This window comes from Hemicordylus capensis, chromosome 3, assembly GCF_027244095.1.
Source record: "Hemicordylus capensis ecotype Gifberg chromosome 3, rHemCap1.1.pri, whole genome shotgun sequence".
Taxonomy (NCBI): Eukaryota; Metazoa; Chordata; class Lepidosauria; order Squamata; family Cordylidae; genus Hemicordylus; species Hemicordylus capensis.
The window spans coordinates 141,944,433-142,016,521 of record NC_069659.1 but is presented as its reverse complement, the minus strand read 5'-3'; the positions used below and the strand labels follow the sequence as shown (position 1 = coordinate 142,016,521).

The 72,089-nt window shown below is 44.7% G+C and overlaps 1 long non-coding RNA gene across 1 annotated transcript; it reads left to right on the top strand.

Annotated features, from left to right (window-relative positions):
• The first annotated feature begins 58,216 nt into the window (after window positions 1–58,216).
• Window positions 58,217–67,275, top strand: LOC128349288 (uncharacterized). Its single transcript, XR_008318704.1, has 2 exons — window positions 58,217–58,624; window positions 66,702–67,275. It is a non-coding gene; the product is annotated as an uncharacterized LOC128349288 (long non-coding RNA).
• Window positions 67,276–72,089: the final 4,814 nt, after the last annotated feature.

Genomic DNA, 72,089 nt, shown 5'->3' with positions numbered 1-72,089 from the left:
ATGTAGTTTGGAGACTTCAGTTGGTTGAAAGTGCAGAGGCTAGATTGGTCTCTTGGGTGTCTCGGAGAGACCATATTATGCTTGTTTTATAACAATTGTATTGGCTACCAATAGGTTTCTGGGCAAAATACAAAGTGCTGGTGATTACCTTTAAAGCCCTAAACGACTTGGGACCGGGTTACCTAGTTGAATGCCTTCTGCTGCATGATCCCCACAGCACATTAAAGTCATCGAGAAAGGTCCGACTCCGCCGACTCATCTGGCACTGACTAGGGTGCAGGCCTTCTCCATAGTCTCCCCTGGGCTATGGAATGCGCTCCCTATAGAAATTTGTGGTCTAACATCTTTGCCAGCTTTCAAAAGAGCCCTTAAGACACATTTTTTTCAGCCAGACTTTTAGTAATCTCTGAATGTTTTTTTAAAAATTAATTGTTTTATTTTTCTTGAGTTTTGTGAACTGCCTAGAGCCTTTGGAGTCAGGTGGCATATTACATACATACATAAACAAGCAAGCAAGCAAGCAAGCACAGAACCTCATGCCCTGAAGGGGAAGAATAAAAACCAGCTTACCAGCTTCTAGAGAGGCAATAGGAGAGCATGGGTGACTGCAGCACTTTTTTCTGACTGGGTCAACAACTGCTTTCTGCATGAGGTGCAGATATATCTGGCCTCTGAGAAACTGGGCTTCAGAGTACTCCTGGTGCTCAACAATTCCCCTGGCCATCCTGCGTCCCTGCAGTTTGCACACCCAAACCTGGAAATCACCTTCTTACTGTTCCCTCACTCAGTAGCTGATGAAGTGGGATGGATCACCAACCTTGTGTGCACCGTTAGTGGAGAAAGCCTGGAAGACATTGAGTTATATGGTGGAAGAACTCCTCCAATCCCATCAGGAGCAATTGACAGAGGACATCATCCAGGCATCTCCTGAGAGTGAGGAAGAAGAGGAGAAAGAAGAATGCTCCCCAAGCCACCACCACAAAGGGGCTGTTTGAGATTCTGCAGCTGGGGACTGCCTTAGTCGACAAAGTCTTCACACTTGATCCCCTGATGGAATACAGCATCAATTTCAAAAGGCAGCTGAAGGTTGTTTTGCAACCCCATAAGGACACCTACCAGGCTATGCAAAGCAAGGGGAAGCAAAGGACCATCTCCAGCTACTTTGAAAAGGTAGCTGCACCTACCATCACAGCTGTGGAGTCATCATCAGAAGGTGACACCTCCACCATGGCTTTGAGGAGGAAGAGTATGATGACAACATAGGCAAAACTAGGGTGGGGAAGCCAGGGCACGTGCCCTGGGCGTCACTTGAAGGAGGCACCAGTGCCATGCTGCCCTCCACCCCCTCCCCAATTCACAGTTGTTGTTTTTAAATTAAAAACATTACCAGTAGCCCCTTCGGGGGGGCTTCCTAAAGGCCATGAGGGAAGGGGGGTCTGCAAAGGTTCCCCCTCCCCCCACTGGCCTCTTAGATTACTGCCGCAGCCCATTTCGGGCTGGTTTTCTGGCCTGTTTGAACCGACAAAGATCAGTGTGGTGGCCATTTTGGAGGTCTCTGCACATGCTCGAAAGGCCTCTGCAAGGCCTGGCAAGGCATAGGACCTCCCAGGGACCATTTGAGCATGTGCAGTGGCCATTTTTAAAATTATTTTTTTAAAAGGCTGCTGAAAACAAAAATGGCTGCCAGAAGACCCAAGTCTAGATTTTCCCCTGATCTAGGGAGTCAGAAGAATGCAAAGTTGTTGGCAAGGGACCCGAGCATTTAAAAAACAGATATAAATGGCACAAAAGTAAGTGGACAAAACACCCCTTAAAAAGATAATGTTGGTTTAATACCTTGTAAGCTGGCAAAACTGAAGGGTGGGGGGGAGAGGCAAGGAATAAAATGGAAATATTAATCCACATGCTGTTTAATTCTCTATACAGAGCTCTAACTTTATCTGCATATTTGTCAAGCGATCTGATTATAAGGTTTGTGGGATTTCAAACTTGGAAAGTGCCTGCCTTTAACTTGTGTGGTGCTTTAAAAAAAAACAAAAAACTGTTGTAAGAATTCACACGCAGAAATGTTGCATTTGCAATGTATTGCCATCCCTGTGTTGTGCAGTCTTACCATACTGCGAAATGGCTTGTCTTTTGAAATAAGTGGTTAACGTGCTGCAAATTATTCCCTTCAAGTTAGCTGAGTTGTAATGGATTACAATAAACTCCAAAAGGATCTAATTTGGATGCATGGCCAACAAAATGGCAAATTGGTTCAATGTAAATAAGTGCAAAGTGTTGCACATTGTGGCAATAAATTCCTAATTTTACATATATAGTGATTAGGTCTAATCATTCATATATATATATATATATATGAATGATTAGATTAAAACTGGCAGTCATCAGGAGAGAGATTTGGTGGTCATGGTGGAAAGGTCAATTAAAATACCCACCCATAATGCAGCAGCTGGAAAATATCCATCCAGTATGCAGCAGCAGATTCCATGCTAGGTAAATTCCATGTTTAGGAAGGGGAGTCAGAAATAAAACTGCAAATAACATAATGCCATTACACAAATCTATGGAGAGGTCACTGCATCTCAAAAAGTATATTGCAGAGCTGGAAAAGATGCCAAAAAAGGCAACCAAAATGTTTAGAGGTTTGCAGCATCTTCCCTGAAAAGAATGGCGAAAACGTTTAGATCATATTAGTTTAGAAAACTATTTTTTCTATTCCCCCCCACCCCATTTTTCTGTTTTTCTGTCAGAGTAGGTGTAAGCTGTGAATCATCCATTTCCACCTTCCCCTCCCCCACTTTCCCCCCATGTGCTAAGCAGGTGACTGATTAGATTTAGGGAGAGTATCTGGGATGTAAGAGTGTGGATTTTAAACAGTGAGACATGGAACACTGAAGTTTTCATCTGTACGTCGTAACATCTGTTCTTTATTTGTAGTTTTAAATTTTCTTTTAATCTACACAATAAAAAGGTCTGGAGAGAAGAATTTGGTGTAGATTCATTATGCATATTGCAGCACCAGTATATCAACTAATTTTTAAAAAAAGAAAAATCTTTCCTTCAGTAAGTCTAAAATGCTTCACCCCAAGTCACCTCTCCACAAGGAATAAAAGATGTGAACTTATGTGGGGAAATATTATGAACACTTTGTGAGGCAAGGTGGGCCAGTCGCCTCAGGCAGTGGATTACTGGGGAGCCAGCAGAGTAGCAAGATGCTCCCTGCCACCGCCATTGAAGCAGCTCTTAGGGACTGAACTGATCCTTGCAAGCTTTGCAAGGGGCATCGGAAGAAGAGAAAAAGCTGCTCTCTTCTCCGCACCCCCCTTGCAAACCTTACAAAAAACACAAGAAGAGGCTGTGGGCAACCTTTCTTCCTCCTCACCATCCATACCACTTCCAAGTTGGCAAGGGTCGGTTTTGAAAGGGGGGTGGCTCCCACCAGGGGCATGTATTTGGCAACTTGCCTTGGGTGCCACAGTAACTTGCACTAGCTAGAAAGGATGTTGGAAGGAATCAGAATACCCCTGAGACAATGAGCAAACTACTATTTCTGTAAAATGAGGTTAATGGAGCTTCCTACAATTCTTGTTTGGAGTAAGCAAACAGAACTCTAAGAAGGCCTCTGGAACAGGTGGAGAGCTCCTGTTTGAATAGTCCCCCCCGCCCACTACACACACCTCAAAAAGTACCCCATAAATGGAAACTGGGAGATCACTGTAGAGTTGAGTGGGCAGCAGGCAGAGCAGTTTGTCATGACTAAACACCACTGAAATCAATATGGCTCACCTAGAACTCTTCTCAGTGATATGCAAACTTTAATGGGTGAGGGAAGTTCTGATGGGAGGCATTCAGCCATGTGACTCCTCGCCTGCATTCAGCAGGGGACTCTGGTTTCAAGAGTGCTACCAAGTGCTTTTTCTGAACACATAGTAGTGGATAGACCCTGGCTTCCAAGTAAATTAGGTCCAAGTTGCCAGACAATCATAGTACAGGCAAGGTTAGGAATCCATATGCTATGTTATGTTTCTGCCCTTGTAGCACACTGTCTCGCTAATCTAATAATAATAAGCTAAATAAGCTAATAATTCTTCTGAATGAGTCGGAGTTTCTTTCCCCTTCAGTAAGCAGACATGGTATGCCTTGCTCACACTTGGTAAACTTAAAGCTAGCTTGAGTGATTGCAGTTCACTTTTTATCAGTCAGCACCATCCAGATGCAGACAAACAAGTGGCAAAGGCAGAGCCCTTATGAACAGTTACTAGATGTTATGACAACATATTGGGATTTAATGTCAGCTTATTACACAATGTATGCACAGGGTATCACCGCTGAATCAGTTAATTTAATCATTACACTCCTCCTGGTGCTCCAATATTTCATGATTCATAAGTATTTTTGTAATAAATATTTGTATTAACCTTTATATTACTGTTATTTCTGATATGGAATTGTTCTTTCTCCCCTTGAGATTGCTTATCTGATAAGCTGTCTGTACATCTTTGCCACATGAGATAAGCCAAACAGCAAGAAGCAAGTCTGAATAGTTTTTCAAACTGCACTATCTATGTTGTTATTTATGTATTTGTTGATGAGTGAATGGATTTGCCAGCACCCTATTTGGAATGGTGAAATTGCCATTAAAAGTCCCCTGCAACATTTAGAAGCTGTGCTGCAATATGATTAGCGAGCTCCTGGGGATAGAAGGAGATGGAATTCTTCAGTGATAAATTCCAGAAGAGTAAACATATTAATCTGTTCAGCAAAGAGTAGCACCTTCAAAACTAGCCCATGTCGGGATGCCGCACTACCTGGTTGCTTGCGTGGCCCTGTGGAGTCCAGCAGGGGGTGCACAATCTCTCCTTTGGGGCTTTTGCCTTCCCCTGAAAGGAGCAGGGATGAGATGGTTCCAGGCCGGTCAGGTCCCAATGGGGTTAAGCAGGCAAGGCAGGGAGATGCAGGGAAACAGCTCCAGTGAGGCAGCCATGTTGGATGTGGCAGGAAACAGGGAGGGGGTGGGGCCTATTGGATTTATGACCTGTCGACTCTGTACTGGGGCATTTAAAGCCAAGGCAGTCGATGATGAAGCCAAAGCAGCCTCTTGAGCATGGAAATCAGAGTTTCCTTGGAGAGGGAACCGGCTGGATGCAGCAAGCCAGGAGAAGGAAGGACGATTAAGGTGATGAAGTAACTGCCTTCCCTGGCCTAGTCTGAGGCTGACCGTGGCTGTTCTCACCCCTGTGATTCCGGAGTCAAGAAGGAGTCAACCCCTCCTTCTCCTTGAAGCATGACGGCTCGTTTATTGTGACTTTCATGGGTCAGAACCAACTCTGAGCAATAGCCAGGACCAGATCCCAAGGAGTAGGAGCCAGGTAAATCCCCATCACCAACACCAGCCGCCAAGGCTCAGGCCCTTCAGTGAGGATGCACCAGTCATTGAGGTGGACCAGGGACCCAAATCCAGGCCCTCCCAGAGCCAGACTCACTAGAGTCACTTCTCACCAGAAGCTTCCCACCCTTCACCGCTCACTTGCCACCTCAGGGAATGCAACAGGTGAGAAGTGCCTGAGAAGTGGCAACAGAGGTGTGGAGCTAGTGGGAGGTAGTGAGGGGTGAGAGACATAAAAGGTCTTTCAGGAGGGGGGCTATTGTAGTTCTTTCTGGCAGGGCCGTCCTTTGTGGGGTGTGGGGCTTGGGGTGAAGGGCCCGCCCCCTGCATCTGATGTCAGCAGCATCTGATGTCAGATGCAGCAGGGGGTGTGGCCTCGCTCTGAGCAAATGCTGGCCAGCGCTCCATTTCACAGTGGAGCCATGTCCCCTGCATCAAGCTTGTTTCCCCCCTCTCCCAGGCAAGCACACATGGTGGCAGCAGGCAGTCACAGCGGCTGCTGCATGTGCTGCTGCCAGGAGCCGAGCACATGAGGAGTCTGAGAGGCTGCCCGCCGCTCACTGGCACAGTGGGGCCCCTCCAAATGCAGGGCCTGGGGCTACCACCCTGGTTGCCTCGCCCTAAGGTGGGACCTGCTTTCTGGAGTCTCTGAGGTCCTCCAATCCAGCCTCACCCCACCTAGCCTTATGGGCCCCTGTGAGTGATCTAGGGATAAGAACATACAAAGCTGCTATATACTGAGTCAGACCATGGGTCTATCTAGCTCAGTATTGTCTTCACAGACAGGCAGCGGCTTCTCCAAGGTTGCAGGCAGGAATCTCTCTTAGCCCTATCTTGGAGAAGCCATGGAGGAAACCTCTGAACCTTCTGCATTTCCCAGAGTGGTTCCATCCCCTGAGGGGAATATCTTAACAGTGCTTACACTTCTAGTCTCCCATTCATATGTAATCAGGGTGGACCCTGGTTAGCTAAGGGGACAAGTCATGCTTGCTATCACAAGACCAGCTCTCCTCTCCTGTATTATGTGCGATTTGGTTCAATATCGAACCAAACCTACCCACTCCCAGTTCGGTTCAGTATCAAACCGAACCCCCCTGGCTGTTTGGGGGGGATTCATGATTTTAAAAATTTCAAACTTAAAAAAAATTTTTTTTTTACTTACTGCCACTCATTCCGGGAGCTTAGATTCAGCTGCAGGGGCGGGTGTCCACAGAAGTCTCCTCTCCCAGTCTGCTGGCCTCCATTTATGTCCAAATGGCCCTGTTCGGGTGTTCTTCACCCTGTTCCAGGCCTGCCCTCCATTGTGACAGCCATTTTGGAGGATCTTGCACATGATTAGTGGGCCTCTGAGTGGCCAGGTCATGGCCTCTTTCTCTTTTTACCTACCTATAAGTGTTTATATTCTGCTGCATGGATCTCTCTCTCTCTCTCTCTCTCTCTCTCTAATACAGGACTGCAGTCTAAAAGAATCAGCACCTCTATTCAGTGCAGTGAAATCCTTTAGGATACTGATGACTGGTCAAGACAGCTGGTTGAGAATGCCATTATACTCTCCTCTTTATGTCTTCTTTAATTTTTAAACCAAATTAACACATTCTGTACCTAATTATGTGCTTACTGAGGGACTGTTGTTGCTGTCTGGTGACCGTTGTAGCCAATTGCATCTATTGTATGGGATCTTGGGACTATGGAGACTTAAACAATGGAGGTCTGCTGCAGCATGAAGTCTCAGCAGATTTTTGATAGCCGAATTGATTAAACCTCACTCTCGATCTGTCTGTCTCTCCGTTTGTGCTTTGCAAAAACTGAATATGTCTTTGCAAGCCAGAGTGCCTTAGTGGGTTCAGCTTGCAGCTGTGCACACCCACGCGGCTGAAGGTTGCTGCAGTAAACCTCTTGAGGTGCTGAAAGTGCATGGGAGGCAATATGAAGGGAATAATTTTTGAGAAAAGATCTTAGGAAGGTAGGTTGGGTTGTGTGTGTGTGTTCACAAAGATTTTGCAGCACTCGTCTGTTTTTGTAGAGCAGACAAGGGTTGTCAGTGGTTGTATTTTTGTGCTATTCCAACTGAAAAACCATACAATGTAGCTTAGAGAACAGCAGTTTCATGTGGAAAAATTAGTACTGGACAAGCTTGTAATAAAAACTGTTATCACCAGTCTTTTCTATTTGATAAGCTGAAAAAATGAAACCTGTTTTTAAAAATATATATATTACATAGAAGGGTCATTGGTATGCTTCAATGTCTAGACAATCCATCAATTATAACATGATTCCTCCCCCACCCCCACCTAAGTTTTGGCAATACCCATACAGGACTGAGAAATGTTTCTTTATAGAATAGAGCATCTCTATTCTACACTGAAGGTTGGTATTCTTCTGCAGAATGCTGTGTGAGACTTTGGGCCTGCACTGTTAGGATGCATCAAGACTGGGACTTCACATTATTTGTTGATAATCCTTCTAAATATGTGGCAAATAAATATGCATGGAGGAGGGAAGTGGGATCACACATGCTGTCCCCACTTCTGACCTAATGGATGTTAATTTGAAGGTCAGAATACCGACTACACACAGGCTGGTTCTCACTATCAGATGTGTGGTGGAGGTGCTCCCATTTGTGATTCAGAAGCCATGCACACTCCTGAAAATGAATCGTGTGTGTAGCGGAAATGTCGGGCAGAGGAACAGGAAGTGCTTGTGTGAGAGAAACAATCCCGGTTGGATGTCATGGGCAGTGTACCTGCTCTACCCTAGATCAAGTTTCAGATTACTTCAGCTGTTTGTGCTGTCCAACTGTGATTGCTTCTCGCACATGATCCCAATCCACCACCCAATGTTTCTATTGTCCACACCATCCATGGTTTCAGAATTGTGGCTGGAAACGCCTTCACCTTACATCTGATTCTGGGGACCAGTCCGTGCATTATGTGTATATTCACGCAACTTCAAATGAATACATGCAGGTTAGGGGTGGGGAAAGGCCATATGATCCTGTTCCCTCCATTGCGTGTTCTCTTACCACAAACTGAAGGCCTGGAAAGAACTATACTCTTGCCCTGTTCATACATTATGTTCAGTACAGGACAATATCTGAACAATGTACACAGTATATGCTTTCTATCTGTATACAGTATATGCTTTCTATCTGTACCCTACATTTGAGGGGGCCTGTACCCAGGTTCATTTTGAAAAGGGATGAATGTATAGCCATCTACAAAGAAACATGTACATGTGTTGCACATGACATGTCTGAATAGAGCTTCTGGTATTGGATTGTGGCTGTTATAAATTCTGGACTAGCCTGTCAGTTTAAAATCAGTAGCAAAATAACAAGCCTAAAATTGTAGGCCTTCACAAGTTAAGTCAATAGTGACACGTAACATTTATAGAGCACTTACTAGGTTTTGTAAGTATAACTAAACAATCCTGATAACAATTCTGGAAGGCAGATCAAGATTATTACCCTAATACTGAAGATGGAGACGGCAGCTTAGACAAGCACTGTTTCTCAACTGTGTAAATGTTATGGTTCCCATGGGGGGGCATTGCCACACAGAAGCTTTTCCAGAGGCATCTCACATAACATTTGCAAGCTGCTTTTCACATTCTACTAGGGGCCCTACACACTGCTAAGGCTGCCACCTTCAAAAAGCAGTAGTCCTGATGTCACTAATCAACTGTTCAGCTGTTAGTTCTACTTTCCCCTCCCTATCAGGGGTAGCCCTTCCATGAGGCAGGGTGAGGCAGATGCCTCAGGTGTGGGGAAGGGTTCAGGAGGTGGCAAGTGCCACTCTCACGCTACCATGAATGCCACCCCATGGGGCTCCCTGCTGCCCGCTGCCAGCCCCATTCCTCACCCCACTAAAGAGTGCTCCTCATTTTCCCTCCTTGCCCAGCTGGGAATTCCTCCCCCGCCACCCCTTTCCAACTCATTTCCATGCTTTCTCACACACATGTATTGGTGCTTTTAGACTGATTGGGGGAAAATTATTATTATTATTATTATTATTATTATTACATTTATATCCCGCTCTTCCTCCAAGGAGCCCAGAGCGGTGTACTACATACTTAAGTTTCTCTTTCACAACAACCCTGTGAAGCAGGTTAGGCTGAGAGAGGAGTGACTGGCCCAGAGTCACCCAGCTAGTTTTATGGCTGAATGGGGATTTGAACTCGGGTCTCCCCGGTCCTAGTCCAGCACTCTAACCACTACACCACGCTGGCTCAAAACTGAATTTGCAAGTGTGCGTAACAAACAGACTTCCTCCTGGACAAAGGAAATGCCCATGTTATGATATCCCAGAGGAGCAATAGACTCAGAGACAAGGCTTTTGAAATAAAGAAACGCAGGATATTGATAAAGTAGTAGCACAGTGTAAAGATTTGTTTAGGGAGTGAAGGCAGCCCCCAGGGATTAGATGAGGGAAGGCAAACGAGGGATTAGAGGCCCTAATAACTGAGAGGCTGGCAGTGTCAGGCCCTGACATGGGGCAGAGAAAGGGGGAAAGGTGGGGGGAGGGAAAGGGACAGAGAAAAGAGAGAGAACTAAGAGCAATGTAATACCTGTCTGTATCTGCTGATTTGTGCACTATCTCAAAATGGATGGCTTCCCACCAGGAGACAATTTGGATTCCAGAACTCTCCCTGCTGAATTTTGGACCAGCTGAAGCTTCCAGGTGGATCTTCAAGGGCAGACCTATGTAGCGTGTGTCACAGTAATTCAGTCAAGCTGTAATAAGGTCATGGATCACTAGCCCCATGCTAGCCCCACTAGTCCCACTCTACCATGAATACCACCCCATGGGTCTCCCTGCTGCCTGCTGCCAGCACCCTTCCTCACCCCATTGAAGAATTTTCATTTTCCCTCCTTGCCCACCTGGGCATGCCTCTTCATTCCCCTCTTCCACACTCATTACCATGCTTTCTCATATGTGTGTATTGGTGCTCTTAGACTGGTCTAAGCGGTCAAAGGCACAGCTGATGCCCAGACAAAAATAGGTAAAAGCCCCCCAAGCCACAGAAGACCCTTGGGCATCCAGGTGTAATGCTGTTTCAAGGAGGAGTCTGAAGCAACATTCCTGCTCCTTCAAGGGAAGTGCAACCAATCAAGGTTCAGGGGCCTAGCAAGGTTGAAGTGGGCCAGGAGACACAATTTTAAAATGTGCCTCTCACTGCCTTCCTCTCCTTCTCCTGGCCCAATATCTCTGCTAACTAGCCCAACTAGTTACGAGGTGTAAATAACAATTATTATTCAACCTTATTCAAAATCCAAGATTTTTTTTATTAAAAAAATAAAATGTATTGCTGCCCACGCTCTCCTCCCTATTGCAGTGCTTCATTCATAGGAACATAGGAAGCTGCCATATACTGAGCCAGACCGTAGGTCCATCTAGCTCAGTATTGTCTAAACAGACTGGCAGTGGCTGCTCCAAGGTTGCAGGCAGGAATCTCTCTCAAAAAACATTCTAGTTCAAAGAAGGGACACTGATCCTGATCCAAAGATGCACTCGGGAAACATCTTGAGCATACAAGAGAGTTATCTCACACACACCCATCTGCCACTCCCTTTGCTTTAAGGCCTATATTTGTCTCATTCCTCTTCCTGTGGCCTCCCCCACCCCCACTAAAGCAAGTGGCAACTTTAAGTCCAAGGTAGTTTCCACATCTTAAAACAAACCAATACCATCACATCAGAATTCCAAAACACAGTTACTCGAGCAACTCATTTGTCTCCAATATCCTCCAAGTTCTCAAGATTCTTATGACTTCCTGACCATATCCCCTCTCCTTCTACAATGAATCCTCAACTGCCCTTAAAAATTATAAACATCCTATAGCCCTGGCATTACATTTCAGACCCCTCTGAAGCCAGCCCATATACCTTCTCTGTTACCTACAGGCTTGTTCCTTGTCAGATTCCGTCCTCCCTGCTCCTGGTCCACTCTCTGCACCAATGCACAGGTCTGAGGTCTCCCCCTTTTCCAGAATGCTTCCCAAACCAGAGCTCCTTAATTCCATGACCTTTGCCCTGAGGTCTTCCTGTTGTCACCCCAAGCTCACCATCTCACCCCCTTCCCTTCCTGGAGATGCCTCCCTGCCGGCCCCTTCCCCCAATACCATAACAGGTCCTTCCAGGGCTCGGTCTGGGTTACCGGGCAGCAACGCAAATTCTCAGTGTGCCCTGTTGCCTGTGTGCCTCGTTGCCGTCGGAGTGTGATGGCAGGTGCCTGCGACCATGGAGGAGGGAGGGGCGCTCACACTCTGACGGCGACGGGGTGCACAGGCAACAGGGCGCACTGCAAATCTGTGCTGCTGCCCAGTAACCCAGACCGAGCCTGGTGCCCTTGTCAGCCAGGTAGGGGGCCCTTCCCTGGGAACAACCTTCATCCCCCAAGGCCCTTCCTTACTAGGCCGAGCACAGCGGACTGATCTCCAGGTTGAGGTTGATGCGCCTCCGGGCCTTCCTGTTCTCCTGCTTCAGCTTGGCCTCCAATTGGAGTTTCTGCTCCAATCAGGATACCGCCATCTTCCCCTCTCCCCCCCCCCAGAGCAGCTGCCATCATTGTGCAGCCAGAATACACAAACATCACACATAGTCACATACGCAAGCAATATATGGACCAACCAGGCCACCGTAACCTCCCCGCTTCCTCTCGCAAAGCTCTAGATTCAGCCTCGGTGCTTCAGCTGTGCTTCATTCACCCTCCTTCTTGAGCCAGCGTGTCTCCTGCTTTTCTCCCCACGGCACCACTTTCTCTCCCCGCCGCTCCCCCCCCCGCCACTTTTCCCACCACCTGTTTTGTCCGGCGTGCCTCCTCCTCTCACCTGCCTGTCCTCGGTGAGGTCTTCTCCAGCGGTGGGGCCAGGCCCAGGCCAGGCCACTACCACCTCCCCGCTCCTCCCAGCATGCATGCGTGCGGGCCAAGTCAACAGGCGGGACAACGGACTCACTTCTTTCTACAGAGGCATCTTTTTCTCTCCCAGTTTCTGAGCCTGTATTTCCTGAGCCACCAGCCGCCCAGCCTCACCACAAGGGCCAAAGCACACCGCACAAGGCAACTCCACGTTGCCATCTTGCCTAAACTGTGGAAGTTCACTGAAACCGGAGAGAGTGTGGCTTCAGCACCCTCATCCACTTGCAGGCTTACAGTACACCAAATTAGAGGAGAAGGCAGGGCATTAGGAGAACTCTGACCAATTCCCTGAAACATTACAGAGCTGCTTGGAAAATAGGAGAGGTCCATTAAAGAGCCCGCCTCTCCTCCAATGAGGTTGCAGCGGGAGACTCTGATCCAACCTGAGTGACAACTGGAGGGCGGGCGAAGAGGCCGAGTGCACCAGTGAGAAGGTCAGGAGGGAGGTGGAGGTAAGGGGGTTAGGGCACAGAAGGCAGAAGAAGCAGCTGCTCAGCAAAAAGAAGTGCCATGGCAGGCTGCTTAGCTCTCCCAGCAGAAGCCTGGCAGTGGGCACTGGGGAATCGGGGTTGGGCTCTGGGGCGGGGCCATGTGACACCTCTGGGGGCCTTTTGGGGTGACGGGCCAGGAGACAACTGTCTCCACTTGCCCAGTGATCGTTACGCCCTATATTCAATCTCTGAGCCGACAGTTCTCTAACCAGAAGAACCTCTGACTGGGTTCAGACATAGCACAGAACTGTGGGTCCAATGGATCTGAAGTTCCATGCCCTCTCCCCCTGCTCTCCCATCCGTGTTTGGACATTGAGAAAAGCTGCCTCTCTGCAATCAGCAAGACTGCAGAGAGGTGAGGGAGCTGGTTGTTCAGGCTTGGTTCTTGACAGAAGGACAACCCACACAGCCAATTGGGCCGGAGTTGGGCCGGACGGAGGAATTGGGCCAGAGGGAGGAGTTTCCTCCCAAACTCCAGTATTATCAGGCCCAAATGCAGTACCAGTATTCGAATGTAGCACTGGCATCAATAAACTGGAGTTAAGGGTGGCAAAACTCCACACTGACCAAAGGTACAGAGTGGAGTTTGGCAGGGAACCTGCAGGTCCCTTTTCGCCCTTAACTCCAGTTTGTCGAGTTCAGCTTCAGTGCAGCTTCAGAAGGGACCTTCCATTTCCCAGTACATCCAAACTTGGCCTCTGAGTTAGAGTTCCCTGAGGCTTAGACTCTGCTTAGCGCTGCCCCTTGTGGAGACCTGCTGCACTGCAGTAGCTTTTGAGTCTTCAGACCTGATGCTGGCTCTGCTCTGTGAGGCCTTATTAGCTTCCCTGCAGACAATAAGGAACTTCCTACCTCAAGCAGACCTTGCCTCAGTCTCAGGGTCTCCTTGCTGCTAGTGTGCATGTTCTTGTTTATTTCCTTGAGCTCTCTGCTTGATTTGACCTCTGGTGGCTCCTGGTTTGTCCCTAACTCCTGACTGTCTTCTTGGCTTGACCTCTGGTGTGCTCCTAACCTTTGGCTACTGGTTTTGGTCCCTGAGCCCAGTCTGGTTACCTGATTCTCTTGGTCCTGACTTCTAGCTTTGTACCACCTAGTGGCTGCTAACCACAGCTCAGCCCTGATAGTCTGCATATTTAATTTCAGCTCGTTAGCCCACATCCAACCCTCCATTTCTGAACACACCAGTTTAGCTCTTCAACCAGATCTCCAGTTGTGGATGGCACAGATAGATAAAGTTGAATATCACCCACATATTGGTAATAAACAACAGCAAACCCCTGGATGACCTTCCCCAGCAGTTTCATAGAGATGTTAAACAGCATGGACCTTTGCAGAACTCAGTAGGCCAACAGCCATGGTTTTGAGGAGTCCCCTAGCCTTACCCTGTACAACCTGTCCTGAAGGAAGAAGCTGAACCAATGCAAAACAGTGCCTCTTATCCCTATCCCATAAAGAAAGCCCAGAATAATATTATGGTTCATGGTATAAACTGCTGAGAGGTCCAGCAGAACCAACAGAGATGTATTTACCCTAGTGTAAGTCATCCACCAAATCATCCAAAGTGACCAATGTATTTTGGTCCCTAAACCAGGATGAAATCCAGACTGAAAAGTGCCATATAGTTTGCTTCATCTAGGTACCCCTGGAACTGAATTGCCACCACCCACCTTACCTGAAAATGGCAAATTGGAGAGCAGCTGATAATTGTCAGAATTAACTGGGTCAAGGGATGGCTTCCGAAGCAGGAGGTGGACTGCTACCTGTTTTAGGCCCAATTACACAAATTCTTTCACTAGTGAAGCATTCAGAGGACCCATCCCCACTGAGCAGTCCCCCTGGCTGCCTTTACTAGCCAAGCCAGGCAAGGGTCAAATACACAGGTGGACACTCTCACACTCCTGATGATCCCACACACATCCTCAGGCATAGCAAGCTGAAAGAATTCTAAACATCAGGGCAAGCAGATGAAACTATTGATGTGGAATCCAACTCATGGCAGATATGAGTGATTGTATCCACAAAGTGCTTTGTGGGCTACAGAAGCATCCTCTGAGTCACAGCAGGCTACAGAACATCCTCTGAGCTGCTTGAGGGACAATGACATAACAAGCCCCACACTATCCAAAAAGGTTCTGCTAGACAGCTCTCTGTGAACACAAAATAATTTCTCTTTGCTGCTTTCAAAGCGACGGAATAGACCCAATAGTGGTCTCTAGCCCACATTTGGTCAGATCTGTCATGCGTTTTCTTCCACCATTGCTTTAGCTGTCTCCCCAGCCTCTTCATTGCCTGAAGATCTTCAGTAAACCAAGGAGCCCCTGGATTCTGTGACAGGGTAGAGAATGACTAGGCATGATTTACAGAGAGCCATTGTCAACTCCCTGTTCCAGAGGTCAACCAGGACCTCGGCAGGATTGTTCTTCATGTTAGAAGGGAGACCCCTAGTGGCATAAAAAATCCCTCTGGATCCATACGCTTCTGGGACAGACAATCTGAATTGGTCCCTCACCCTTGTGGAGGCCCAAAGATGCAACCAGTCTAAACCTCACCAGGAAGTTCCAGGGTCATAGCCAGCTTTCCTCGCTAAGTGAGCCTGCTACACTTTTAGATGAAGCTTCAAAGAAATGAATGGAAAATCAGTAAGTTCATTACAATCAATATATACTTCTATAGCCCTATTGCCAAGTCTGAGTGCATGAGTATATTTTAATTCTTATGAATTCTTATATTCTTAGCATAATACATATATGTGGAATAAGAATGAAGATTTTACCTACGTATAATGAACACCTCTCTTAAAAAGTTCTTTGATCACTCATTGCACCATTTAAGCACCCTGCTGTGCTCATAGTCAAAGATTATATGTCAAAATATGAGTCAAAATATGAGTCAAAGACTGCATGCAGAGGGTTCCAAGTTCCCCCGCCCCCTGGCATCTCCAGATAGGTTTAGAGAGACTTCTGCCTGCAACCTTGGAGAAATCGCTGCCAGTCTGTGTAGACAATATTGAGCTACATGGACCAATGGCCTGATTTGGTATTAGGCAGTAGGGGTGTGCATTTTGGAATTTTCTTGTTTCGATTTGTATTCGAATCGAAACATCCCCGTTTTGTTTTGTACCCAAATTTTCTGAATCTGAATCAGCCCTGTTTTGTTTTGTAGCCAAATTTTCTGAATCCAAATCCGTATTGATTTGGATTTTCTAAAAGGGTCCCAGGGCAAAAAGAGTGGGTGGTGGTGGTAGTGTCCAATGGGTGGAAGCTACCACCCAAATTTCAAAGGAATTAGGCAAAGGGCTGATTTTTGTGTGTGTGAATTTTTTTAAGTTTACACATCTTTAAGAATTTTCCCATAGGGAATAATGGGGATTCCAGCAAATGTATCACTTCAAATCAAGGGGAAAGGGATGACCCAGAGCAGAGTGTGGTGAGTGGCAGTGCCCAATGGAAAAGGAATTGGGAATTTCAAAGGAATTGGGCAAAGGGCTGATCTTTTGTGATTTGTTGAAGTTTACGTGTCTTTAAGATTTCTCCCATGGGGAATAATGGAGGTCTCAGCAGCCCCATAATTCCACTTGGGGGGCACTGGGGTTGCCCAGAGCGAGGGGTTGTGTAGTGCACATAGGGTGCCAACCACCCCCACCCCCACAAGCCTGTGGGGTACTGGGTTTTGTTGTTTCTGAGGTGTTCATTGTAGACTCTCTGGTAGCATATGAGATTTTCAGTGAAAAACAAGAATCCACTCTCATATGCTACCAGAGAATCTACACTCAGAACACCACAGAAACAGCAGAACCCAGCACCCCATAGGTTAGCAACCCTCCCCCTGGCCAATGTGGGGTCAGTAAAGAGTGGGAAGAAGCAAAAGAGCCAATGGGGAACAAGGAGGGAATTGTCAGCAGGTCCAAAACAACAAAACGTTTTGAAGTCGAAACAGGGATGTTTTGTTTTGTATACAAAACTTTTGGATCTGGAAAATGGGTGTTTTGTTTTGTTTACAAAACACCCAAAACAGGCTGTTTTGGGTACAAAACGTTTTGTATCCGAAACATTTCGCACATCCCTATTAGGCAGCTTCCCATGTCCGTATAACTCTAAAGGGGATTTTTGTTTTCTAGGATCACTTAAGAATGATAAGAATGACAGTCCTCCAGCTATATTGACTCTGAGCCAGGGAAAAGTTTGGGTGGGCAGAAGTAGGAAGGTCAAGTGAGGTTTTAAGCACTACTTTTTTGGAGGCCAACACAAATGTTGTGTTTTTTTTAAAACCAGACATTTTCTTTTTCTAAAAAATAATTAATTCTTCCAGTGGAAGCTGGCATATCAAAGATCAAAAAGTCTATTTTTCAAAATAGTCTTTGGTATGGCAATGTACCCATTGACTACATCTGGGCTACACCCCTGCCCAATTCGCATAAGCCTCCTAAATGCACAATATGTTTTAGTGGGACTTATTTCCAAGTGTAAGATTGTATTTAGGCCCAAAGGTAAACTGGGCAATTTACTTTACTTTACTGCATTACTTTTCATTTCTGCTTGTCATGACATTTTCATGGAATGTGGCTATCCAATATACACAGGAAAGGTATTTTCCTAAAATGTTTGCACTACTGATCTGAGGAAGAGAAGATCCCATGAGGTCCTTAAGGAAATATTTTGTGGCATCAGTTGCTTTTTAAAAAGCTGTTCCTTTTCTGGTAGGAAAAGTAAATCATAGCGGTTAGTTCCAGATTTTGGGTAATTAACCTAGATGCACTCAAGTGATGAGTACTCTCCCTAATGACTCTATTGGTTCAAAAAGGGAACATTTTCCTGTGACCTCCTCTGACAGTATCATCAGGATGTTGTCACTGCAAACAATACCCTTATCTAGCTTCTTTTCAAGTCACCTGATTAACTGGAGAAAATAGAAAACAGAAAGAAAAGAACATGTCCTTGTACAGAGGCTGTAAATGTCACAGAAAGGCCAAGGGACCTTCCCCTGGTTTCTTACCTCTGCTCCTGAAGTGTTCCATAGTGCCATAAAGTGGATCCTCCCTATTGTACATCCAGTGTGTGAGTGTGTTGTGTGTGTGTCTTTGTCAGAATGGTGTCTTTGTAGGTAGAACAGCAGGTACAAGGACTGCGGGGAAGGAACCAAACCCAGAAATTTCCCTCCCATTTAGAACCCTATAGGTTCATAATTCAAAAGCACAGTGGTAACATAATGCATTTTCATTCACTTTGCCCTAAATGTATGTAAATTAAAGGGCAAGCTTTTTTTTAATTAAAAATAATGCTGATGGTTTTTTGTCACTTTAAAAAAAGAAATGGTTGTCGTGAAAAACAGCACTAATGACATTTCACATTCAAATGTGTCTCTTGCTGGAGATAGAGGGGGGAAATTTATCTCACCCTGTGTTTGCAGGGCAGGGGAGGGAAAGAATAAGAAAGAAAAGCTTCTACTAATTGGTGGTGTAATATGTAACCTTTTACCTTGTATGCATTTTGTTTGTTTTTAAGATATGATTGGTTGAGCAACGCATGGTTTTGTAAAAGGAAAATCAGTGGCAGATTGTTGAGTTTCATACCACATTGTATGGTACCCAATCCAGCAATGATATGTAGTCTTTTGTGCTTGCAGGGTTTAAGGTCCTTTTCATAGATGACATAAACATGAGGAAATGAACAATTGTCGAAGACAAGCTTGCCATGTCAGGCAATGCTTGCCATGTCATCTGTATCGCTGGGTATGTGGGGCTGTACTCAGTGTTTGCACATTTGCTTTGCATGCAGAAGGTCCCAGTTTCAATCCTTGACATCTCCAAGTCGGGCTGGGGAAAACCTCCTGCCTGAAACTTTGGAGAGCTGTGGCTAGTTAGTGTAGACAGTACTGAGCCTTTGTAGACAATAGGTGAATGGTCTGATGATTTGGTGTAAGGCAACTATGTGTGTGTGTGTACATTGGTGAAGGATTGTCTTGTTGTCTACCCCATCCTGGGGGTGGGGGGAGTCCGGTATTCTATCATTCACTGGATGTAACTCTCATAAAGGGTTATACCAGGCTTCCTCAAACTGTGGCCCTCCAGATGTTGCTGAACTACAACTTCCAGCATACCCAGCCACAAAAAATTGTGTCTAGGGATGCTGGGAGTTGTAGTTCAGCAACATCTGGAGGGCCACAGTTTGGGGATGCCTGGGTTATACAAATAATGCGCTAACCAATATATGTGCATTCCATCACTGGAAGATGCATCAACTGAATCAAAGTCCTGCTAAATGGTCAGGCCAGAGCCAGTCCAAGGCTCTCAGAAAGCTTTGCTATTGATCCCTCAGACTGCTTCAGTGCATCAGTAGCCTTTGTGTGATGGTGGTGGTGGTAGCTGAGAGAATCTATTGGCAAAAAGACTAAGGCTGTATTAAGTGGGTCCTATTTGATTTGGAGACTGCCTCAGTGCTTCAGAGGGGTCCCCAGATTAGACCCACTGTACTGTGTGCAGGGTGTGCATGCTTCATTTTGGGTCAAACCCAGCACTCCAAAGCTTTGGTTCCATTTTTTGGCCCTTACCCTTACCCCCAGCTCCTTCAAAGCCATTGCCTCAGAAAAAACTACAGTTCTGTGGGACACACATGCCATTCCCAAGGGAATTAAAGGGAGGAAAGTCATTTTAAAATATAACCCATGAAAGATGCTGCCTGCTCCCTCACTGCAGGAGCAAAGATACGAGTCTGTTCTCTTTCCCCTGCCTGGTTCTGTAAGTATAGCAATAGCAATAGCACTTACATTTATATACCGCTCTATAGCTGGAAGCTCTCTAAGCGGTTTACAATGATTTAACATATTGCCCCCCAACATTCTGGGTACTCATTTTACCGACCTCGGAAGGATGGAAGGCTGAGTCAACCTTGAGCCCCTGGTCAGGATCAAACTTGTAACCTTCTGGTTACAGGGTGGCAGTTTTTCCACTGCGCCACCAGGGGCTCTTTTTACCCATGTATACATGTATGTATACATGTTTATATGAGTAGACATGATTGTGGACATAGTCCCACCATTAGGGGAGTACATGGAACCATTCCAGGCAGTTCAGTTCAACTCAGAACTGGACTTGAACCAAGCTGCCTGGTCCGCATACCAGTGCGGCTGAACTGGCTGGCAGTTCATTTCATGCCTATAAGCGGGGTTGAACTAGTTCAACCCTGGTTCTAGTGCTTGTAAAGGGGAATCTGGTAAGGAATCCCCTTTAAAAGCACTGGGTTTTTAAAAGGGTAGGCAGGTGATGGGATGGGTGGAAGGTTACCTTAACCACTGTGGTGGCGGCGTGGCTCCTTGGGGGTGGCATCAGGCAGTGGCAACTCCCCTAGGCCCCACTGGCACTTCTCCCATCATCTCAGGCCAGCATGGTGATGCAAATGGCCTCCACATCACTCCAATGGTCACTTTGAAGCCCTGCCAGCTCAAGATGATGGGGGGGGGGGGCAGCAGCGGAGCTTAGGCGAGCTGGCAGTGACCCACTGCTGCCCCTTAGGAGCTGCACCACCACCACAGGTATGGTGACCTGCCACCTGCCCCTCCTCTGCCTATCCTTTTAAAAACCCATAGGTTTCTCCCAGTGCTTGTAAAGGGGAATCCTTACTGGATTACCCTATACAAGTACAAGAACCAGTCTCACCTGACAGAACTGGACTGAGCTTGGTCTGGCCACCCTTTTTGGAGGGTCATTCCGGTCTAAGCTCAAACCAGTCAAACTGAGCTGGTTCGACTCGAACTGTTTTGCACACCCCTACCCACCTACCCAACAGCTGGCCCAAACTCAGTTCATACAGCACCCAAGGCAAGTTGAGTAGGGAGGAAGAGAAGAGAAGAGAAGAGAAGAGAAGAGAAGAGAAGAGAAGAGAAGAGAAGAGAAGAGAAATAGCATTGCACAATTCATTGCACAATTTTTTAAAAGTCATTTTGGGAGGCATTAAGTCATTGTGTCTATGGATCTTAAGCAAATACCTGAATCAAGACCTTTGGTGATGCCTTTTAAGCTTGCTTTTAAGAATGAGATCTCCACTCCCATTGTCCCCCAGCCCAATGCCTTACCTGATTGTCCTTACCTGATCATCCCACAGCCTGATGCCTTAATTGGGTGGACCTGATCCACCAAGTTATCTCTAATGCTACATCTTTTGACTTAACGAGCAAAATGACTTTTTTGGGGGGTCCTCCACTCCCATGATACTGGTAGGACAGCCTACTGGCAAAAGAATAATGATCTACTTTAGCTCAGTCAGCTATTTTTGGTCTTTACATGTCAGTAGTGATTCATCTGTGTCCAGTCTGATGAATGCAAGGGGCTTCAAAGTTATTTTCTGGGAAGAAGTTACTGTAAGTCTATGGGAATAACACCCGTATGTTACAAAGGTGTCAGCTAAAGTGCAATAACTGCAGCACAATTACCACTTCTTTGCTTATATATTTTCACAATGTACAACTAACTTGACAAATCATAACCCTCAGACAATCTAAATTACAAATAATACAACAAGGCATAGGTGGGTGGCTGTGGGAAATGGAAGACTACAATCAGGTCTTTTTAAAATGTCATATATTCAAACTTGGGGAATGCTCTGAAGAAAAGTATGAGCTTTTATTCCAGGTGTCAACAAAGCAACATTTTTTCTAGTTTTAGTTCGTATCGCTTTTATTGAAATAATAGCCCAAATTTTCAAAAGAGAAATGATACCTCTGTGTTGGTTTTTGCTAAGAAAAGTTTGTGATTTTGCATACCAAGAATTCATGATTTTCCTCCTTTGTTCCCTTTGCCTATCCCTTTGTTGTCTCTCATGCTGTCAAAATTCAGATTCAAACCTCCTTGGGTTAGGAAACTGTCTTCTTTGCTTATATCAGGTAAAATGCCATGCACAGTGATGGCATGATATAAAGGAAGTGATTATCTAAGCAGCTAGGCTGGGATCCAGAGTATTCCATCCATGACCTAAAGTGCTTCTGTGCCCACACAGCACTTTGCCAGTTTTTGCTTCACCCCTTTACACATTTTTGCATGCTGCAGGAGAACTTCCCCTAGCTCTCATGACGGGCTTCTTCGAGAGCACTGGGAGCAGGGGAGCTGTGATGGAAAGTGGGAACCCCAAATCACTGCTGTATGTGCAGAAGCAGCTTTGCTTTTTCTTGGTTCCTGGTTCCGGATACTTCTTGTGTGAGCATTACTCCTCAGTTCTGTGTGTAGCTACTGCGCTACATTGATCTGTCTATCGAGACACACAGGAGCACCCTTTGGACTGGACTTCTGGTCCCCACAGGCCTCCCCCCCCCAAAAAAAAATTCTGCTGCTTATGCTGCATGCGGCTGTGGCCCGCCTGCACCCAGGTGGCTGTGTGTGCCAGTGCAACTAGTGTGAAAGCCAGGCCGCCTGATCCCTCCCTCCCTTCCACCAGCCAGCTAGCCAGCCAGGTACGCTCTGTCCTTGGAGTTGGCGCATGCAGCAGCGGTTGGGCTGGGCCAGCCAGAGAGAAGCTGCTGAGCAGACAGCCGTTTCTGCCTGGCTGGTTATGAGGCATTACAGTGTGAGGAAGAAATGGGGACTGCAGAAGAGGGGGAGGAAACATGGCAGGGATGGCAGCAGCCACAGCAGGAAAGCAGGTTGAACTAGCTCTTGGGGTCAGCTAGGGACAAGAATGGAAGATGATTTGCTGCTTCCTGCTGCTGCTGGCACATTTCTCTCCCCACCTCATTGTCCATGCCTGGCAAGAGCAATGCCAAAGAAGAGTTTCTTCACTGTGTTTCTCCCCCGCCCACTGCCTTTGCTGGGGCTGGCACTGGCACACTCCAGACAGAGAAAGAGGAGGCGAGGGAAGAAGAGGGGAGAGTAGCAGGACTGTCCATGCAAAATGCAGTATATGCAGGTCAGTGGGAAGTATCTTGTGCAGAATCTATATATATATTTCTCCTGGGTGTGCCCAGGAGAAATGCGTCCCGGCAGCCCAGCTGATTGGCTGGGCTGCGGGGGCGCCTGATTGGTCCTGGCGCACACAGGAGAACGGCGGCGGCCATGGCCGGGGAGCCAGGCGGGCCCGGCCGCGGAGTCGAGGCGGCGGGCCTGGCTGGGCCCGGCGGCGGCACTCTTGGGCCCGGCCACGGCGATGGGCCCGGCGGCGGCGGCAGCAGCACCCTCGGGCCCGGCGGCCGCGGCGGCGGCACCCTCGGGCCCGGCGGCGGCGGCGGCACCCTCGGGCCCGGCGGCCGCGGCGGCGGCACCCTCGGGCCCGCCGGCCGCGGCGGCGGCACCCTCGGGCCCGCCGGCCGCGGCGGCGGCACCCTCGGGCCCGGCCGCACTAGAGGCACAGATGCTCTGTGCCCCGGGCCCACTAGTTTATTATAATTTTTTAAAAGAGTTTCTGGCTTTCCCTGAGCATATTATGGTGTAAAAAAAAGGTGCATTCAACTAATATAAGTGGCTGGACTGTCCATGCAAAATGTGTATGGCTATGCAGGGAAGTGGGAAGTATCTTATTCAGAATTTCTTCTAAAAATTGCATCTTATCTGGTGGTGGGGTGTGTGGGGTGTGTGGGGGAGGGGGCAAAAGGCCTTTAGGTCCAGGCTCCAAAATTACCTAGGTGTACCTCTGTAGACACAAAAGCACCAACACAGAAACACACACCTGATCCTATGATCCCACCATAGCTTGCACTATTACAGGCAAGTCTGTATCCTTTCAGCACTCAATAGCAACTCAGTAACACGCAATATTTACCCAAATAGAAGATGACTCTGAATTTAAGACAAGCTCCTTAAAAAATAGAGGTCGAAAATAGGTTATACAAGCATTTACTCAAAAGGAACAGGACTCTGAATTTAAGACGACTTCCTGATTTCTAATATCAAAAAACTTGGGGAAAACCTAGTCTTGGATTCGGGTAAATACAGTAATAATGCTGAAAGCAGGGGAGTTAATAAAATAATCATGCCAGTCTGCTTTGCCTATTAAATATAGGCACCCCCAAGCAACTATTATAGTATGTATTTTGATTCCAGATTGTTTGAGAGTTGCTTTCTGGTGAGATTTATTTAATCCAAAGATCTGGGGAACTCAAATAACACAGTCTTTGATATGCATCTTCTATGGGCTTCAGTAATTGAACTCTTTCCCACAATGACTGTTGTAAGAGGATTAATATGCTTTTTGAAGTGTTGTCAGAAACATGACATTATGATCTGTTCCAGTGCCTAAAATGTTAGCTTTTGCTATGATTGGCTCTGTATTTGTACATCCCTCGTCTGTTTCACTTTTTTGGCTCAGGAATTATTGTGAATGATCAATTGGCAAGTTATTTATGAGACTTTAAGACAGCTTGTTTGCTTTTCAAATGCAAACATTAACAGAGAGAGAGAGAGAGAGAGGAAAATACAGATATACAATTCCTAAAACTAGTTCAAGCAGTGGAATTGTATGCTACTGGAAGGAGATCAATAACAAAAGATGGCAAATGATTGTGATCATCTGATCAATAAGTTTCAAAAGTACAAAGAATTGTCTTCTACAGATGAATGTCTCCCCAGATTGTTTTAAACTAGTCATGTACAACTTGTGATCCACCAAGCCAAATGTATTCAGCAAGCCATGGCCTGTAGCCTGCCAGGTGCTGGACAGTTACCTCCTTTTGCAGCCCCAGGGAGACAGCAGAAACAGGAAGTTCATTGAGCCCCTGATGGGCAGCCATACATAGCTGATGGATCACAATAATTGCAAGTTTAAACATTCTTGTGCATTTGTCTTTGGTTCACAGAAATGAAATCCTATGAGTGCAGAGAGCTCTGCAATGGACAGCGATGGCCTATTCACTAAATCAGGGAGAGTTAAATGCACTTTGTAGGCATGCATGCATCCAGTGTGAATGCTTAGAGATCCACAAAAGCATGGAGGCCCTGCAAAGTTTTTGACTATAACTGTCTTTGACTGTAACTAACATCGAACAAGTCCTTCCCTTAACACATTACCAGTGAAAGTCACTGTGACGCAGTGAACCTCAGTGCCAAACTGTAACATCTTACACTTTTCATCCTGTGGAAACTCCTGAAGAGTTTCCATGCCAGCACTAGAGATTCCATGTGGTATTTGTTGCCAGCACAAAATCTCACTCTCCACATAATTTGACCATTTCTACGGTATATGACTGCTGCTGTTATAGTGAGAATACATAGGCTGCCTTCACACATAATGCCAAACCATGTTTTGATGAACCTGAGGTCACTCCTCCAACCCTGGAATCGTCCTACAGATAATATTCCAACCAGGGCAGGGCAACCTCCGGTTTCAGGGCAGAGGAGCCCCTCCCTCTTCCTTGTCTGCCAAGGCTGCATCCCAGCAAGCTCCTCAGCAATTATTATTATTATTTATTTACACAGTCAGACAGGTGTTCTTGACTGGTTTGTTTTATCCAGACATCAAGTCCTTCCCAAGGACCTGGGATGGCTGAATTTTATTGTCAGTGTCGTTGCTGTTGTTATTATAGATATCATTGCAGAATATAGGCTGTACCCAGTAAAGTTGCTTTTTATAAATGGCTGATGGTGATTTCTGTGGCCCCAATGGTCTTGAGGTACTCTTCAAGGTCTTTTGGAAATGCACCCAGGGCGCCAATTACCACTGGGATTATTTGAGTCTTTTTCTGCCACAGCCTTTCAATTTCAATTTGTAGATCTTTGTATTTGGTGATTTTTTTCTATTTCTTTTTCTTCTATTCTGCTACATATCCCTTGGTATTGCTATGTCGATTATTTTCACTTGTTTTTCTTTCTTCTCGACTACAGTTATATCTGGTGTATCATGTGGCAGATGTTTGTCTGTTTGTAGTCGGAAGTCCCATAATATTTTTGCATCTTCATTTTCTTCAACTTTTTAAATTTTATGGTCCCACCAATGTTTGGCTACAGGTAGCTTGTATTTTTTGCAGATGTTCCAGTGTATCATCCTTGCTACCTTGTCATGCCTTTGTTTGTAGTCAGTCTGTGCAATCTTTTTACAACAGCTCATTAGGTGGTCCACGGTTTCATCTGCTTCTTTACAAAGGCAGCACTTGCTGTTTGTTGTTGATTTTTTGACTTTTGCTCTTATTGCATTTATACTTAGTGCCTGTTCTTGTGCAGCCAGAATTAAACCCTCAGTTTCTTTCTTCAAGTTGCCTTTCTTAAGCCATTGCCAGGTCTTGGTGATGTCTGATATTCCACTTATATTGTGCAAATATTGACCATGCCGTTGCTTATTTTTCCATTTTTCTGCTCAGTTCTTGACTTGTTCTTTCTTGTAGGCCTACTTTGTTTCATTGGTGTTGAATAGTTTCTCATTATTGACCATTTTAAGTGCATCTTCTTTACTGTCCTTTATATATTCTTCAAGGCCTCTTTTCTCCTCCTCTACTGTTTGAAGGACTTGCAGCATTCCTCTTCCACCTGAGCTGCGAGGGAGGTATAGTCTATCTACATCACTGCGGGGGTGTAGAGCATGATTGATGGTCATTATTTTCCTGGTCTTACGATCTAGCGTCTCTAGCTCTGCCTGGGTATTATTCCTGCAGTGTATCTGATAACAGGTATAGCCCAGGTGTTTATGGCTTGTATGGTGTTCCCGCCATTAAGTTTGGACTTGAGGATTTTTCTAACTCTCCTGATGTATTCACTTCCAATTTTTCTTTTAACTTCAGTGTGTGCGATGTTATCAGCCTGGAGAATGCCCAAGTATTTGTAATGTTCTTTCTCTTCCAGGTTCTTGACGTTTTTTCCATTGGGCAGTTCTATTCCTTCTGTTTTTGTTATTTTTCCTCTTTTCATTATTAATGCAGCACACTTGTCTAGCCCAAACTCCATTGCTATATCACTACTGAATATACGGACAGTGTTTAGCAGTGATTCAATTTCTGACTGGGACTTTCCATACAACTGCAGATCGTCCATGTACAGCAGATGGTTGATTTGACTTGATGTTTTAGATGTTTGGTATCCAAGGACGTTTTGTTTAGTATTTGTGAAAGTGGAGTCATGGCGATTACAAACAACAGAGAGGATAATGAGTCCGCTTGGAAAATGCCTCTTCTAATGCTAACCTGTCCAAGTGTCTCGTCATTGATTGTTAACTGTGTACTCCACTTGCTCATTGCTTTTTAAATAAATATCTGAAGTTTTTGCTGACACCAGTTGTTTCTAAACATTTTAGTATCCATGTGTGAGGCAATGAGTCAAAGGCTTTCTTGTAGTCAATCCATGCAACACTTAGATTTGTTTTTCTTCTCTTGCAATTTTCTAAAATCATTTTATCAATCAGCATCTGGTCTTTTGTGCCTCTGGTGTTTGGGCAATTTCCTTTCTGTTCAACTGGAAGCTGTTTGTTAGTTAATAAGTGTTGCATTACTTCATCTGCTATTATTCCAGTTAATAATTTGAACATGGTTGGCAGGCAGGTGATCGGTCTATAATTACTTGGAACTGCACCTTTGTTGGGTCTTTCATTATGAGATGAGTTTTCCAAGTTGTTAGCCATTGTTCAATATCACCTCCTTGCAAAATGTGATTGAACTGTTTTGATAGTAGTTTATGGAGGCTTGTTATGTGTTTAAACCAAAAGCCATGCAGTTCATCGTCGCCTGGCGCAGTCCAATTTTTAATTTTCTTTGCTCTTTCACTTATTAATTCTGGTGTTGTTATTAGATCTTGCATTTGTTGGTTACATTTTTTGACCTCTTTCATCCAGCCTGCTTTTTTTATTATATTCTATTGGATTGTCCCATAATTTTCCCCAGAATTGTACTGTTTCTTCTTTATTTGGTGTTTCTAAGTTTCTTGTAATTTCTCCTTCTATGCTTTGGTAGAAACGTCTCTGATTTGATTGGAATTGGAGATTCTGCCTGTGTTGTGTAATTCTGGCCTCATATCTGCTAATCTTCTTCGACACTGCTGTTATTTGCTGCTTTATTATTTCCAGGACTTCTCTCATTTTCCTTGAATCTAGGTGGTATTTTTGGATCAGATACTGTTTGGTGTTTTCATTCTTCAGCTTCTTGTCTTTCATGTCTTTCAATTTACTAGCATCTAATCTAAGTCTGATGAATTTATTTTCTAATCTAATCTTCCATTTAGGTGATGTACTACTTCCTTTTTTTACAGGTCCACTGATCTTATATCCGAGCTCTTGTGTTGTTATTGTTGCTGCACTGTACATTAGTTGGTTTGTTTCTTGCAAATTATTGGTTGTTATTTCTGAAAGTGCAGCATCTACATCTTTTAATACCTGAGCAAGTTGTTTTTTGGCAACTGTTTTTAGAGCTGGAGGTCGAACCCTGGTGGCTGTTTGGTTCATGTGCTCAGTTATTTTTGCTTTAGTTCTTGTTGCTTTTCTGTTTAACGGCATTCGGGTTTTTGAGATGAAAGCAAAGGGGAGGTTGCCTGGTTTTGCTTTTGAAACAGTTCAGCAAAAGTGGCATCCTCTATTTCCAAGACCTCCTCCACCTGCACCTGAGCAACTTCTTCAGTTGGTGGTAATTCTTCTTCCATATCTTGAGCCTGTGTTGCTCTTTGCAGTTCTTCTAGCGCAACTCCTGTAAATACTTTATTTCTTATTATGAATCTTCTCTGGTCTGCTAGCCTTTGTTCTGTTATTTCTGTATCTGGATGCTTCTCTTTCCAAATTTGGTACATTCTTTTAAAATAACCTCTTCTAGTTGGACTAGACTTGTAATAGCAGATCATTATTTCCTTGTTGGCATTTTTCGTATATTTTTTTCAGTTAAGCGACACTTCTTCCAGTAACCTTGCAGTCTCCAGCCCTGGTTGCTCAACTGAAGATCCTGAGTCCTGTAGCCCACTTGCCACCAGATGTCCAGGGACTCCAGCACCTGGCACGGTCCTTGTTGACCCGGGCGACAACCGATCCGGTATAGATTTATTAAAGTTACGTCTCACCATATTGTTGATGGGAGAGGCACTCATCGTCTGGCTCCTCTGGTGAGACCTGTCCAGTATGGTTGGACCTCTGGCATAGCTCTCACCTTCCTCAGAGCACACAAGCCCCACAACCACACCAAGGTAGTACCTCACTGGGGGATTATTATTATTATTATTAATTCAATTTCTATCCCGCCCTTCCATAAATGGCTCAGACTGCAGGCAAGGCATCAGCATATCAGTAGAGTGGCAGCCATTGGCCATGATCTTAAAGGGGGTGTGCCCAGCATGATCATGCCTTTTCAGTAGCCTCCACCTGCCCTCGGCATGGAACAGGCATTTAAACCATTTAAAGTGGTTTTTTAAACCTTTCTCCTCACACTACCTATACCACTGCCCTTGTAAGAGCCCCACAGCCAAGCAGTCTCGCACAAGCACAATTACCAGTAACGGGGGGATGGATAGGGGCACTATTATTCTGGGGAGAGATCGTGATGACATCCCAGGTGGGAATATGTATATGAGGATGGGCAAAGGATCCTGGGGTCTGTTCCAGTGTGAAAAAGGATGCTCTTGTGATGGCAGACCCAGTCAAAACAGTCTAGGAACCCCCAATATACTCCTGCCCCAATGTCAGCTTGCCAGCTGGGGATTAACTCTCACATGAGAGGGCTAGTCCTATAGGGTATCCATCAGACTGTACCCTTATGAGTTGTGCCTCCCCCATATATCTGTTTTAAAATAGATCTTATACTCTTTGCCTCCCCTTCCACACTCAATTCCTACAGACTCAAAAGATGTCTGGGCTGCTCCATGTGACCTGCCCTTTCCCTGTGGGTTCAGTCTTGCTAGGCCACATTCAAAATTCCTGGGCTGGGACCAGCATTGCGGCATATGCATGTGCAGATCAGCCACCCTGGGGAATTGTGGGTGAGGGGAGCCCCAATTTCCAGTGATCTCTGGCAAGCTGGGTGGCCGTACTGGGCAACAAAAAACATACATATGTGCCAAAGGACGACCAGACTGCCAAAGTGAGCACTTTCACTCCTGCTGTCCTCCAGTCACCACAACCTGGAAAGGTTTTGACGTGGAACTCTTCCCCAGAGCTTGCATGGATCTGGCAAAGGGGCTGGGTGGTGACAGCCCTCTGGCCTGCTACTCTCATGAGGTAGCAATAGGATGTCTAACACAGACATTTTGAATTTCAGAAGAGGAAACTTCTCCAAAATGAGGAGTATGGTGAAAAGAAAGCTGAGGGGGGAAATCAGGAGAGTCACTTCGCTCCCGAGTGCATGGAGTTTACTCAAAACCACAATACTAGAAGCCCAGTTAGATTGTATACCCAAAAGGAGGAAAGGTACCACTAAGTCCAGGAGGATGCCAGCATGGCTAACGGGTACCGTCAAGGAAGCCAAAATTGGAAAGGAAGCCATAAAAGGGAAGAAGACTTCCTTCCAAAATTGGAAGGCCTGTCCAAACGAAGAGAACAGAAAGGAACACAAACTCTGGCAAAAGAAATGCAAGGTGACAATAAGGGAGGCAAAAAGAGAGTTTGAGGAACATTTAGCCAAAAGTATCAAGGGGAATAACAAAAACTTCTTTAAGTACATCAGAAGCAGGAAACCTGCCAGGGAGGCAGTTGGACCATTAGACAATGAGGGAGTGAAAGGGATTATTAAGGAGGATATGGAGGTTGCAGAGAAGCTGAATGAGTTCTTTGCATCTGTCTTCACGGCAGAGGATACTGAGCATATACCTGTTCCTGAACCAGGCTTTTTAGGGATGGAGGCTAGAGAGCTGAGTCAGATAGAAGTGACAAGGGATGATGTTCTAAACTGTTTGGAAAAACTGAAAGCTAACAAATCACCAGGGCCGGATGGCATCCATCCAAGAGTCCTCAAAGAACTCAAATGTGAAATTGCCAACCTCCTTGCTAAAATATTTAACTTATTCCTGAAATCGGGCTCTGTACCACAGGACTGGAGCATAGTAAATGTAACACCGATTTTCAAGAAGGGATCCAGGGGCGATCCGGGAAATTACAGGCCAGTTAGCCTAATGTCCGTTCCAGGCAAATTGATGGAAAGCATCCTCAAGGATGAAATTGTAAAGCACCTAGAAGAACAGGCCCTGCTGGGAGTGAGCCGGCATGGCTTCCGCAAAGGTAAATCTTGCCTCACCAACCTTTTGGACTTCTTTGAGAGTGTCAACGAGTGTGTGGATCAAAGTGATCCAGTTGACATAGTCTACCTGGACTTCCAAAAAGCTTTTGACAAAGTTCCTCATCAAAGACTCCTGAGGAAACTTAGCGGTCATGGGATAAGGGGACAAGTACATGTGTGGATTGCTAACTGGTTGAAAGACAGGAAACAGAGGGTCGGTATCAATGGAGAGTTTTCACAATGGAGGGAAGTAAGAAGTGGGGTCCCCCAGGGATCTGTACTGGGACCGGTGCTTTTTAATTGATTCATAAATGATCTAGAAGCAGGGGTAAGCAGTGTGGTGGCCAAATTTGCAGATGATACCAAACTCTTCCGGGTAGTGAAATCCAAAACGGATTGTGAGGAGCTCCAAAAGGATTTCTCCAAACTGGGGGAGTGGGTGACAAAATGGCAAATGCGGTTCAGTGTTAGCAAGTGTAAAGTGATGCACATTGGGATGAAAAACCCCAACTTCAAGTATATGCTGATGGGATCCAAGCTGTCGGTGACGGACCAGGAGAGGGATCTTGGGGTTGTGGTTGACAGCTCGTTGGAAGTGTCGACTCAATGTGTGGCAGCTGTGAAAAAGGCAAATTCCATGCTAGGGATCATTAGAAAGGGGATTGAAAATAAAACGGCTAACATTATAATGCCCTTATACAAAACTATGGTGCGACCACACTTGGGGTACTGCATACAATTCTGGTCACCACATCTTAAAAAGGACATTGTTGAACTGGAGAAGGTACAGAAGAAGGCAACCAAGATGATCAGGGGCCTAGAGCACCTTTCTTGAGGCAAGACTACAACACTTGGGGCTTTTTAGTTTAGAAAAAAGACGACTGCAGGGAGACATGATAGAGGTCTATAAAATCATGCATGGTGTGGAGAAAGTGGAGAGAGAGAAATTCTTTTCCCTCTCACACAACACTAGAACCAGGGGTCACTCCATGAAATTGATTGCCAGGAGGTCTAGGACCAACAAACGGAAGTACTTTTTCACACAACGTGTGATCCACTTGTGGAACTCTCTGCCACAGGATGTGGTGACAGCCAACAACCTGGATGGCTTTAAGAGGGGTTTAGATGACTTCATGGAGGAGAGGTCTATCAATGGCTACTAGTCGGAGGGCTGTGGGCCACCTCCAGCCTCAAAGGCAGGATGCCTCTGAGTACCAGTTGCAGGGGAGAAATGGCAGGTGAGAGGGCACGCCCTCAACTCCTGTCTGTGGCTTCCAGCAGCATCTGATGGGCCACTGTGCGAAACAGGATGCTGGACTAGATGGGCCTTGGGCCTGATCCAGCAGGGCTGTTCTTATGTTCTTAATCCTTGAGAGAAGGTGCACTGTCACACATTACTAATGATTCAGCCCTTGAAACACCATCCCAGTGTACCCCAAGATGGTTCTTCTCAGGAGTAATGCCATAAAGTACTTGCTTGCACCCAAGGGAAAGGGGCTGGGCCCCTCTTCCCCTACTAATTTGTACAAAAAATAGATTAGAGCCACTAATCTTGAAAATTCTTGAAAATTCAAGGTGCTGCCTTTCAACCCAGGCCCTTGGAATCACTCCCCTGTCATGTTTTTCTTTTTCTTTTGGTTGGGATTGGGAAACAACTGTTTTGCCTGGTTTATGGTGCCACCGGGACTTCATGAGCTTGGGCACATACTTCTTTATCACTTGATTTGTAGAAACCTCTCCACAAAGTGCCTGTTTTGTCAGCCCATCCCCTATTTCTGCAGATTGCCAAAGCAGGCATTCCCCAGTGTGGCTTTTCCCTTTGACATGCTCTGAAGCTTGGGATGCAGCAATGCTGCTGGAGGATTGCAGAGAGAGTGGGAAGTGGGGCAAGTGCTGAGAGAGGCAGCCAGCGAGAAACATAGCAGGCATGGAGCTGAGGTTTATAAACCCAATCTGTAATATGAACCTTAGGTTTGTAGTAGCTAGGGACCATCAAAACCCAAGTTACAATGGCGGCATAATTTGGAGAACACAATGCCGCCTTCAAACCTCAGGTTGGAGCATCAAAACCTGGGTTTTGATGGTCCCTAGGTACTACAAACCTAAGGTTCATATTACAGATTGGGCTTATAAACCTCGGGTTGCTTTTGTGATGAAACTGTGGTTTCACGCATTTGGACAACCACATAATGGAACCTCTGCCCCCTTCATCTTCGGTTTGGTGTTATATGCAAAGGCAGGCATAGAGTCAGTACACAGTAGCTCACATTATAGATCAGATCAAGTGTAGATCAACCCTAAGTATAAAGCTTGGATCCTTAATACTGCACTAACTGTATAACAAATATGTTACAGATAAGCTGAAACTAATATAGTATGCCTAATACTAATCAGCACCAGTCTTTGCTAGTTGCCTTAAAGTCCTATGCTATGGTATACTAAAATGATGGGGCAATTTTCATGACCGTCTGAGAGTGGATGGGAAGGGTGTAAGGAAAAGGCTATTTTAACTCACTTTCCCCACAGATGATTGAGTACTTCTGTTGGGAGCATGAACCATTCTCCCAGACAAGCAGTGCTCTGTGCCTGCAGCACTGAGCTCCAGAGGCTGGGATGGCGTGTACCAAGCCCCAGAGATCCCACAATGCACTGCACGAGTGTGCAGTGCATTGTGGGGATCCCCCTGGCAACGGCCAGGAGCCTGCTCCTGTGTCAGCACCTGCTGGGCACAGTCAGTGCTCTCACACGAGCCCTTAGCCCAAGTTAAGGGTGCATTCATGCCCTTAACTTCAGCTAACTGGTGGACTCCATAGGCGGGTTTGCCATGGCGGCGGGATCCACATGGATCACATCAGTTCTCATGGATAGCCAAGCCCAGGCTTCACTGGCTTAGCCCAATCTTGGCTGCTCATGAGAAGAGCCTTAATGGCTAACATGCCCCACACTGTAATACAGGTGGGCTCAAAGCTGGATGTGTTGATGCAGAGCTTTAACATACACGCCCACATGCTGCACATGAGGGCTGTTCCAGCACTATTTACCTATATGTGACCTGCAAGCATGAGTTACACTGCAGAGTTTAACATTGGGTGAGTTAAGTAATATAGAGATTTCCATCACTGGGAATCATACTATGTTTAATTTCCTAATTTGTTATGAAGCAGTGGTTTAAGCAGTGGATGTGCATGGAACTTTATGGGCCACTGAACCAGTTCGAAGAACTGGCGGTTCCGCCGGTTCGAAGGTGGCAGTGGTCTCCCTTTAAGAGCCGGGGAGGGTGCACTTACCCCTCCTGCCACTTTCCCCCCACTGGCGTCCATATTTATTAATGCCCATTGGGGCAGCAGTGTACCCCCCTGGTGCCCCATTGCCCTCGCCTTCCAGAGCACTTAAAGAGAGACTCCCGCCACCTTCAAACCGCCCCACCGTGGTTCTGTGCACATCCCTAGTTTAAGATGCTAAATAGTAATCTATGTACCAATTAACAAACAATCATAGGCTGTCAGAAGGCTATGTGCTATCCAGATTTCTCTCTTCAGCTTGAATGGCTTTTAAGGACAACATAAATGATCTTTCTGAAAACAGCTCAAGTTTCTGGGAGCTGAAACTTCAAACAGGATAGACAATCCAGGCATCAAACCTGAAATAAGTGGGGTGAAATACAACTTACATTTTATCTCTTTTTCTCCCGAGGTTGCTCTTCTTAACCAAGTTTTGTACAATCACCTGGTATGAGAAAGTAGCATAATCTCTTCCCACATATTTTTAACACATTTAATAGCTACTTTATATGCATCTTTTCTATGCTATTGCCACTCCAGATCCTCTGGAGTCTCAAATTCCTTGTTCAGAATTTAAATTAGATATTAATTCTAATGGTAAGAAGTGTGATATCCTAAAATGCCATAGAAGATCATCTATACAGTTGCATCATAGGATGAACAAAATATAAACATGCATTATTGTATCAAAATACCTTTTCCAAAGAATGTCATCACCATAAACGTTTTACTGATATGCCTTACCTGCTCCATTTCCATGCAAAGTAATAGAGTCCTGTTTTAAAATCATATATACCCAGATTCGAGATTCCGACTTGTATTGATTAATGCCAGCAGAAGACATAGACATATACAAGTATAACTAATTAAAAATCAGACTTTTGCAGATAGGCAAAGAAATGGCTGCTAGATAAAGGTTTTGTGGAAAAGAACTAAATTCTGAAGCAGAATTCATATCAAAACATGTGAAACATTGTCTTAAACAGAAGGATATTTCCTTTTTATATTTTGATTTGTGATGTCACCAGCTTTTAATACTTGGCTTAAAATATTCTAATTTCAAAATCAGGAAGGTGAATCCCAGCAATGCCAAATAGATTGGGTTTTCCACTGGTAATTATGAAGGGATGTGTCACAAATGGTGGCTACCATCTGAAGAATGCAGTGACAAATTAGATGCACTGTTTACGCTCTCAGGGCCAGTTCACACAGTCAAAAGAGCCTCCACATGACTCACCATCTTCACCCATGCAGAGGCCTGTGATTGCATGGATGATGTAATGTGTTAGCCAGAGTTACAGCTGCAGCTTCTGAGCAGTGAATTCCCTGATCAGGTTGGCTCCTTTTCAAGCCATCTGCTCCCAAGAATCACTCTCAGGAAAGATACCGTGACTGTATCCAGGGATCTACTGAGTCTGTCACATGTTATGTCACCCTGTGACTGTATTCCCTGAGGTGCATCACTGGGAGGGGCTGTGGACTGGCCCCAAAAGCTGATTCACACAATCTAGTGACTTGGTGATTGGCCATATTCAGTTCAAGAATATTGTTAGGTGCTAGGAGTCTGATTATTGTTCATGGACTCTTACTATAATGTTGTCCGAAGGTGATGCCTGGTCAGCGTGCTTGGTATCTGACTAAGGAATGCTAATATTCTTTAATAGCGGAGGAGGATGTTTCTTAATGTGAGATAATGGCTAAGAGGTCTGCAGAGTTCTTTCGGAGTGGGGAAAGCCATAAGAGGCTGGTAAGGTGGCAGTGAGGCTGTTCACATGAGCAGGCCTACCCAAGCTTGCACAGCCCTACCCAGAGAGTGCTGCTCATGTGCAGTGCCAGGATTGGGGCCAATCCCGGCGTTGCTTCACTGGGTAGCCTGGGGTTTCCCCCCGACTATTACTTAGGTAGAAAGGCACTAGTGTGTCCTTCTACCTAGGTATCCGGTCATGTGCCTGCGCAGGCTGCAGGCAGACACAGAGCTGGGCACCTAGAGTGCCTGGCTTGCGAGGGAACGTTCCCTCACACAACCAATGTACTGTGCTCATCGTGTGGTGCATTGTGGGGTGCAGGAGGCCTCAGCCTGCTTTCCTCCCACTCCCTTGCTATTCTTGGAGTGGCCATGTGCTGGTCATGTGGGTGCGCAGTGTCAGCAAGCCTGAGAGTGGCTTGAATCATGTGGGGAAAGGCAGTACCAGCCAAGTACTCATAGGTCGTGTGAATGACTTTCATCTCTCTCTCTCCAACTGAAGGGAGGGGCTGATGTGTGAGTGTAAAGTGAAGACAATATAAGCAGTCAAAAGCTAGCAGTTTCTTTGGGGTGGGACAGTCAGTGACTGAATGCAGAGACTGAGCTACAGCTGAAAGCTGATTGAAGGCAGCTTTATGGTGCAAGGGTGACCCTCTGGGGTCCCGGTGTGATTTCTTATTGCTTGTAGGAGTGCACTCCTGCTTACCTCCACTTGATCTCCAACTTGTATATTTATAAGTAAACAAAATATTGCAAAGGCGCCTCAATCCTCTAGTGATCTCTCGTATCCAAAAGAAGTCAAATCCAGATAGTATTGTCCCTTGAACATCTTCCCACTCAGGAAGTGGGGAGCACGTATGACACCATAAAGGCTGTTCTGGCTTGCCACGATGGCAAGTCAGTTGTACATAACTGCTTCTCACATTCACATCTCCAGATTTCACCATTCCACTAGATTGGTATGGGCCCTGGGACAAAATGTGAAGATGGGCCCCTCCCCCCACATCTTCAGAGAGGCAGGTGGGGGAGACCAAAGAGCAAACTGTTGCCCAGATAGAGAGCCCCTCCCTCTGGACATTTGTCTCCCCTTGTTCACCTATAGCAATGCCCCTGCACCCTGAACTAATCCCCTTTCCTCCATAGTTTGCAGCAGCATGGTGAAAATCTGATGCTCCATATAAAGAACAGTTGGACACATACTGCTTGCTGCTCAGGGCAGCCTCCATGAAGTAGGAGGTCACTGAAAGTGGGCATTGTACAGCTGCAGACTTATCTCAGACATAAATGGCATAATCTGAGGAGAAAGGTTAGGTGTAGTTCTCACTGGGGTGGTAAACCTACGTCTGGACTGTTCCACTTCAGACTGCAGGTGAGTGCTCATATGGTAGAATCTTGCACATAGAAGGCTAATATGTCAAGAGAATGTCTAGGACATAGAACCCTTCTTCCTGATATTTCTGTGTGGATGGAGTTTTTGTATGAAAGGGCAATAATCATGAATGCTCCCACATACAGTCTGAAATGTCTCCAACATGGTGCAGTCCAGACAGAGGTTTATAATCTTTGAGCAAACTAGGTAAATGTCTTGATTAAGTCACGTTCATTTCAGTGAGACTTAACTTGTCTTGAACTTTCCCAGAGTAACTGAAATGTTCATATTTGTTTTTCATTTTTGAAAAATGTTCACTGTTCTATCTGATTCATTTTTGAGGTCATTTTTGAGGTCGTATAGACTGCTGTGTGTGGGGCTGGGGAGGGCAGGGGAAGGCAGGATTTCACCTACCTCACACAACCTCCGTTCCCTCCCTGCTGTGCCATGCCCACACCCACACGATTGCCCCTGTGGCAAGCAGTATTGCAATCTGGAGGCCGGGGGAACAAAGCTCAACCTCCAGGAATCACACAGTGCACCACACGAGTGGCCTGGTGTACTGTGGAAACTCTAGAGGCCAGGTTGCTCCTTCCCCCGCTGCTATGGCAAAATGGCTGCTGGCAGCCCAGGAGGAGCTGCTGATAGCCCAGTCGTCCAAACAACCAGGGAGTGAGGTACAAAACCAGGGCTACCTGGTTGAGGAGCACCAGGATCGGGACCAATCCTGGCTCTTCTCAGGATCAGCTCTACCTGGGATAGTGCAGCCCTACCTGGGTAGAGTTGGCTGCAAGAATGACCTCTTTGTGTTTGTTGCCCAAATTAAATGGATTATAGCCATCTGACAATTTGGGAGCATACATTCTACTGGAAAATACTAATCTAAGGACTGGAAATTTCAGGAACTTTCTTACAATTTCTGCAGTTGTGTCATGGTTTTTGAAAAGGAATACTGTGATGTGTAAGTGAGAGATGCTTTGTATTGGGCATACATTCTTTTGATTGTTAGCATTTATAAGTCATTGGGTATCTGCATACTTCAGACAGAAGAAGAAAGCTAAATGGAGCTCTAAATTTATATACCAAACCTGCTGAGCTCCCCCAAACCAACATTGGATGGGAATCTGGCAACTCTGACAAGGCCATGGTGAATCTCTGGATTGCAAAGACAATCCAGGCTGTCAGCACAGTTACTCCAAAATGCTGTCTTTGGCTTGATGGAGCCAATTCAGCGCCTTGGTTTTCCTCGGAGCTTATGGCAATGAAACAACTTGGATGGCAGGTAGAGCCATGATGGAGGAAGGCTCACAAGAGATCCAACTGAACACAGGGTAGAGCCCATATTAGGAACTACTCCATGGCAGTGGTGAAGGCAAAGAGGGGTTATAAAATAAAATAAGTCTCTGAACATAGGGAGCTGAATTCTGTTGAGCTGGACCATCAGTGGTCTCTCAAGCTCAGTATAGGCTACACTGACTAGCAATGGCTTTCCAGGATTTCAGAGAGAAGTCTTTTCCAGGACTACCTGAAGATGTTCAGGAGGATTGAACTTGAGACCATCTACATGCAAAGCAGGTGCTCTACCACTGAGATCAAAACTTGTGCTGGAATTCAGAACCCCTCAAATCCTGCTGTCTCAGTCTTTAGCTCCTTTGGAATAATTTCTTAAGAGCCTTCTTTACACAGGCACAATTTCCTCCCTTTCCTCTGGCCAGTCTGTCCCAAGGCAGCATAATATGAGCAGTTAACACTGATTAACGTGAACAGTTTATCTGAGGGACATTATCGGGGAAACTTTGTTCTAAGGGTTTTGATGGGGGAAAAGATGTCTCCTTTGTTCTTTAGTTTAGCACCATCAAACTTAGGGCATGTTATACCAGCCACTTGGAGGCAGAATGAGAGCAGTTCCACATGTCACCTCCTCTGCACTCTGGGTGAAATGTTTCATGTGAGTCACTCCATTACATGGAGCACTTATGTGGCTTGAAGACTCTGTGTACACTGTAGCTGACCAACATAGTGACCCACACTGACATGCTGGTGGCTCAGAGAAGCCGCAATACAGAGGTTTATTTCAGCCAACCTCCACCGTATAACATTATATTTTCTGTTGCAGCCTGAAAGGTCATTGATTTTACATATGTGAGATCCCACATTTGTATTAATTTAATCTGAATTAATTTCTGCTAGCTGGATCTGTGTCGTCACTAGTACAGATTAGAATCCTTACTTTTTTATGTGCATAGATTGAAAGGGGTATCTGATATCCACCCATTTGCCACTAGAAGTATGATGGGTTGGTTAAACAGCACTAAGGGGTAACTAATCCACATTAAATTATCTTGAGTAAGTATCCTGACACAGGGGCTAAAGGCGAGGAGCAAGTGAAAATGAGGGGTCAACCACCAGCGTTACAAGGTTGAAGGTGAAACTGGGAGCATCTGTCTTTCTCCACACATCCCGCCTGAAGTTCTTTCTGAAATGGTTATGCGTCTTCAGCATATTGATTCTGTGACCCTCTTTAACTATCTGAACTCTCTATTGGAAAGAACCAAATTTAATCTCAATCTGTTTCTAGGATATGTATTATTTTGCATTCCCCTGAGAACAGGAAAGACAAATGGTGTGATAATTGCAGATCACACAGAGGAGGAATCTGCTGAGCAGTAAAAGAGCCCTGCGTAGTGGTTTGCCTTTCAGACACCCAAGGTAATGGCCAGAATTCCTCATAAGTAATTGAAAATCACAAAAGTAATGTGAAATTCATTTCCCTTATTTATGGGATTGATAAAAAACAGCATTTAGACCAACCCAGATTTCATCAGACACATTATAAGAGAGTAGGCTTTTCTTCTTTTTTTCTTTTGGCTCAGAGATGAAAAATGTAACCAATATCAATGCAGAGTAGGTGCGTGCAAGAAAATAGTTATTCTATTTGTTTTCATTATTAAGAACTTCATCCATTTAGTTATTCATTCAGGAATTTAAACACCTTGCTCCTCAGAAAATGGTTGCTGTGGGATGGAAACCCAGCCCCTGCAAGGACCCTCCTACCCAAAGTGTTCCCTGCAAGGGTGGGCTTTTGCCCTCAGCAGCCATTTTCCAGGATGCTCCAAATAAGCACCAAAGGCAAAATGAATGGGTAAAAAATGAGTCACCCATTTGAATTGTTATTCATTCAGAGATCATTGGGCTCAGAATGAAAAATGAACTGAATGTACCTTATTGGTGGGTTCTCCCCGCCCCCCAATTTGTTCCAGGGGCAGAGGGGCCACTAAGTAAACTGAAGCAGTTGCCTCAAGTGGTAGCTTAACAAAAGTGGTGGACCCAGAGTCACTCCAACATACACCTACTGTATATTGGTGCAAACCGGTATCAAATTGGTGCAAACCAGCATACAGCTGTACTGTAACCTTAAAGTACCAGGGAAAGTTGGTTGTGATATGGATAAATTGGAATTTAGTGTAGGCAAGAGTAAAGGACCACAGACACATGCCTTGAAAACAAAGTGCTGCTTTACTGAGGGCTGTTGGGGGTTAGAGAAAGAGGGCAGTTAAGCAAAGATTAGTGCCCAACAGAGTTGTGCGCAGTGGTCTTCCCATAAGGAGTTAGCAGACTCTCTGGTGATGGCTTAGGTTACCTCCAGTACACATCCATCATGTCATTGTGCTAAGGAAGTGGGAGGGATAGAGGTTTGGGGTGGAAGTTTAAAGGGGGGGAATAGAACAAAGATGCCTTCATGGCTACCTGTCTTCTGGTTGGATCCTTCTCTCTGCATGTGTGGGTGTACCTGAGCAAGGTGAATCAAGGGAGGCAGCAATAAGAGGGGCAAGACTCTCATGGGGAAGGATCCTATGCAAAACATAGCCCAAAGGCATGTGGAGAGACATGGCTGTTGTAATTCTGTATCCATCTTGCATCCTGTGAGCTATCCCTCAGATGTTCCCCTTAAAGAAAGAAGCTTCTCAATAGATGTTTTACTACATGTAGTAGTCTGAAAAGAAATGGGGGGGGGGCATCTCTCTCTGGCATTACTCAGCCTAAACCGCTAAGGAGGCTTGCCTTATCTGCAGAGGCTCCTTAAGAGGGAAGTAAGTCTGCAGTCCATTGCTTTTTGTCTCCTTTGTGCACTGGGCTGGTGTCTGCCCTGACTCTCTACATATGCTCAGATGGAATCCGAGTGGCATTTTCAAGTCCCATTGCAGCTGCACTAACGACCTGGGGACACTAGGAAACGCCTAATCAGAATGACCTGTAATCTCAGGAATGCCGTAGGCTAAAACTCTACTGCCATATAGGCTAAAATGACCAAGCTTCTGGTCTGAGGATGCATTGAGGTGCACCAAAATGGCAAATGGAGTGAGCCTGGCAACAGACTGGTCATCTCTGCTAACCCAGTACCAGGCTCACCACCCCACAAAACGTCTCCATCAATGGCAGATTACTGCATAGGCAATATAGGCAGCCACCTATGGTGGCAAATCTTGAGGAGCGGCATTTTGGAAGGAAACTTTATATATATATTTCTTTTTTAAAGGCCTCTATAAATGCCGCTGTGTAGCGGCGGAGGCTCTGCTTGCCTCCTAAACCATCACAGGAAGTGAGATTGGGCACTGAAGGACAGTGACGAAAGAGGTCCTCCCTCAAGCCTGGCTTACTCACAAATGAGACGGAGCGGGCGATTTTGGGCTTCTGCGCATGTGCAACCACAGGGCTCCGTGGCTGCCAGGAGTCGGCACCGACTCAATGGCACACTTTACCTTTACCTAACCAGACAAGCTAGGTGCCCAGCCTATGAGTTGTTTCTTTTCCTTCTTTTAATAGGACAAATAAGCAGGAGAGAAGGTCTCCCCAAATGATATCTGCACACAGATTAGAACTTACAGGTCCCTTGTAGGGCAGAGAACCAAAATAAAGAAAACCTCCTTTCTTTCAGCAGCCAAATCTGCCCAGATCCTCAAAGAAGAAAGTCCACTGCCAAGGTCAAAAGGAGGCTTTCCCTGCCATTGATTGGTAGAAATATTAGACTGCAACTTCTACCACAGGCTGCTACACTGAATCATAGTATTTCTACAATAGAATGTCTGAGCTTCTCAAATACTACTGAGAAATAAAAAAGATTAGCGTAGTAAAACAATTTTCATTCTAATCCAATGTAAATAAAATAATGTTTCTCGGAATGATAGGTCCTCGAGGGAAACTATATAAACTGCTAAAGGAAAAGGAGTATTGATTTAATTGGCTTCTTAATGATCTCCTGTGTTTTTTTTCTTTTTCATATAAAAATTTGAATGGAAAGGTTAATCTAACTATACATTTAAGGCTTTTAAAGGCTCCATTACAATACTTATTATGCTAAAAGAAACATACCTGGCATGCTGCAGGTTTCTAAATGTATCAGCGATGCATGTAATGATTCACTTAAACCATCATGGTCAGAATTCTTTTACATTATTTCCATGTAAATTGGATGCTTTCACAATTACTATAATATGTGTGAAATTCCACTTATTATTTCTTTTAACATGAAACTTTTATCACTTAACTTAAACTCACTGGACAGAATATTTGAACCATTTGCAATCATTAGAGCATTTTTGTTTGGTCAAAACCCTTCTGGGATTATACTTTGTGGTGGGGGAGGGGGTAGAGGCAGTTGGAAGTAGAGTGAATTACATTTTCTGCAATGGAATGACAATTTTAAGTATATAAAAGGGCATCTGGAGTACTAGTCATTATACACAGATCCACTGTTATACTTTATCTGTTATGGACTTATTCCAGCTTCCTCTATTTTCCCTCTTCTTCAAGAACATTACTTGAGCCTGTAATACAATGAGCAAGACATTTAGTCAGTAGGTGATCCTAGCAGCCTTTAGTGCTTTCAGTTTCCAGAGGCGAACGGTGATCTGCAGAAGTCCAGTTCTATATGCTGTTTTACAGAGCCAGCATAACATGGCCTCAGAATCTAGACTCACAGAGCCAGCATAAGTGGACATCTGATGCCATCACCTGAGTGATGGGGACTGGCAGTGCACGAAGGGACCATATAACACCAGTTTTGAAAGAACTGCACTGGCTGCTGCTATGTTTCCGAAGTGAAATGAAATACATTGGATATGTTTCTGATATGAAATACCAAGTGCTCTTTATTACCTATAAAGCCCTTAATGGTTTGGGTCCAGGCTATTTAAGAGAGCGCCTCCTTTATCATGAACCCTGCTGTTATGATTTTCTGGAGAGGTTCAGTTACGGTTGCCACCAGCTCGTTTGGTGGCGGCACAGGACCGGGCTTTCTCTGTGGCTGCCCCAGGGCTTTGGAATATGCTCCCTGCTGAAACAAGTTTCTCTGTTTGTTTTCAGGAAGACTCTCCTGTTCTCACAAGCTTTTAATAATAATTTTAATAATTTAATCATTTGTTTTAATAACTGTTTTGTACTATTGTTTTTATTCTGTCTCTTGTATTTTAATCTGTGTTGATTTATTTTAATTTTGTACACTGCCTAGAGATGTACATATCAGGCAGAATAAAAATAATTAATTAATTTAGAGGCATCTTGCCTCTGAGGCTGGAGGTGGCTTATAGCCACCAGACTAGTAGCCATTGATGGCTACTAGTGATCCCCTAGGGCACCTAGATCCTTTTCATGCATACTGTTGCCAAGCTAGGAGCCTCCTAGCCTATTTTGTGATTTGATTTTTCTTATCCTAGGACAGGACTTTATATTTGTCCCTATTGACCTTTAACTCACTATTCAAGACAGTTCAGATCAGTTTGAGTCTTGAGTCTATCTTCTAAGGTGTTAGCTGTCCCCCACCCCGCCAGTGCATTGTATGGCGACAGAGGTGCAGGGGCTTTAGCAGTTAATGGTGGGAACTACGGATTCAAGGGACAATGGTCAGCAGTTAACTCCAAAGCTTTGAACTTAACCAGCACTCCAGAGGCTGTATAATGCAGCCTAGTTAAGGATACACTGAGTCTCCCCTGAAGGGTCTAGCACAGCCAGCCAGGCAGCCTGCCTGCCTGCCTGCTCTTTATCTATAATCAGGAATATAATAGCACTTATTAAGATTGAATTTAAGATAATGAGAGTTCTAATTACTTAAAGTTTTTCATGGTGGATATTTTCCCTCAACAAATACCAGTAATGAATGGCATCAATTAATTATCTAATGTAGCACAAAATATTGTATAAGCTTAATTCTGATCTTATTCCAAGTCCAGACTCCAGATATTTTAAAATCTTGGGAGCTAGTCCTGCAACACTCTATGGCTTCATTCACACATAACACGAAACCACAGTTAAATGAGGCAGAGGTTGGAATTCTGTTATATCTGAATGCTGACAGCTCCACAACCATGGTTTTGTTCGCTTTCTGGAGCCGCAGTCATAGAGATGGCCGTGCAGACCCGCCTAGGACTGTGCCCACTCCATGCCTGTAGTGCTTCTCACTGGCCACCTTTCCAAGCACTTGCCTCACCCCTTGTCTCAGATCCATCAAAGGAGTTGCCTGGCAACAGGGACGCTGCCACGTCCCATTCCAAGCTTGTCAGCATGTCAAATGAAAAAATCACACAGGGTCATGCCCTCTTCCCACTCTGTCCTTTGCTCCCCACTTCTGGCAATCAGGAGAGAAAGAGGATGGGATGGCAAGACAGACACTACATGCTTTGCTCTATGAAAATGAAGCAAAAAGATGTGTGTTCACAAGCACATGCAATCCAGGTGGCAACAAAAGCAGGGCACCCCATTAGAGCGCTGGGACTACAACATATGCCAGGGCAGGGATACCCACGGTAGTGGTGTGCACGGAACCACAGAGATGCAGTCCGGCACTGGAGGGGGGTCTATCTTTAAAGGTGGGGGGTAGTACTTACCCCTCCCACCGCTCTTCCCCCTCCGGCGCTGCAGTTAAAAGTGAAGTTTTGGGGGTGGCAGCGTTCCTCCCTGCCGCCCCTGCCCCTGTCGTTGCCTGGAAGTAGAGTAAAGTACCAGCACGCATGTGTTTGTCATGGCACACGCGCGCCCGCCGCTGCCGTGCACGCGCTGCACACATCACATGCATGCTACGTGTGACATGTGCTGCGCGCACACGCACAGCAGCGACGCGCGCATGCGTGCTGGTACTTTATTCTACTTCCAGGCAATGACGGGGGCAGGGGTGGCAGGGAGGAACGCTGCCGCCCCCAAAACTTCACTTTTAACTGCAGGGGGAAGAGCGGCAGGAGGGGTAAGTACTACTCCCCCCCGCCCTTAAAGCTAGACACCCCCCAGTGCCAGACCGGCCAGGTTCCGAACCGGTTCGGAGGCCACTAACATTGCCTCCGGACCAGTTCGTGCACACCACTAACCCAAGGTCGCGTTTAAAAGGCAGCCCCAAGCAGGATTTATTGAAAAGGTAAGGTCTATTTTTTGTACAATGATGTTGGGGAAGGGGGCCCCAGCCCCTTCCTCTTGGAGGTACCTGTGAGGTCCCTAGGCTTACCCATGAGAAGGGCTAAGCAGCAGGATCAGAATTGCCCCAATGAAAGGAGCAATTCATCATATGTGATGAGGATGGATACGGTTCCTGAGCGGACAGCTCACTCACGAGAGTGTAAGGCCATGGGGATAGCCCTTCACAGCTCATGAGAAGAACCGTCTGTGCGGACAGGGATGTCGGGCAGAATTGCTAATGTGTGAGGACAATCTCCCTTCTCCCACGGCCCACTCCATCACAACAGTTTAAGGCCATGGGGGCTGGATGGCAAATGCCGCCGAGCCAGCTTGTTCTATATAAGCAAGCCATGGGGGCGGGTACCCTGGTAACAGCTTGCCCTGTCTTGGAGACTGTGCAAAGAAACTGTCAAAGCATGCCCTCTGCCAGTGTGTCTGCCCATTTGAATAATGTCCATCTTTTATTTTGCCTGGAACGGTGACCATTGGAAATCAGGGCTCCCCTCTCCCGCAATTCCCTGTGGTGCAGATCTGCATACGGTGTAATGCTGGACTGAACCTGGGAATTTTCAATGAGAGTAAAGATCCATCCCTGCTCCTGGTGTTTCCCCACATACCCGGCTACACCAAGACACATGGAGTATAAAAAATCCCCCTTGGATGTGTGAAAGGCTTCCCTGGAGAGGAGGGGAAATCTGAGCAGAAGTTCAGTCATTAACCAGTGAGAGCTAGGGGTGTGCACAAACTGGTTCAGCAAACCAACAAACCAGTTCGAAAGACCAGCGGTCGACCCAGTTTGGAGGTGGGGAGGGGGCTGCTTTAAGGTGCGGGGAGGGTGTCCTTACCTCCCCCGCCGTGTTTCCCCCACCAACACTGCTGTCAAAATCTGTATACCTGCTTGCCACCCCGTTCAATGTAATACTGGAAGTGGCTGGCATGCGTGCGCATGTCACGCACATGCAATACATGATATCAGCAGTTGGATGAACTGTAGAGAACTGGACCAAGACCAGTTCTGGCATGTAAATACAGGGTTGTTGTTTTTTTAAAACAACAACAATAACAACACCCAATCATGTATTAATAGCACGCCTGCACATAGATAATCATTTATTTTTCTCTTGAGCTGTAGAACTCAGTGATACTGGATGTAGGAATGACATATCTTTTGAATACCATCACAAACGAAGCATATCGGCATCCTTGACTAAATTTTGAAAGGAGAGTGCAGCAGTAGCTACCTCCCAATTAGAGCTATACCAAATAATGGGTGGTGGGTAGTATGAGTCACAAACATTTCCAAGCCTTTCCCAATAACACCCTAAATTTTGATATTTGGGAGAAGAAATGTGTCAGTATGTCCTGAGGCGCACAGGTTGTGACCTTCCCCATCTCTCCAAGGATATGGAATCAAACACAGGGCATGAAGCCAGGAGGAGTTATAACCTGGTAAAACTCTTGTTCTCTCTTTAGTTCAGGCTGAGAGCCAAGAAAGCTCTTGCACTGTCATCAGTCCAAACTGATAGGAAAGAAAGATTCACCCAAGGAGTGATAGTGGATGCTGTTGCACCTACTGAATTTCTGCTAGGACATTTACTATAGTAGGTAGTATTTTGAGGGAAATACTATGCCTTGTAGAGGTGCATCAGGGATAAATTCATCAGATGCATCTTTAGCAATTGGGGAAACTGTACCTGTTGAAATTGTCTGGATGCATCTCTCTCCAATACAATGTCAAGCTGAACAATAAAGGCAAAGTGCAGGAGCACAGAGTTGAATTTGTAAAGTCAGAATAATATATGAGATTATACACACTCTATTTCATACATGGCATAGAAGTTAAGGCTAACTTAAGTTGCAATTCCCATGCATTTTGGAACATGAGTGAAACTGGGAAGTGCCTTGACTTTCTTTTTAAACCAAAGGGGTTTTTAATGGATATTTATTGTTGGAATTCAATATATCTTGCCGAAGACTCTAGGAAGAATCTGCATTCAAGTACTTAAGGGAATGTAAACTACTTTCATTGTTTAGTAGATGAGGAAAGTATTGAGGATGCGACATACAAATGTCCTACGGTGTGTGTGGGACAAATTGTCCAGTAGAAGTAAGTGAAAACTAATTTTATAACAGATTCCCAATAGATTTAGATTGTATGCACAAAATATAAGAACAAAAACATTAAGGTGACCTCAGGCGACTGGAATAGTAGAATGAATTACACTGTGATTTAAAAACTGATACTGTACTCCTAGCTAAACTGGTAAAAATTTCCTTACATGTATTCTCTCCCACCCCCACCCCCCTGCCCGCCTTAAAGTGTAATTTCAAAGCCCTCCTATAGTTAACATTATAATATAGTTAGTTGCTACAAATAATCTGCAGTGATTATAGGAAAACTGTCAGTGTCTGTTCAAGGTCTGAAAAGGCTGCAGCAAATAGCTTTTCTCTTTGCCATGGAGACTGGGGTCTGTTTTTACGGTTACTCTGGTAACGAAAGCCTTTATGGCGCTAGTCCTTTTCAGTTACTTTAGCTATTAAACCCTCTGGCTGAGACAAAAGCAAGGCGGTGTACAGACACTTCCCTCTAACAAAAATCTCAGGGTTAAAATTGAGCAAAACCTGTTATAAAATAAAATGCAATTTCTAATCAGCTTGTGTTTCTTTTGAGGACTAATTATGTGCCTGTGTCTATTTGGGAGAGCCATGGCTTGTTAGCTTAAAAAAAAAATTGTAATCTGATTGTTATAGGACTAGAAAATAGATTGGGTACACTCAGCGATGTTCCTAAGGGACACAACTACTTTCACAAGTGGAATTCTTTAGGAAGTAAGAGATCTGTTTGTAATTTCAGGGATTATTTGTTTTTTTATTAGGAAGTTTGACTCATAGGGAGGCAAATTACAGTGGAAATTACTTATTCGTGTATCCTTCCCACTGCTCCCCTCCTCTCCTCTCAACTGACCAAATAAACATCTGCACCGTGATACAGATCCTATGTTGAAAATGCATCATTTTCAAAAATGCAGTAAAAAGAATGAAACATGCTGAATAACCTTTCAGGTTGTTTTTATTATTGTTTCACTGGTGTGAACTATGTGGCACATTTTGGTGTAGATGATGTTAAAAGATAGAGGAAAATAACATGAAAAGAACACAGAGTCAAAACGTTTTACACAACTAAGCTAGTAGTAGGTGTCACTCTTGTTTGGAATCAGTAGCTGTAGGCAGACTTCTGAATTATCTTGTTCTTCAAAATAGTAATGCTTTTCACCTCAGGTAAAGGTCTATTATTGCGAGCACTTACCTTCCCTACATTTTTTTCCTCCTGTTGGTGTATGCTGTTCTGGGGTGGGGGGGAGTGGAATTTTCTCGGGAAGAAACAGAAGACTAAATAGACCACAAATAATATGCTTCACAACTGAACAATCTATTCTCACTTTAACATGGTCAAACTAAGTAACACTAAACACTGTAATACCCATGGTGATAAACCACTTTGAGCTGCAAAGTATTCAATTATTTTTCATTTGAACTATTAAATGTGTCACACAGAAATTCCCCAATGCTGTTTTCACCTACATACATTACCATATTTTTTGAAAAATGAAAAAAATAAAATACCAAAAACCTTTGCCCTATCAGAAGGCAATTCAGATGGAAACACTCAGGTCGGAATATAGCAACTGAATTAATACCAGGTGATATTTGTTAACAGTAAGGAAAAACACTGGCAGCATTTACAAATCTAAAGTGTCTTTTTCCTTTGCATATTGAAGGAAGAAATATTTTCTTAAATGACCTCATTTTAATCATATGTTGCACATAGCTATATGAAACACTTACTTATACATAGTAGATCAGCAAAGTGTCACATGTAAGTTTTTGATTTGATGTTTTGGTTTTGAAAAGACATTGCTTCTAATAAGGTCCTCTTCCTCTTGAGCTAGTGCTGGCATTTTTATAAATTAAAATGTATGTTTTAAAATAAAACAAGCACCATGAAAATTAGTAGCACGGGTGGGGGGCATGGAGCAGCAGGAGGACAGAGATTCTCCTTCGTTTCTTCATTTGCTTGGTCCCTTCTTTTTCAACTAGGATAGGCTAGAAGAAAACTTTCTTGCCCTCTTCCTGTGTCCTTAACAGTGATGATCTACAGAATTCAGCATGTGAGGTGTTCACAGCACGGCAATAAGAATAATCACTTGCTAATGTCTGCAGGTAAAGCAGATCCTGGAGGAAGAGCTCACAAGCCTAGCAAATGTCCATGCCTCTCTGGGTGAGTCCACTGGCCAGCTATGTTAGACTGGCAGGAAGAAGGACCCAGACGTCTCTGCAACTGTTGCTATGGGGCGGCTTGATCTGGGAGATCCCCAGGGCAGCAACAGCTATCTTGCTGTGCCCCACCCCTTCTACACAGGGAATGGGCGCAGTTAGTATTATAGGTTATGAGGGAAGTGAATACAGGTCACCTGCTCTCCTACCCAAGATGTGCAACCTCTTCCCTATCAAAATTGGTCTGAGTGCTTCAGAGTAACACACTAGCTAAAAACCATCTTGGGAGGGTCTCTTAGTTTAGTGGATCTAAGGGTCAGTTTGTTATACATACACATACACGAGCGTGCGCGCGCACACGCATGCACATGTAGAGAATCTGCCATCGGTAAAAACCCTGCGCTTGCCTAGGCAACTTCTTGCCCAAAATGTAAAGTTGATGAATAGGATATAGGAAGCTTGTTTGCACCATAATAAGCTTTATGCAAAATATCTCATAAAACATACATTCATCCCTCATCAACCACAGCTTTGAGTATATGTGACTGGGAAATTGTGACAGGTCTTGCCAACCCCAACCTGAGAGTATTCGTGATTGGTGAGGGGTTTTTTTTTAGTGATAGGGGGGTGGTTTCAGCTATTTTGAGGGTTCAGAGATTTGATCTGCTCATTCCTCTTGCTGACCCTTGCAAATTTAAAATGCCTTTGAGAGTTTTTGCAGGCTTCAAAAAATTTCCAGACGTTTGATCTGCTCTTTCTTCTTGGTGAATCTTGGCAATATTACAGGATTTTGAGTGATTTTTAGAAATCTTTTTTGTCTGTTTTCCTTTATTTTTAGTGGGGCGGGGGGGTTGCAGTCATGGTTCCCCAAACCCCCTGTTTCCCATAGTCTAATACCTTGCCAACCACAAATTTGGCAAAGATGAAGTTTTGCAGGAACTTGTGGCTCTCAAGGGATGACTGTACTTAGAAAGAATATGCCATAAGCAGACTCTTATTGTCATGAAGTCCTATCTGTCATGATAAATCTAGTAAGGAGGGAATTTTTAAGCGGGGTCCAGCAGGTTCTAAAAGTCTCATTGAGAGAGGGAGTGGTCCCAGCTTCACTGAAGCAAGCTATTCTTCGACCACTCCTAAAGAAACCCAGTCTGGACCCAGAGGATGTAAACAACTATAGGCCTGTGGCCAATATTTGCTTCCTGGGCAAGGTGCTTGAGCATGTTGTAGCTGACCAGCTCCAGACACTCTTGGAGGAAATGGACTGTCTAGATCCATTTTAATCAGACTTCAGGCTAGAGATGTGCACGGTCCGGACCAGTCCGGACCGGCACCGAAGGGGGGCCCTTTCTTTTAGGGCGGGAGGGCTTTCTTACCCCTCCCGCCTCTTCACCCCTCCAAGCGCCCGTATTTAACCAAATAACGGGGCGCTGGAAACCAGCCGCCCCCGCCGCCCCCCCCAGCAGATTCACATGGAAAAGTGACCATACCCCTGCCGCCGCCCGCCCGCCCACCCTCCCAGCTGCCCGCCCGTCCTCCCTCCCAGTTGCCCGCCCGCCCGCCCAAGTCCTTACCCAAAGCTGCGGGAGTAAACGAGAGGAGCTCCCGGACAGAGCTCCTCTCGTTAGAAAGGCCTGATGTAGAATGAAGGTGCTTTGCGCGCGCACGCATGCGCGCACCGCAAAGGACGCCGGAGGCCCGGTCTACCCGCCGGGAAAAGGCCGGGTAGACCGGGCCTCCGATCGCCGGAGGCCCGGTAGACCGGGCCTCCAGCGTCCTTTGCGGTGCGCGCATGCGCGCGCGCGCAAAGCGCCTTCATTCTACATCAGGCCTTTCTAACGAGAGGAGCTCTGTCCGGGAGCTCCTCTCGTTTACTCCCGCAGCTTTGGGTAAGGACTTGGGCGGGCGGGCGGGCAGCTGGGAGGGAGGACGGGCGGGCAGCTGGGAGGGCGGGCGGGCAGGCGGGCAACGGTGGCGGCAGGGGTATGGTCACTTTTCCATGTGAATCTGCTGGGGGGCGGCGGCGGCGGCTGGTTTCCAGTGCCCCGTTATTTGGTTAAATACGGGCGCTGGAGGGGGTGAAGAGGCGGGAGGGGTAAGAAAGCCCTCCCGCCCTTAAAGTTATACCCCCCACCCGGACCCGGACCAGCAAGGGCCGAACCGGTCCGGCAGTTCGGCCATTCCTTAGAATGGCCGCCGGACCGGTTTGGACTCACCCCTACTTCAGGCCTGGCTTTGGAACAGAAACTGCTTTGGTAACCCTGTGGGATGGCCTATGTAGGGAGAGATTGACAGGGGGAGTGCAAGCTTGTTAAGTTACCCCTGCTAACCTGGCAAAGAAGCACCTTTTAACGTGGTGATTCTCTTTATTTAGCAGGGGGAAAGTAACTGGCCCTATCCATCCCCAGCATAGTACTTCCAGTGACTGTTGCTGGTGTCTATCTTATGTTTCTTTTTAGACTGTGAGCCCTTTGGGGACAGGGATCCATTTTGTTTATCTTATTTATTTGTTATTTCTCTGTGTAAACTGCCCTGAGCCATTTTTGGAAGGGCAGTATAGAAATCGAATAAATGAATAAATAAATAAATTCTCTTGGATCTCTCAGTGGCTTTTGATACATTGACCATGGTATCCTTTTGGGTATGCTGGCCAAGTTGGATGTGGGAGGCACAGATTGTAGGTGGTTCCACTCCTACTTCAAGGCCCGTTCCCAAAAGGTGGTGCTGGGGGACTACCGCTCAACCCTTTTGCATTTTTCCTAAGGGGTTCTGAAAGGTTCCATTCTTTCCCCTATGCTGTTTACAGGGACGGATTAAGCTTTTGGCCACCTGTAGGAAAAAAGATTCACCGCCCCGGCTCAAGGACGGGGGGCGGGGCAGGAGCAAGTTAAATCTTTTTTTAAAATTTCAACCGCCACTGCTCAGTGGGGATAGTAGCAGAGACAGGGGCAGCTGGTGGGGGGGGGGGTGCTCCAGCAACACTCGTGGAGGTGAGGGGAGACCAAGATGGAGGGGGTGGGGGAGGTGGCAAGAGCTCCTTCCCTCAGCTCACCTGCCACCCAAATGACAGGTTGGCCCATTTCCGGCCCATTTTGGAGCTCTTTGCACACACATCCACCCCACCCCCCCAAAAAAATTTGCCACGCCTCTCAGAATTTACCACTGTAAGCAAGTGACTAACTTGCCTATGTGTTAATCTGCCCCTGGCTGTTTAACATCTACATGAAAACACTGGGAGAGGTCATCAGGAGATTTGGCTTGAGGTGTCATCAGTATTCAGCTCTATATCTGTATATCTCTTTTTCATCAGACACAGGTGTTTATGCACCTGTTTATGGAATAGCCTCCCGAGTGAGGTTCGCCTGGCTTCATCACTTTGTTCTTTTAGATGCCAAGTAAATACCTTTTTGTTCACATACAAACAGGCCTTTTAAATTCAGGTTTTTAAATTCAGGTTTCCAGATTTGTTCTTATTTTAAACTAATTTTAAAATGATATTTTTAAGCTGCTTTGTAATGTATTTTGTATTTTCTTTTTACCTTTTTTGTCTGTTATGATTTAATGTGTTATGTGTTTTTATTATAGGTTTTAATTATCTGTTGTAAGCCACCCAGAGAACAATTTGTTATGTGGCGGCTAATAAATAAAGTAGTAGTAGTAGTAGCAGTAGTAGCAGTAGTAGTAGTAGTTATTATAAACATTAATTATAAATGTCATGAAATCATGTCTGTGATGGGCAGAGGCGTATCTAGGAAAAACAGCTCCTAGGGCAAGCACTGAAATTGCGCCCCCTGTCCAAACATCCGACACCCATCTTTCAGATAACTTTACCATAATATCAGCTCAAAAATACAAGTCAAGCTCGTTAATCTTTTAATCGTTCAAAAACTATTTTGCAGTGAATGTAGCCAGACCAAAGAATGCTGGAAAACTATGAATTTCAGTATGCTGGGGCTCATGAAATACTCAAATACAATGTGGAGGTGTACTTGGAAAACTAAACAGAAGTGCCAGTCTAATTCTCTACTATGCATTGTAGCATCACTATTACATAAGTTTTAAAAATAAATGGAGAATTTGACTTTTCCCAGATACTCTGAAAATAATTAAAGGCTATGCAGAGTAAACTGTGTCACTGCTTGGAATATATTCTAGTCATTCAGAAAGACAGTTAAAAATGAAAGAACGAGAGCAAGAAACTCCCAGTGGGCCTTAATACTAAGGATTTCACACTGTGAAAAAGACAAACTCACCATTAATATTATTAAGACATCACATTTAACTCACTTATCACAAGAAGAAAAGTAAGAGCAAATGAATACAATCCTAGCTCAAAAGCTTCAGCTCAGTATTCACAAGCCCTGATTCTCTGTACTTAGTGCCAAACTAAATATGTCTACAGTGACATATATCTATATCTATATCTATATCTATATCTATATTTCTCCTGTAGCCCCTTTGGGGAGGCTTCCTAAAGGCCATGTGTGTGGGGGTCTGCAAAGGTTCCCCCTCCCCCCGCTGGCCTCTAGGGCCTTGCAGGGACCATTTGAGCATGTGCAGTGGCCGTTTTTAAAAATATTTTTTTTAAAAAATGGCCACTGAAAACAAAATGGCCACCACACATGCTCAAATGACTTCTGCAAGGCCTGGCATGGCCTAGGGCCTCACAGAGGCTATTTGAGTATGCATGGTGGCCATTTTGTTTTTGGCAGCCATTTTAATTTTTTTTTTAATTTTAAAGAATGGCATCCCCTTCAAGTGGTGCCCGGGGCACGTGCCCTACCCTAGATACGCCCCTGGTGATGGGGAAGTTTTAGATACAGCTAGGTATGGTTATTCAGTTCTTCAGTAACTTGTTGCAGTAAAAAATATTTCCCAAACTCTGTATGAATTCTCTGGATGTTAAATGAAAGCTATTAAACACATAGGTGTTGTACAGCTGTTTCCCTCAAACACATAAAGAAAACTAGATTGATTTAACTAAAGGTTTATTCAGCAACAACTCAGTTTTCTCCTTCTCCTTCCCTTCCCTTTTCCTTTCTGATTCCACCCCCCACCCCACTCCCAGTCTACAGGATCCCCACTGGGTAAACATCCAGACAACAAAACAGAAAAGATAACTAGATAAAATACAACAATAGGCAACAGTACAAGATGTGTTCTATCAGATTTCTGTTAACAATGCAAGCTTTGGGAGGGGGCAGAATGGTTTCTGAAAATAAGGTGGTTGAGAGGCCAGGGTCAATGTATTCTATAGCATTTCAGTTTCTAAAATATAGACTGAGAGGGTGTGAGAAGCTCACAAATAACCATATAACAGAGAATAATGTCTGGACTAAAGATGATACAAGAGATCTTCAGCTGTTAATTATGAAAGAAGAACATGGTGATATGTGAAGCCTCGGGGACGGGCCTTCTCCATTGCTGCCCCAAGGCTTTGGAACACACTCCCTGCAGAAATAAGAGCTTCCCCATCTCTTACAACTTTTTAAAAGGCAGTCAAGACACATTTGTTCACTCAGGCTTTTAATTAAATACTGTTTTAATAGTTTGATGGTTTGTAATAGTTTTAACGTTGTTTTAAATCTTAAATTATTGTAATGTTTTAACCATTTTATTTGTTGTAGTATTGTTTTGTTGTAAACTGACTTGCGTTTTGGGCAGTATGCAAATATGCGGAAGAAAGAAAGAAAGAAAGATCCTGTGTTAGTTAAGCTGAGAAGTTCTGTGAATGAGAAGGCAGAATTTTGTTTTGTTGCTACTTTGAGAATAACTTAAAAACCCTTTGCATCTGCTTCTAAGTGCACAGAAGAAGTCTTAAGCTTCTAAGGTTACCTTTGTATGCTGCACATGGTTCTGCAGCATCTCCTTGTGAAAGAGCCTGTAGTGGATTTTGTGAAGTGCGCTTTGGTAACCAGTGTAACTTAGTATGTCTAGATATTGGGAAATACACTCTATAAGCAGATCAGAAAGAAAGAAAGAGAAAATGAGGGGTTTTGATGAGATCTCTCAAACGTGATGTGTTCACTTCTTCACTTTTGTGTTCTATATTCAGTAGGTGTCTTCCTTCTCCCATCCCAGAAATACAAGAACAGTTTTTGATAGTCACTGCTAAACAAAGTGAACATAAGATTGGTAAGTTGTTTCTCTAAGCTGTCAGTTCCAATGATACACCAAGGGACTATTCAGGGGCAGAGCTATCATAGGGTGCACAGGTCCCAAGAACCCGTGCTAACCTACCTCCAGGGCTGCCTCTGGGGCTTTGTTCACCTGTTCTACTCCCCACAGTGGAGTGCTGCCCAGCCCCAGTGATGTGCCCCAGCTCCCCAGCAGCACACACCTGAAGCCCACTGCTGCTTCCTGACCATCCCCAGTGCCACACTTTATGGCTGGTGGAGCATGTTGTCACTGTTGCGGGAGGCTGCTGCCACTGCCGCCACCATCAGGAGAGGTAGGGAGTGTGCCGCTTCCCCAGGGGTGGTGGTGGTTGCTGCCTGTGAGAGCATGGACCGCCTATGCCCTCTCTACACCACTGGGACAACTAGTGCAAAAACATCTGCTTACATGAGTGCAGGGTCAGTGCCAGGTTCCAGGGGGCCCTAGCACAAAGTCCTATGTTGCCCCCTAGAGGCACATATACTGCCCGGCCATGGTACCCACATTGCCCAGAAAATGAATTGGGCAGCAGATTTCTTTATTTATATTTAAAACATTTCTTCTTCATCCCTCCAGCACAGTCCCTCCCTCCTAAGCTGCTCAGGGCAGCTTACAATAAAAACAAGAAAATACATTTAAAACAGCAACAAAAATTAAAAGCAATGCCACTAAAACTGATTAAAAATAGAAAACAGATTAAATTCAGATTTAAAATGTCTCTTGGAAGAGGAGGGTTTTCAAGGTATTTTTAAGTCTCATCAGGGAGGTTGACTGGAAAAGCTCCTCTGGGAGAGCATTCCAAAGATGGGTGTGGCACCACTCAGAAGGTCCTGTCTCTGATCACGGCCAACCACATCTGTGGCACTGCTGAGAGCAAGGCCTGTAAGGCCTGAGAGCAAGGCCTATCTATCTGACCGTGACAGATTCATATGGCTGAATGCAATCTTTACTTATTTATTTATTTAAACATTTTTATACCGCCCAAAATGTACGTCTCTGGGCAGTTTACAACAGAATAAAAACAAAGTAAAACATTCGTTAAGACAAAAATGAGGGGGAGGGGAACACAGACATTACAATTTAAAATTTTTAAAATAATATCTTAAAACAGCATTAAAACCATTAAAACAACATTAATTAAAAGCCTGGATGAAGAGATGTGTTTTTAAAGACTTTTTAAAAGCTGTCAGAGATGGGGAGGCTCTTATTTCACTAGGGAGAGCATTCCAAAGCCTTGGGACAGCAGCGGAGAAGGCCCGTCCCTGAGTGGCCACCAGACGCGCTGGTGGCAGCTGCAGACGGACCTCTCCAGCAGATCTCAGTGGGCGGTGGGGTGCATGCCGAAGAGGGCGTTCCCTTAAATACCCAGGGCCCAAACTGTTTAGGGCTTTATAGATTATAACCAGCACCTTGTATTTTGCCCGGAAACATATCAGCTGCCAGTGTAGCTCCTTCAATACAGGAGTTATATGGTCTCTCCGAGATGACCCAGAGACCAGCCTGGCTGCCGCATTCTGGACCAGCTGTAGTTTCCGGACTACGTACAAGGGCAAACTGATGGACACTCTTCCTTCAGTGTTGCCCCTGGGCTCCCTTCCCCTATGCTGCTAGCTGCTTGGAAAAGCTAGAGAATGAACAGGCAGGTGGATGTGCCTCCTTCAGGGACACTACCATTGTGTCCATCTGATGCAGACCAATGTCTGCATTGGACCCTGGTGTACTTAACTATGGTAGGGCAGCCGTGGATGCTCAGTGGTGGCCCAACCCTTTGATGCAGGGGGAAGAGCATGAAAAATTTAAAATAGTATTGCTGCTGAAAGGAGCATCTGCTGTTGCCCAATATCACTCAAGGGGATTCTTACCCAGCAATGCTGGGCAACCACAAGAGTGGCCCCTTCATGAGTGGCCTGCTTGCATGAGCATTGTCCACAAACACTCAAGAGATCACAGTTCTCTTTCTTTGATTTTTTTTTAATCATGGAAGAAGAGTTGTGATCCTGAGTGAGTTACTGATGTTATAGTGACATCAATCTGATTGTTCTAGTGACCAGTAGATTTCTCATGTGAGCAGATATTTTCCTCCTAGTCAGCCCCTGTTCTATTATCTGGATCGGCTCTCAATACCCACTACTTAGGGCTCTGCAGAGTCAACTTTGTATTTGAATATATTTAAGGTAGACAGAATACTAAGTAGACCTGTTACAGAAATCACAATGACTACTTGTTAGCGCCACCACATGGTAAGTGAGGAAACGAAAGCTGTGATTAATTCTGTTCAAGTTTTGTGACACTGCACAGGTCAAAAAGTGCTCACACCTGAGCAGAAGTCAATAGACCTCTTCATATACACATAAGGTTAACGACATTCACAGGCAAGAAGAAAGTCAATGCTTGAACAAGTAATGCTCTTTCAAGAACTACAAGTCCCAGAGTTCCTTAGTCCCTGTCAGCATTTCCTGTACAAAAGGCTGGATGCACCAAAAAGGTATGGCAGCAAGGAGGAACATAACCAGGGACATTGGGATTCCAGGGACAGCAGGAGCAGGAGGGAGCCAGTACTGCTAACATGATTTACAGGCCCCAGAACATATGGAGACAAATGTGTTATGTCTTTGGTCTCCAAAGCACATAGAAGTGACACGGTATCTGACAGACAGGAAAGTGTCTAAAGGGCATTTGTTACCTATGCATAATTCATATACGCATGTGCCATACTGCTAGAAATGTAAGGAACTTAATGAAAGGGAATTAAAATAAGCTATATGACACCAATCCTCCAATTTTTCAAAACAGACCTGGCCTTTCATAAGAAGGGGGCCCATGTTATAGGTCCAACAAAATGGGCACTGCATAAATGGGGGTGGGGTGGCTAGGTGGGGGAGAATACTGGATTGACTAAATATGCATTCTTAAACTTAAGTTTCCCTGCTAAGTGAGCAAAGTGACACCTTTTAAAGTGGGGATTCTCTTTATTTAGCCGTGGGGGAGCAACTGGCCCAATCCATCCCCAGCACAGCATCCCTCCAGTGGCTATTGCTGGTGTCTATCTTATGTTTCTTTTCTAGATTGTGAATCCTTTGGGGGAGAAGGAGCCATTTTGTTTGTCTGTTTGTTTGTTTATATCTATGTAAACTGCTTTGGGAACTTCTTTTGAAAAGTGGTATATTAATATTGTCATTGTCATATTCATATGTAAATTTCATATGAAAATTCTTATCAAAGCAACCAACATCCAAGTGAATATGGTTGAAATTGAGATGCCAGTCATTTTTTTTAATTTGCTGAAGTGTTTAAAAAGAGACCAAAATATCTTATTCTTTCTTCTGTCCCCAATGATTTTCAAGCTTTCTACCCCTGATAGCTGGCCTATAACATGGAAGGAGTAGGCTATACCGATAAACTGCACTTGTGACTACCAGCATCTTAATTTATTCGTAGTTAAGACTGAGAAAAATATGCATTTTTGTAGTTGATGAAACATATATTCAGAAGCAGCACTACCAAACCATGTTAACATAAACATCAAGAGGGATGTATGGGTTTTGGACTCATAACACCATACTCCATTATCACACTTGATTGCTTTGCTGACACATTAACTTCCCATTAACTCAGTTACATGAATTTCAGAAAGCCAGGAATTTGCACAAGTGCAAGAAGATGGTGTACTTGCATCATGTCCAAATGTGCAAACAACAGAATTCCATAACTTATCTTGTGCAAGTGCAGCCTGGATGGCTAATTAATTGCTCTTGTGCAATAACTCCCTCTCCGAGCTAATTTCTTGTGCCATCATAGTTGCGCAAGTGGAAATTTGCCCTGGCTGCCGATATGTTCCTGGCAAAATACAAAGTGGTGGTTATTACTTTTAATACGGCTTAGGTCCAGGCTAGGTCTTTAATATGGCTTAGGTCCGGGTTACCTTAGACAGCACCTTCTTCTACATGATCCCCACCACACGTTAAGGCCCTCTGAGGAGGTCCGTCTCCAGTTACCACTGGTATATTTGGTGGTGACATAAAGGCACGCCTTCTCTGTAGCTGCTCCTGGACTGTTTGAATGCACTCCCTGCAGAAATCCATAATCTGAATTCATTATTGGCCTTCAGGAGAGCCCTTAAGACCTATCTGTTTGGCCTGACCTTCCAGGGTTTTAAAACTGTTTTAAATGTTTTACTTGTTAATTGGTTTTATATTGTTTTTATCATTTTTTATTTTAACTGTTAATTGATTTTAATTGTTTTTATTTTAATGTAAACCACCATGAGCCATTTTTGGAAGGGCGGTATAGAAATCCAACAAACACTTGTCAGGAACATGAACTCCCTTGCGCAGTGGAACTCTCTTGCCTATTAAAGTTGCACTGCCACAATGTTCTTCTGCAGTCGTAATGTTGCACAACATGTCAGCCAATGTTTGCTGTCCACAACCTAGCTTTATATGAATCTGTACCAAGACTGCAATATGCCACCTTCCAAGGGAAATATGGCTTTGAAGGAGCAGATATACAATGAGAATGAGCAAGAGAGTCAAAGTCACAATATTCTAGGCCTTGTATAATCAGCTGTATTCTCAGTTCTTGTGCTGTCATATAGTCATCTTGTATATTCAGCTGCTGTGCTTGGGTGCATTAGACATTGACAGAAAAAAAGGAAGGGCATGTGTTTTTTAAAAGTGCTGTTAATCTGAATCGGTGCCAGAAAGAAGACTAATACACACTCTTTCCACAGCAATGTATTGTTCTGTGCTTTTGTACTGTTTGTTTCTTTATTGTACTGTACTGTGTTGTACCTGTCTATTCCCTTCAGCATTCACCTGGAGAGGAATGTTGGAGGGATTGGCATGCCTTTCCTTCTCTCCTAGTGAGGTCTACTGTACCACAGGGGACTGGAATTCCCTTGGGGGACTGGAATTTGATTGCAGACTTACATTCCAGGAGAGTCTCTCCATCCAGGTTTCACCTGGCAGCAGTGAAAGATTCTGGTAGGCCCCATTCCAATGTGTTCTAGGCTTGTTTCAATAAACCCCATCTGTTTGCATTGGCTACCTCTCCGCATCTTCCTGGATGCATGAAGTACTTCCCTCTTCCATGGAAACTGTATTGGGTGGGATAGGTTACAAGAGAATCACAGCATGGCAATTTATTTTCTGTTGTTGTTGTTGCAAATGTCATTAGTGTGCACAATGCTTTGTGGTATTAATAAACAAAAAATAAGCAGTTCCTGCTCCCAAGGAGCTTACTGTTTTAAAGAAGAGTGAGGGAAAACACGTGGGGAGAGACTAGGATGGCAAGAGATGAACGTGAGCAAATGCATGTTTATGTGCTTACAGTTGGTTACAGCTGGAAATGTGGATTAAGGAGTTAAGTTGAAAAGTGGGTTTTGTGGAGGGATTTGAAGGATAAGAAATGACACCACATACTTTCACCAGTTCATCACTTTGTATTTAAAGCAATAGGCTCTTGCAAATATAATATGAAACATTTATCTAAGAGATAAAATGTGTGTATAATTTGTCAGTGGTGATCAGTTTAATTAAGCAATCTCACAGAGTAAGCATTCTTGCTTTGCTGTAGATATCTGTCTCTCATCAGTGTTACAGGACATCCAATTAGTTAACCAACGTGTGAGCTAATACGTTAAGTATAAGGTGATACTATGGTAAACAAGAGGAAGTCATTTTTAAAGTTTTGCCTTGCACCGAGTGGGAAAAAAAGCTAGAGTTTTCTCCAGGTCTCCTCTGTTCAGTTCTCACACACGTATCTCATTGTTTTCCATCTGCTTCATCGCATGGGTATTCTTTTTCCCCCTTTTCTTTTTTTGGCAAGACATTTGCACTGTGTCCACGGCACTGACATACACTAGCTGTCAGGTCGGCCTCCAAGGAACTGTCAAAGAATTCAGCTCTTAGCCAGATACTCTGGCCAGTACACAGGGCTTCACAAGTGCAGTTGCTAGTGGTGACCATCAAGAACTTTCTGGAAACAAACGGACTGTTCCTGGATGCCCAGGATTAAGTCAGAGACCTCCCCACCCTCCCTGGAGTTTGCTGACACACATAGAGAGGATGTTCAAACTGGACTTTGAAACACTCAGAAGTAGCCAGGTTCTTTCTTCTGCAACTCAGGGGATCACTCACTTTATGCCTGGCTTTAGACAGAGTCATTCAGAGGCAATGAGATGATTCTTATTGCTTCTGAGTGTCTTCAACCTTCAGCGTATGCACAAGACTGAACCCCATCCCACACACCAAATCTTTTTGTCAGTGATTAACTAGGTGTGGGCTAACACACTGAGGCTTAATCCGGGCAAGTCAAAGGTGCTTTTGGTCAGTAGGGAATCTGGGGTTAGGTATACAGCTTGTCCTTGATAGAGCTGAACTCCCCTGCTTGGGCCTGCAGTTTGGGTGAGCTCTTGGACCTAGCTTTGCTCCTGGTCTAGGTAGGGGCTGTAGCCAAGACAACTTTGCTGGTACACCAACTGCAGCCTTTCCTAAAGAAAGGAAAGGAACCCAAGCCATCCAGAACACAAATCTAGCCACTGTCACCCATGCAGATCCAGATTCAGCTAGTGGAGCATGCTGTACCTGGGACTGCCTTTGAAAAGGGTCCAGAAATTTCTGCCGCTGTAGCCAGATTGCTATTAGGAGCTTGTGGCATGAAACATGTGTCTCCATCAGGGTGGATTTGATTTAAATCAAACTGATTTAAATCACGATTTAAATCACTAGCAGGGTGGATAAAAATAAAAAAAATCCGATTTAAATAAAAAAAATCCGATTTTTTTTATTTAAATCGGATTTTTTTGATTTACATTGGATTTTTTTGATTTTTATCCACCCTGCTAGTGATTTAAATCGTGATTTAAATCAGTTTGATTTAAATCAGTTTGATTTAAATCAAATCCACCCTGGTCTCCATTACTGTTCACTCCACATTGGCTCCGTATTCATCTTTGAGCCCAATTCAAAGTGCTGGTTATTATTACCTTTAAAGCCCTAAATGGTTTTGGACTGAGGTAGTTAAAGAACCGCCTTCTGCCCATCAATCAAGGTCACCAGCCCTTCTCTGTGTCATGCCACGGTTAGTGGTGTGGTTGAGTGGGACCCAGGACAACCAGCTTGGACACCCAAGCTGTGGAGCTCCCTTTCCTGGGATGCCCACTTAGCCAGGAAAAAAGGGTGGGAAAGGAAACTCAAAAGGCTCTGAATAAGTAGATATTAACTTTATTCTGTAAGGCCTGACATGTTTCTGTAAGGCCTGATACATTTCTCTAAGGCCTGACAGAGATTCCTGCTGGTGCAGGATACAATTTCCAGTAAAGAGAATAATAATATATTTGCCTGTGACAGAGGTAAAGGTAAGTGTGCCATCGAGTTGGTTTCGACTCCTGGCAACGACAGAGCCCTGTGGTTGTCTTTGGTAGAATACAGGAGGGGTTTACCGTTGCCTCCTCCCGCACTCCTAGGTAATTTTGGAGCCTGGACCTAAAGGACTTTGGAGGCCCCCCCACTGCAAATTATACATCATCATACTCTGCTGGGGAACCACACTAGACTAAAGAGGATTTGGTGGGGGTGGGGGTGGGCAGGGGCTGTGGATGCCCTAGACTTCAGCCCCAAAATCCAGGGGTAAGAGTGCCTCTGAAGAAGAGCACATGCTTGAAATGTGTCAGGCTTTTCAGAACAAAGTTAATATCTACTTATTCAGCACCTTTGGGTTTTCTTTCTCTCCTTTTTTCCTGGTTTTCTGGTTCTGCATCTCCCCCCACCCGCCCGCCCACCCCATCTTTTTCCTTTTATGCCCACTCAGCCCCCATTTAAGACATTCTGTGCTTTGTCAGGCCTTTGGGATGGAATAGTTCATTCTCCTGGCTTTCCATTTTGCTTATATATTGCTGCTGGCTTACATGGCCTGCAGTGTAACTCGGGCATTACAGAGCCACCCGTGCCGCTGTGGGGCTCTAACACACGCGGTGATGCTGCTATGGAAGAGGCCAGTACTGGAGCTACTGAGCTCTTGAGTGACTGCATATTGTGTGTGACGTCCATTGGGAATAATGGATATCATGCATGAAGTGCAGTCACACAATGCCTGCATTATGCTGCTGTACATGTAAGCTGTTTACATGTGTAGAAATCATTTTGATGATGTTTCCCAGGTGTTATTTTGAATTTGTATTTTGATTTCTTTATTGTGTTGTGATGTTCTTATGTGGTATGCTACTTTGGAAGCTTTTAGTGGAAGAGGAACTTAGAAATAATAATATAAAATACAAGAAGTTGTTCTAGTAAGAACTAATCAGCCTACTTTCCTTTCTCTGTCTCTACAGCTGGACTAAATTTGGTTCACACTGAGGTCCACAAGCTAGATCTCTTGAACCTCAAATGTTCATGTGTCTGCCATGTTGGATTGGGGTGGATTACATCATTACAAACTACACCATTGAGGTGTCCTTGTGTGTTACTACAACTGAACCTAATTTGGTTCAAATCAGTTAAAAACCCCACAAGTTAGCCCACTTGTGCCTCTAACATTCATGTACTTGCCATCTTGGGTTTGGGGTAGATGATATCATCACAAACTATGCCACTGAGGTTTCCCCATGGGCCTCTACAGCTGTAGCAAATTTGGTTCAAATCAGTTAGGCGGTTCACAAGTTAGCTTACTTGCGCCTCCAAAGTTTACGCATCTGCCATCTTGAATCAGGGTGGATGATGTCATCACAGGCTATGCCATTGTGGTGTCCTTGTGTGTCACTCACTACAACTGTACCTAATTTTGTTCAGATTAGTCCGCTTGCACCTCAGATGTTCATGCAGACGCCATCTTGAACTGGAGTGGTTGACATCATCACACACCATGCCATTTTGGCATCCCTATGTGCCCTTACAGCTGTAGCAAATTTGCTTCAAAACAGTTAGTCGGTACACAAGTTAGCCCACTTGCGCCTCCAAAGTTTATGTGTATGGCATCTTGAATCGGGGTGGATGATATCATCACAAACTATGTATCTGAGGTGTCCCTATGTGTTTCTACAGCTTTAGCAAATTTGGTTCAAATTGATTAATCGGTTCATAGGTTAGCCCACATGCGCCTCAAAAGTTTACACGTCCGCCATCTTGAATCAGGGTGGATGGCATCATCACAAACCATGCCACTGAGGTGTCCCTTTGTGTCACTTACTACAGCTGTACCAAATTTGGTTCAAATTGGTTAGACAGTCCACAAATCAGCCTGCTTGTATCTCAGATGTTCACGCAGCCGCCATCTTACATTGGAGTGGTTGACATCATCACACACCATGCTATTAGGGCATCCATATGTGTCCCTACAGCTCTAGCAAATTTGGTTCAAATCGGTCAAGTGGTTCACAAGTTAGCCCACTTGCACCTCAAAAGTTTACACATCTATCATCTTGGATCGGGGTGGATGACATAATCACAATCTACGCCGCTGAGGTGTCCCTATGTGTTCCTACAACTGTATCCAATTTAATTCATATTGGTCCAGGCATTGCAAAGTTGATAGTGGGGGGACACACGGACACACACATAGAATGCTGTGTGATCTCATAAGCCTACTGGAAAGTAGGCTAAAAATCCCTGTGTTGCTTCCTGTTTGCATGAATGTGTTTCCTGCTCTGCCTCTCTGCTTTACTTGTGAACCCCTATCCTTGGCATTACTCTTGCTTTCCACCTTACTCTGCTTATCATTCTTTATTGTGTACAGATAGATATCATGATTGTTGAGCATATTGCCTAGATTTAAGATTTTATGGACTGATTTTAAGTTTTATGAATAAAACTGATGCTTGAACAGATTTAATCCTCTGGTTTCTGATCTACTTGCTACCACTGGTTAGCTTATTGTACCTAAGAACATAAGAACAGCCCTGCTGGATCAGGCCCAAGGCCTACCTAGTCCAACATCTTGTTCCCCACAGTGGCCCACCAGATGCCTCTGAGAAGCCCACAGGCAAGAGGTGAGGGCATGCCCTCTCTCCTGCTGTTGCTCCCCTTCAACTGCTTTTTAGAGGCCTTGGGCCTGATCCAGCATTGCTGTTCTTATGTAGACCCCAAAGTAACAACTGAGCAACTGAGTGCTTCGCCTGTAATACCATGCAACTCTTAATACTGGCATGCCAATCAAACTACTACGACTATGGCTGCTGCTACTACTACTACTACGAATATTTATAGACCACTTTTCAACAAAAGTTCTCAAAGTGGTTTACATAGAAAAATAAAAATAGATAAAGATAGGCCCTTGTGCCAAAATGGCTCACAATGTGAAAAGAAACACAAGGGAGACACCTGCGACAACCCCTGAAAAGATGCTGTACTGGGGCTGGACAGGACAGTTGCTCTCCCCCTGCAAAACATAAATGAATCACCAGTTTCAAAAGGTGCCTCTCAAACATCACCAGAACACTTCAATTCCTGTGTTGCTTATACAAAGGTGGAAGATCTGAGCCTGGTTTACTGTGCCACATGCTACATGTCGGGTAACCACCCAAGGTACAAACCTCTGTCAGTTAATTTTTGCGTTTGTGTGGATGCTAGGTCTGGATGTCCCACCTCCAGGGATGTAGTTGCAAATTCAGAAGTGCAGGAGCGATCCATGAGAGCCCCCATGGCCATGCCCACCCCAACAGCCAGAGAGACTGAGAAGTACAGGCTCGCCGTCCCTGTGTGTCCCCCCCACTCCAATACACCCCTGCCCATCTCTCAGTACACTGTCACCTTCAAATTTGCTTTTAAAAGTTGGATGTCTGAGATATACTTTACTTCAGAGAAGTTTCCCTCTCGGTACCCCTGGTTGGAAGGCTGAAGAGACTAAGAGCTAGTTGATTTTGAGATATATAATGTTAAATGAATATTAAAAGAATATATTGTATGAAATAATTTGCCTATTCAGAAAATATAAGCATAGCCTACAAAGATGTTTACTTATTGTGTGTTAAGCAATCTTTTCTATATTTTCTTGTATTTATAAATGCTGCAAATGGTATCGTAAAATATACAAGAGTGAATGAAGCCACCTGAAAGCAGCAGATGGGCAGGATTAATCTGTATATTTTTATGCAAAGGACATTTTATGCCAGGCAGACAATAAACACAGCTTATTTTTCTCTCACTGTATTCTGCTATTTGAATATAGTAGCGTCTATAACCACAATTTGTGTGCATTACAGTGAGTATTACTGTAGGTTTATTAATATGTTTGAGCTATAGACAACTGAAGGGGTTCCCCCCACCTTTGTGCTGAAAGCATTGTATATGTTATTTATATCATGTTTTATTCCTGCTATTATCATTTTTAGGAGAGAAAATACAGATCTAATTTTGGGCTATAAATAATTCAGATCAACTGGATTTTATACATCATCAAATTATTGGACAAGGCCAGAAACAGTTCTAGAAAAGGTTGTAAAGAAAAATAGAGTCCTAAAAGTTATTTATTGGGTGACATCACACCTAAAACATCTTATACAGAATGTTGTAAATAGTACCTTTATTATTATATATTTCATTTTCTCAGCTGTTACCACACATTCTGCCTTGTTTTGATGCTGCATCTTTCCCTAAAAATTCCTGAAATCTTAGGACAGAGTTGCACTACAAACCTATATTGGCTTTATACTGTATGTGCTTTTCATAGCATTCCCTAAAGGATACTGGGAATGGTAGTTTGCTGAGGGTGCTGAGAATTCCATCAGAAATTCCAACCCCTCTCATGGAATGATGGTTACCACAGATCCCTGCAGAGAAAGAGTATTAAACCAGTTTATGTACATAGTGTAGATGTGCTCTCTCTTACCATGAGAATTTGGTGGAACGTTTTAGGTTCTCATGGACCTCAGACTATGACACTAGAGATCTGGACTGAGTTGTTTCCTTTTAAGTCATATAGGGTAAAGAGGGTACTATGTCATCAACTCGCCTAGGCACAAGTTTCACTTGAAGTATGCAGTTCTCCTATCAATAGATGTGCTTGGAACACCTGACCTTTAGGTATTCAGTAGACTTGCGATAACTGGTACTGCCAACCGAAAGCCAAACTGCGTATTTTAGAATTAGAATTAGAATTAAATACATTTCTATACCGCCTCATCCAAAGGCTCTGGCAGGTGCACAAATAAAATACCAGAACAAACACCATTTAAAACAATATAAAAAATTTAAAACAGTTCAGAGCCATTTAAATATATCATATCATTTAAACAAATACATTTAAGTATCATTTAAATAAACTGTTTTAAATGTATTTAAAACCATTCAGAGCCATTAAAGTATCAAGTAAAAATACTTAAGAACAATTTAAGATCCTTGGAAGGCCAGGCCAAACAAGTCTTTAGAGCTCTCTTGAAGGCCAACAACGAGCCCAAACTATGGCTATCTGCTGGGAGTGTATTCCACATGCCAGGAGCAGCTAGAAGGTCCAGTTCTGAGTTGCAACTAGGCGTGCCAGTGGTAACTGGAGACGGGCCTCTCCAGATGACCTCAGCGTGTGATGGGGATAATACAGAAGATGGCTCTCTCTAAGGTAACCCGGACCTAAGCTGTTCAGGGCTTACCAGCACTTTGTATTTTGCCTGGAAACATATTGGTAGCCAATGTAACTATTTGAGAACAGGCATAATATGGTCTTTCCAAGCTACCCCAGAGACCAGTCTGGCTGCCACATTTTGAACTAACTGAAGTTTCCGAACTATGTATAAAAGGCAGCCCCACATAGAGTGTATTGCAATAGACAAGCCTGGAGGTTACCAGCTGATGCACCACGGCTTTGAGATCGTTCTCTTCAAGGAATGGGCACAGCTGTCAAATCAGCCAAAGTCAATGGAAAGCGCTCTTAGCCATAGCCTCCACCTGGGATACCAGGGTGAGACCTGGATCCAAGAGCACTCCCAAGCTGTGTACCTGCACCCTCTAGGGAAGTGTAACCCCATCCAGCACAGGAAGATCCAACTTATCCCCCAAATTCCAATCCACCACAATAAGCACCTGCATCTTGCTTGGATTACGCTTCAATTTGTTGTCCCTCATCCAGCCCAGTACTGCCTGTAGGCAGGCATTTAGGGAATGAATGCCATATGATGATGATGAGGATGATGATGATAAGGAGAAATAGATTTGGCTGTCAAAAGCATACTGATAACACCCTGCACCAAATCACATGATGACCCCACCCAGCAGTTTCATGTAGTTGTTGAAAACCGACAGAATGAAGTCTGAGGGTCTCCATATAATAGCTCCCATTTCAAAGAGCAACCGTCACCAAGCTCCACCATTTGGAATCTGCCTGAGAGATAGGAGTGGAACCACTGCAAAGCAGTGCCTCCTATCCCCAACTTGCCCAGGTGATCCAGAAGGATACCATGGCTGATGGTATCAAACGCCGCTGACAGATACAAAAGAACCACAGAGTCACATTTCCTCCGTCAATTCCCTGGTAAAGGTAAAGGCTGTCTCAGTCCCATAGCCTGCTCTGAAGCCAGTTTGAAATGAGTCTAGGTGATTGGTTTCCTCCGAAATTGTCTGGAGCTGGTTAGCTACTACTCTTTCAATCACCTTGCCCAACCATGGGAGATTGGAGACCGGCCTATAACTATCCATCACTGTTAAAATTATGTCAAACGTATGGTTTGGCCCTGTGTGTTTGTTTTTAAAATTATAAATAGCAGCTGTAGGAGACCAAATCATAATTAGAATCAGGGTGTGGGGAGGGATGTCAACCTTTGCACCATGGCCTTGATGAAAATCACTTTCTCACACACATGCCAAATCTGCTATTTGTATCAGAATGGTGTCAATGGCAACTTATCTCCTGAAGCAAAAAGTTCCTTAGTGGGAGTGTGTGATTCATCAGTAGTGTGGCATGAGAAGAAATGGTTAAACCCTATGTGTTATGGTCCTGATTAAGCCTCTCCACAGTTGCTATTTGAAATTTAAAAATGAATATGAAGGACAAAACTATGCATTTAACATAACATGTAGTTTGGCTGTGTAGGACAATTGTTTACGTCAAATTGCCCTCCATTTCTCCAGTGACCTTTCAGTGGACAGTCAGTGGAGGATGGAGAACCTCGTTATTCTCGGATGGAGAACCATACAGGAGAACCTCATTATTCCTGGAACCACTATTTGGTTCTGAATAGTATTCACGGATACAAATTTGTTAAAACCCACGTATACGTGGTTCTTGGAGGGCCAGAAGTGACCATGGAAGTCACTTCCAGCTGCCATTTTGTCTCTTAGAGCCCAGGAGGAGATAGGAGGAGCCATTTAGTAGCTAATTAAAACACGGGCTTTCCCCATGATTTTTCCATTTATGGGGGCATTTCGCCCTTTGGAAGGCATCCCTGGGCACATTGGGGTCCCACAGAACATCCCACAGTACGTTCTGGGCCATTATAGGGTCCTTTGGGGGCCACTTAAAAATTTCCCCCCTCCACCCTGGAACCTAACCCCCCCGCCTTTTCCCCACTGTCCTAATGACTCATTATGGTTCTGTTACTCACAGCAGTAGGCGAGGAACAGAACCCCTGCAAGTAACTAGGTTCTTCTGTATGTGGAAGTTTTGAACATTGTTCAGCTTTATTTTTAGATTGTGGGGCAGGGAACCATTGTAGTCCTTTTTCTATGTAAACCTCTTTGACATGTTTTTGTTGAAAAACAGTATATAAATATTCTTAATAACAATGACTACTTTAAAGTAGTGTTTGTACTGTATGTAGAGAGGTAGTTCATCTGATGAACTTTCTTCCCTGGTGCACTTGTGGTGGAGGAAGGCTGTATATGCTCATGGTGTGCACACGTCCATATCACACAAAGAGCCAATTAGATGAAAGATGAAAGATTCCAAATTGGCTGTTGGGCTCTCCTTGCCCAGGGAGGCAAATCTGTATCAAATGCCCTTAAAATTCCACTGGTTCCATGATCACCTGAGACACTGGAAGTAACTGCTATTCTTATTTATTTCGGCACATACACCTTTGGCAGTAGTGGTCAGCTCTCTGCTCAGTTGTCATGGTCTCAGCTCCCAGTTTCTCTTTTCTTAGTAAGTACCTTAGATACATCTCTGGGTCCATTTGCATGGGCCTTGGCTTGCCCATTCCTCCTTGCAGCCAACACAAGACTGTTGTGACCACCCACTGGACTCCTGAAGAGGGGTGTATGTGAGCCACACTCCACCCACAGGCCCCAGGAGTAGTGACGTCTGTGGCTGGATGGCTCATTGCTTGTCACTACTCTCGAAGTCCTCCTATTTGCTGGTGGAGATTTCATTCATTCATTCCATTTTTATATTGTAATCAGTGATCTCTAGGTGGTCAGGTACTGGTGCAGAGTCTTCCCACCAATGACTCTACCCTACCTGGAGGTCCCTACAGGTCTGCCACCAACTGAATCCACATTGGCCCAATATTTATTTATTAATTACATGTTATGCGTCAAAAATGGGTGTCTCATGGCAGTGTATAGCAATATGTCTCTGTGCACCCCACATTGCACCCTGCATCGGTGCAGAAGTCAAACCATCCAACATCAGAAGTGATGGACAAGTTTTGTCCCCACCACAACCCTGTCTTCAAGCGAAATGCTTTACTTTCCTAATAGAAATGAATGACAGTCACCCATTTATCGTCCATTTGTCATGGATGGACCACCATCTGGTTAAGGTTGGGATTACAAACACTTCCCACCTCTGCAAGGGCGAGGGGCCTATTAGAATGGTCTGCCCAAAGAGGTTATTGGAGCCAGTAAGGGTCCAAGAAGCCTTGGAGGGATTTAATGTTGGTTTTGGCGGTGATCCGGTTGATGCCCTGGTTGAGAATTGGAACAACTTGCTCACCAGGGCAGTAGACACTATTGCTCCTAAGCATCCTCTCCGACCCGCTTCAAAATTGGCCCCTTGGTATACGGAAGATCTACGGGGGCTGAAGTGGC